Source organism: Phyllobates terribilis, unplaced genomic scaffold, assembly GCF_046119375.1.
Source record: "Phyllobates terribilis strain yellow unplaced genomic scaffold, ASM4611937v1 Scaffold_273__1_contigs__length_2535887, whole genome shotgun sequence".
In the NCBI taxonomy this organism is placed as follows: Eukaryota; Metazoa; Chordata; class Amphibia; order Anura; family Dendrobatidae; genus Phyllobates; species Phyllobates terribilis.
The window spans coordinates 2468827-2535888 of record NW_027363033.1 but is presented as its reverse complement, the minus strand read 5'-3'; the positions used below and the strand labels follow the sequence as shown (position 1 = coordinate 2535888).

The 67062-nt window shown below is 47.7% G+C and overlaps 1 protein-coding gene across 1 annotated transcript; it reads left to right on the top strand.

The window, feature by feature from the left end:
* Window positions 1-6692: 6692 nt before the first annotated feature.
* Window positions 6693-32877, top strand: LOC141219427 (dynein axonemal heavy chain 12-like). The gene is made up of 6 exons (XM_073666140.1): window positions 6693-6775; window positions 16137-16321; window positions 16613-16733; window positions 17869-18151; window positions 22872-22988; window positions 32292-32877. Exons 4-6 carry the CDS (start codon window positions 17894-17896, stop codon window positions 32349-32351), a joined length of 435 nt encoding a protein of 144 aa, XP_073522241.1. The 5' UTR covers window positions 6693-6775; window positions 16137-16321; window positions 16613-16733; window positions 17869-17893; the 3' UTR covers window positions 32352-32877.
* Window positions 32878-67062: the final 34185 nt, after the last annotated feature.

Here is a 67062-nt window from a genome sequence, read left to right as displayed (position 1 = left end):
GGGGGGTCATTATACCAGGATGGGGACATTATATCAGAATGAGGACATTATATCAGAATTGGGGACATTATACCAGAATTGGGGACATTATACCAGAATAAGGGACACTATACCAGAATGGGGTACACCATACCTGGATGGGTGACACTATATCAGAATGGGGACATTACATCACAATGATGATATTATACCAGTATGGGGGATATTATAGCAGCATGGGGGACATTATGCCAGAACTGGAGATACCATACCAGGATGTGGGGCATTATACCAGCTTTGGGGACATTATAGCAGAATTGGGAGCATTACACCAGCATGTGGGATATTATACCAGGTTAGAGACATTATACCAAAATGGGGACATTATATCAGAATGGGGACACTATACCAGGATGGGGACATTAAACCAGAATGAAGTAAATGATGCCAGAATGGGGACATTACCAGACAGGGGCACAGGTGGGGGAAAATGTCATAGCATAAGGCCCAGCATGTGGGAGATTATTACAAGAAGGAGCCAGGATGGGGGACATTACTACATAGGGAGAGAACACATATTTCTTTATAGGATCCAGAACGCTACAAGGGCCCATACATCTGACCAACATGCCGGTGGGGGCCTATCAGACTCTATTTACTCCACTAGGTGGGACCAGATCATTTCCAGGACTCCTTGTTCTTTACATTGAAGATAATTCTTAATGACATTGGCTGTATGTTTGGGGTTGTTGTTCTGCGGAAGAAAACATTTGGATCCAATCGGACACCTCCCTGATGATATTGCAGGATGGATAAGTATCTGCCTCTATATCTCAGCATTGAGGGAACCAATAATTCTGACCCAATTTCCACCTCCATTTGCTGAAATGCAGCCCCAAACTTACTGGACCCTCCACCGTGCTTATGCATCACTATTGCCCACAGACACTCATTATTGTTCTGCTCTCCAGCCCTTCAGTGAACAAAATCTCTTCTGTAATAACATTTTTCATATTTTGACTCAACCGTCCAGAGCACATCCTGCCAATTTTCTACACCCTGGTTCCTCTGTTTTAATGCATAGTTGAGTCACTTGGCCTTGTTTTGATGTGGAAGATATGGCTTTTTCACCACAATTTTGCTATGAAGACCACTTCTGGCCAGTCTTCTCTGAACAGTAGATGAGTGAAGCTGAGTCCCACTGGTTGCTGCCAGTTCTGAGCTGATGGCACTGCTGGACATCTTCTGCTTTTGAAGGAAAGTAACCATAATGTGTCATACATCTGCTGCACTAAGTTTCCTTGGCCGACCACTGCATCTACTGACCTCGACGTTGCACATTTTCTTGTGCATCTTCACAAGTGCTTGAATGACACATCTTGAACCCTCAATCTGCTTTGAAATTTGTGCCTTAGAGACCTTGCTGATGTAGTATAACTTCCTTGTGTATTCTTGCTCAGTCTTGCCATGGTGTATGACCAGACACCTGACTGTATTATTACAAAATCCCTGACTTTGCGCAGGTGTACCTAGAAGAATTGACGCTGTTTTAAAGTGAAAAGTTGGTCACACTAAATATTGATTGGATCTAGATTTTTTGTTTGTTCATTCACTTGTATTTTGTTAATTGATTAAATAGATCATTAACATTTCTATTTTTGAAGCGTTCTTACTTTACAGCATTTTTTCTACAGCTTTCTAAAGATTCTTTTTATGTGATTGTGTCTTTTATTTGCTCATTAATAATCTGATATATCTTTTGGTATTTTGTTTATAGTTGTTTTTTTGCTGTTGGGGTAAATTGTAGGATATTGATTTCAGAGGGGTTTCCTGACCCTTTGATTGTAGGAATGAGTGGTATATATGTGCTAATAAATTAGAACAAAACGTAGGAAATTTAGGAAAAAACTGAACATCTCAGCAGTAATAACATGCTGATTGTGATGTCATGAAGATGACTTGAATTTCCACCAATCAGAGATCAGCATGTATCAGGTCACCCAGATAGAACAGTCCATGAAACATGAGTCACGGCCACTGTGAGGTCATAATGCTGATTAGAATTTCCACCAGTCAGAAAACAGAACCGCCCAGAAGAACCACCCAGGAGGTATGAGTCATCGCCACTGTGAGGTCATAATGCTGACCAATCACAGAGCAGCCACACCCAGATTTTCCACCAATCAGAGAGCAGCCACACCCAGATCTTCCACCAATCAGAGATCAGCAGTGGGTATAAATAGCCGCTGCCGCCTGCCCGGCTTAGCCTTGCACTGGTTGGGTCTCTCTTTTTTTTCCTCTCTCTTGGTCTCTCTCTCTCTCTCTTCTCTCTCTCTTCTCTCTCTCTTCTCTCTCTCTCTCTCTTCTCTCTCTTCTCTCTCTCTTCTCTCTCTTCTCTCTCTCTTCTCTCTCTCTCTCTTTCTCTCTCTCTCTCTCCGGCCCTCTTAAGGGCTACCCCAAATGTGTAAAAGATAGAAACCAATATTTGTGTTGTTTGTCCGTTTTATGAGCCTTTGATTAACCCCTTCCCACTCTTTGCCATATATATATATATATATATATATATATATATATATATATATATATATATATATATATATATATATATAGTATGTGCAGGTGGGCCTTAAAGGGAATTTCCAGGACAAACATATTCATGGCCTATCCCCTGGTTATCTCATTAATATCAGATTTGTGGGGGTCCGGCACGTGTCACCTCCACTAATCAGCTGTTTGCAGCTTCGGTCGAGGTCAGATGTAAACAGTGTTGAGCAGGGGCGGACACAGACTGTAGTGGGCCCCTGTGCAAGAAATTTTGGGGGGCCCCCCCTGCCCTTCATAAGGCAACAAAGTTATGTAAACATAACCCCCCATGTGCATCTCTCACCCCCCCATGTGCAGCTCTCATCCCACCCATGTGCAGCTCTCACCCCCCGTGCATCTCTCATCCCCCCATGTGCATCTCTCACCCCCCCATGTGCATCTCTCACCCCCCCATGTGCATCTCTCACCCCCCCATGTGCATCTCTCACCCCCCCATGTGCATCTCTCATCCCCCCCATGTGCATCTCTCATCCCCCCCGTGCATCTCTGATTCCCCCCACTCCTAGTTAATTAATTGTATTTAAAAAAAATAAAACTTGTTATACTTACCCCCATGCAATCCCTGCAGAATCCTGGCGCTCGTCCACGTCACTGCCACCAGGTTCTCCTGACGTTCGGCCATGTGACGGCGCCACATACATAGCCATCAGCTTTTGTTTTGGCCAAAAGATTTTTAAAGCCGCCACCACGATAAGGTAGACTCTTCTGGCCGGGCCCTACTCTAACCTATTAAAATTTTCTTAAAATATCCAATACTCTTTTTAGATATATTTTTATTTAGTTTTCTTTAAGGGAATGTGTCATATACATTTTTTTTTTAAATGACCAATAATACCACATACAGGGAATACCGCCACACCATGACCAGACCACATATTACCACAACATAGTGACCGAATAATACCACACAGAAGGGAGAAAAACTGCCACACCATGACCAGACCACATATTACCACTACATTACTAATATTACCACCACATTACTAATATTACCATAAGTGTCATTATACACGGGAGCTCTATACATGGTATGTATAACGTAAGTGTCCAGGTAATCTAGTGATCACCAGTGAAATTATACACAGGAGCTCTGTATATAGTGTCAGTGTACAGGTAATACAGTGATCACCAGTGACATTATACACAGGAGCTCTGTATATAGTGTACAGGTAATACAGTGATCATCAGTGACATTATACACAGGAGCTCTGTATATAGTGTCAGTGTACAGGTAATACAGGGATCACCAGTGACATTATACACAGGAGCTCTGTATATAGTGTCAGTGTACAGGTAATACAGTGATCACCAGTGAAATTATACACAGGAGCTCTGTATATAGTGTCAGTGTACAGGTAATACAGTGATCACCAGTGACATTATACACAGGAGCTCTGTATATAGTGTCAGTGTACAGGTAATACAGTGATCACCAGTGACATTATACACAGTGTACATGTAATAGACTGACTCACCGGTGACGTCTCTAGGTGAAGTCCTTCATCTTCGCTTTTCTCCTTCATCCAGCACAGACCGCCATCACGTCTTCCAGCCAGGACTCGTCTCTGCATAAAATAACACAGTTATCTAGAGCACATTCCCCAACTTCTACATTACGCAGCTGAATACAGACGTGCATCCACCATCAATATATGGTTAGTTATTATGCAACCTACCATTCCAAATATAAATTGTAATCCACCACTGTGCCCCCATTAACTGTAAATAGGCACTTAATATATAATTTAATTAGAACCTCTACTCTTTCCGCCAATTTGTTACCAGTCACACTCCTGCATCCGCAACGCCCCCTACTCTATACTTCCTGCTCCCCGCATTCAATATTTACATGCACCCCCTGCCCCAATTCATTATATCATGTCCGTGCTCTCCCCACCCCATCATCATTTATCATTTACTCTCCCCCACCCCACATTCGTTATGTGCAGCTCATTATCCCCCTACTCCCAATTCCCCCATGTGCAGCTCTCAAACCCCCCCATGTGCAGCTCTCACCCCCCCATGTGCACATCTCTCACCCCCTCCCCCACATGTGCCCCTCTCTCATCCCCCTCCCCCACATGTGCCCCTCTCGTCCCCCTCCCCCACATGTGCCCCTCTCTCATCCCCCTCCCCCACATGTGCCCCTCTCTCATCCCCCTCCACCACATGTGCCCCTCTCGTCCCCCTCCCCCACATGTGCCCCTCTCTCACCCCCCTCCACCACATGTGCCCCTCTCTCATCCCCCTCCACCACATGTGCCCCTCTCTCATCCCCCTCCACCACATGTGCACCTCTCTCATCCCCCTCCACCACATGTGCCCCTCTCTCATCCCCCTCCACCACATGTGCCCTCTCTCATCCCCCTCCACCACATGTGCCCCTCTCGTCCCCCCTCCCCACATGTGCCCCTCTCTCATCCCCTCCACCACAATGTGCCACTCTCTCCCCCTCCACCACATGTGCACCTCTCTCTCCCCCTCCACCACATGTGCACCTCTCTCATCCCCCCCCACATGTGCATCTCCCATCTCCCCCCCCACACATGTGCATCTCCCATCTCCCCCCCACCACATGTGCATCTCCCATCCCCCCCACACATGTGCATCTCCCATCTCCCCCCACACACACATGTGCATCTCCCATCCCCCCCCCACACACATGTGCATCTCCCATCTCCCCCCACACACATGTGCATCTCCATCCCCCCCCACACACACCACATGTGCATCTCCCATCTCCCCCCCCACACACACATGTGCATCTCCCATCCCCCCCCACACCACATGTGCATCTCCCATCTCCCCCCCCACACACACACATGTGCATCTCCCATCTCCCCCCCCTTCCCCCCCCCACCACACACACACACACACACACATGTGCATCTCCCATCTCTCCACTCCTAGTTAATTGTATTTTAAAAAAAATAAAACTTGTTATACTTACCCCCATGCGATCCCTGCAGAATCCTGGCGCTCGTCTAAATCGCTGACAGCAGGTTCTCCTGACTTCCGGCCATGTGACGGCGCCGTCACATGACCGGAAGTCAGGGGAATTATGAAGGCGCTGCTGCAACAGCGCAGCTCAGCGCTGAAATGTCCCGGACCCGGTGCATAGCATGGGGCCGGGGGCCCCATGAGGAGAGAGACGCACAAGAGGGGGGCCCCCGAGGGGGCCCCTACCGGCCGGGCCCCATACTGGAGTCAGGGCAGTCATGCCCTGATGGCGGCCCTGCTGGAGGCTGGAGGGGCCCCCTCTCCTCGGGGCCCCCGTTCAATGAACCGGCTGCACGGGCGGTAGTTCCGCCCCTGGTGTTGAGGAGCTGAACATCACAGCTCTGGTCACTGTGTAGTGGCCGCTCCCTGGTGCTGCAGATCAGCTCCTATTACATGAATATTAGCTGACTTGCAGGACCCACAGTACAGTGAATGGAGCAGTGATGTTCAGATCTTCAAACTATTTACATCTGAGCGTTGCAAACAAGTGATGGGTAGAGCCAGTGCCGCGTGTCGGAGCCCACCGATCTGATATTGATAACCCATCCCCAGGATAAATCATCATTATTATCTACTGGAAACTCCATTAATGGATTGTCTGGGATTAATAACTCGAGTCCCTTCTTTAAGAAAAAACAGTCCCTAACTGGTCACAGGATGAATGTGGGATTTCAGGTCACCCATTTACTGCAATGTAGCTGGCAATGCCACGCAGCGGATCTAACAAGTCCCGGGGCCACAACAATATACAGCCAGTGCCCGAGTATAGGATGGAAGATTAAAAAAAATCTTCAAAAATGTATTTAGTGTGAGGCATACATCAAAAATACATGCAATGCTTTTCCTGACAACTCTGAGTTTTATAATGTGGAAAAATCGTTTAAAAAAACACTGTGTGAACATAACCCTAACTGCATTGTGACTGTGTATATACATATATAAGCTGCCCCTCCCCCACCATGTGAGCATTCTCAGCGCGTACTGACCAATGCTGTCCACCAGGTGGCATCAGCAGGAAATTACAGCGATGAGACAAGCACTGCATGACAGCCCCGCCCCAATCTGCCCTATACCAGACACGCCCCCTACCAACGCCCCACCCCCGCTGCCATGACAACCGAATTATTTAATGGCAGAAAGAGAGACCTTATATGAGCAGAGAAGTAGCGGCCGGAGCGCGGGGTCCGCACAGGTGAGCGCCCCCTATAACACAGTGTATGTACTGCACGTCAGCTCTATGGCAGACTGTCACCTGTGCTGGATCCAGTACGTGTTACACTTATATCTGTACAGAGACACAGAGGACGCAGCGGGGCCCTGTCGCCAGATATATATATGTGCGTGTGTGTGTGTGTATATACAGTATATATGTGTATGTATATGCTGTATTACTGTATATATGCGTGTATATATGTACTAGCTATTGAACCCGTTCTACGCCCGGGTGGCGAGCATTTTTATTGGTATATGGTCTCCCATCCTGGTATTTGTGCTGCCCCCATCCTCTTGTGGTATGCATGGCACCCCTCACCCCCTAATCCTGGTATGCATGGCACCCCTCACCCCCTAATCCTGGTATGCATGGTCCCTCCACCCCCCAATCCTGGTATACATGGCACACCTCATTCCCCAATCATGGTATGTATGGTCCCCTCACCCCCCAACCCTGGTATGCATGGCACACCTCACCCCCCAATCATGGTATGTATGGTCCCCTCACCCCCCAATCCTAGTATGCATGGCACACCTCATTCCCCAATCCTGGTATGCATGGTCCCCTCACCTCCCAATCCTGGTATACATGGCACCCCTCACCCCCCAATCCTGGTATGCATGGCACCCCTCACCCCCAATCCTGGTATACATGGCACCCCTCATTCCCCAATCCTGGTATGCATGGCACCCCTCATTCCCCAATCCTGGTATGCATGGCACCCCTCATTCCCCAATCCTGGTATACATGGCACCCATCACCCCCCAATCCTGGTATGCATGGTCCCCTCACCCCCCAATCCTGGTATGCATGGTCCCCTCACCCCCCAATCCTGGTATGCATGGTCCCCTCACCCCCCAATCCTGGTATGCATGGTCCCCTCACCCCCTAATCCTGGTATACATGGCACCCCTCATTCTCCAATCCTGGTATGCATGGCACCCCTCACCCCCGAATACTGGTATACATGGCACACCTCATTCCCCAATCATGGTATGTATGGTCCCCTCACCCCCCAACCCTGGTATGCATGGCACACCTCACCCCCCCAATCATGGTATGTATGGTCCCCTCACCCCCCAATCCTAGTATGCATGGCACACCTCACCCCCCAATCATGGTATGTATGGTCCCCTCACCCCCCAATCCTAGTATGCATGGCACACCTCATTCCCCAATCCTGGTATGCATGGTCCCCTCACCTCCCAATCCTGGTATACATGGCACCCCTCACCCCCCAATCCTGGTATGCATGCCACCCCTCACCCCCAATCCTGGTATACTTGGCACCCCTCATTCCCCAATCCTGGTATGCATGGCACCCCTCATTCCCCAATCCTGGTATGCATGGCACCCCTCATTCCCCAATCCTGGTATGCATGGCACCCCTCATTCCCCAATCCTGGTATGCATGGCACCCCTCATCCCCAATCCTGGTATGCATGGTCCCGCCCCCCAATTCTGGTATACATGGCACCCCTCACCCCCAATCCTGGTATGCATGGTCCCCTCACCCCCCAATTCTGGTATACATGGTACCCCTCACCCCCAATCCTGGTATGCATGGTACCCCCTCATCCCTATTCTGGTATCTATGGTACCCCCTCACATCCCCAATCCTGGTATGCATGGTACCCCTCACCCCCAATCCTGTTATGCATGGCACCCCTCACCCCCAATCCTGTTATGCATGGTCCCCTCACCCCCCATCCTGTTATGCATGGTCCCCTTACCCCCCAATCCTGGTATGCATGGCACCCCTCACCCCCCAATCCTGGTATGGATAGTCCCCTCACCCACCAATCCTGGTATGTATGGTCCTCTCACCCCCCAATCCTGGTATGTATGGCACCCCTCACCCCCCAATCCTGGTATGTATGGCACCCCTCATCCCTATCATGCTACACACACATACAAGAAAATAAACACTTATACTCACCTTTCTTCCCTGTGCTCCAGCGCTGTTTCCCGTTCTGCTGGAGGCCGGGGGAGGAGTGCGGCGCCGAAGTACGCGTGTGCCCATACCACGCTGTCCGGCTCCATTTTGCTGAAGACACATTGCAAATGTGTCTTCAGTAAAATGGCGCCGGATAGCGCTATGCGCATGTGCCGATTTCAATGCCTCCCTCTTCCCCCGGACTCCGGACCGAACAGAAGCGCCGCGGTAACGCTCATCCCGGTCAGGTAAGTATGTAAGTATGGCGCCAGAGATCGCGGTATGTGTTCAGTGTATACGCATACCGTGATCTCCAGCACCATACACTCCTCTTACCTGTAACGGCTCCATGCGTTCTTCAGTCTGGAGCCAGACTGTGCAGGCGTGTCGCACTAGCGCAGACTATAAAGGCTTCAGACAGAGGGTACTCTATATGTATGTATATATATATATGTATACTGTATATGTGTATATGCATACTGTATGTATATATATATGTATACTGTATATGGGTGTGTATATATGTATACTGTATATGGGTGTGTATATGTATACTGTATATGGGTGTGTATATATGTATACTGTATGTGTGTGTATATATATGTATACTGTATATGTGTGTGTATATCTATACTGTGTATATATGTATACTGTATATGGGTGTGTATATATGTATACTGTATATAGGTGTATATATATGTATACTGTAGATGTGTGTATATGTATACTGTATACACAAATTCTTTGGTCTTATTATCTTCATTTAATTTGCTTGCAAGGAAAAACACAAAAGAGAATGAAGCAAAAATAAAATCATTGATCATTTCACACAAAACTCCAAAAATGGGCCGGACAAAAGTATTGGCACCCTCAGCCTAATACTTGGTTGCACAACCTTTAGCCAAAATAACTGCGAACAACCGCTTCCGGTAACCATCAATGAGTTTCTTACAATGCTCTGCTGGAATTGTAGACCATTCTTCTTTGGCAAACTTGTAGTGAGCTGGCCGTCTCTGGCTGTTCTGTGATAATTGATATAGAGCCTGTTACAGAAGTGATTACACAGGATGATGTTGCCACCTTGTGGCCAGAGGTTGCACCTGCGCAGGGTGTGATGACAGAGAAAAAGACTGAGCCTCCTGTGTCCCGCCCCAGAGAGTCATGTGACCAAAGTGGGAAGCAGGAAAAAGCGCGCGTAGAGTCTGCTGTGGTCTGTGAAAAGAGCCAGGACGGTGTGCAGGCCCTCGTGTGTGGCGCAGGAGAGACTCTCAACGTGATTTCTTCTATCTGACACCATATCCTCGGAGCCTTCCCCAGCTCCTGCACTGCTGAAGGATTCAGCTGTTACACTCCCTGCTACTGGAGTGTGGACTACATAAGGGGACCCACCAGAGCTTCTATCCGGATCAGAGAGACTGTAAGCGGGACCTCTGGCGAGAGGCCGAAGTATCCCTTCCTTTGTTTCCGCGAATTCTGCTGTTCCTGTTTTTTTCTCCGGCTGGGACGCCTTCCTGCAAAGACAGACAGGCCTGCGACGGGGGACACATCCTTCTGGAGTAAAGGACTGGTAACGTGTGAGTAGGGACAGTGAGGGTCAGCTTATCAGTACACGTTATTACTGTGCATATTTACGGTTGTCATTTATTGTTTTTTTTTCTTTGCTGTGTTAAAAATGTATGCGAGTAAAGATACGGTTGTCAAGATAGAGTCTGTGTGTGGGGATCTTGCTGGGCCAGATCATAGATACCAATGCGCGGCCTTGCCCGCGGTCACTTCAAACTGCTCCAGGTCCCTGATATTTGAAGGGAGCCTTCTCCAAACTGCCATTTTGCGATCTCTCCACAGGTGTTCTATGGGATTCAGGTCTGGACTCATTGCTGGCCACCTTAGAAGTCTCCAGTGCTTTCTCTAAAACCATTTTATAGTGCTTTTTGAAGTGTGTTTTGGGTCATTGTCCTGCTGGAAGACCCATGACCTCTGAGGGAAACCCAGGTTTCTCACACTGGGCCCTACATTATGCTGCAAAATTTGTTGGTAGTCTTCAGACTTCATAATGCCATGCACACGGTCAAGCAGTCCAGTGCCAGAGGCAGCAAAGCAACCCCAAAACATCAGGGAACCTCCGCCATGTTTGACTGTAGGGACCGTGTTCTTTTCTTTGAATGCCTCTTTTTTTTTCCTGTACACTCTATGTTGATGCTTTTTCCCAAAAAGCTCGACTTTTGTCTCATCTGACCAGAGAACATTCTTCCAAAACGTTTTAGGCTTTCTCAGGTAAGTTTTGGCAAACTCCAGCCTGGCTTTTTTATGTCTTGGGGTAAGAAGTGGGGTCTTCCTGGGTATCCTACCATACAGTCCCTTTTCATTCAGACGCCAACGGATAGTATGGGTTGACACTGCTGTACCCTCGGACTGCAGGGCAGCTTGAACTTGTTTGGATGTTAGTCGAGGTTCTTTATCCACCATCCGCACAATCTTGCGTTGAAATCTCTCGTCAATTTTTTTTTCCGTCCACATCTAGGGAGGTTAGCCACAGTGCCATGGGCTTTACACTTCTTGATAACACTGCGCACAGAAGACACAGGAACATTCAGGTCTTTGGAGACGGACTTGTAGCCTTCAGATTGCTCATGCTTCCTCACAATTTGGTTTCACAAGTCCTCAGACAGTTCTTTGGTCTTCTTTCTTTTCTCCATGCTCAATGTGGTATACACAAGGACACAGGACAGAGGCTGAGTCAACTTTAATCCATGTTAACTGGCTGCAAGTGTGATTTAGTTATTGCCAACACCTGTTAGGTGCCACAGGTAAGTTACATGTGCTGTTAATTACACGAATTAGAGAAGCATCACATGATTTTTCAAACAGTGCCAATACTTTTGTCCACCCCCTTTTTTAGGTTTGGTGTGGAATTATATCCAATCTGGCTTTAGGACAATTCTTTTTGTGTTTTTTTCATTGAAGACAAATTAAATGAAGAGAATAATACCAAAGAATTTATGATTGCAATCATTTTCAGGAAGAAATTGAGCATTATCTGACAGAATTGCAGGGGTGCCAATACTTTTGGCCAGCACTGTATACTGTATATGGGCGTGTGTATATATATATGTATACTGGTATGTGTGTGTATATGTGTGTATATATGTGTATATATGTATACTGTATATGTGTGTATATATGTATACTGTATATGTGTGTATATATGTATACTGTATATGGGTGTGTATATATATATATATATACTGTATATGGGTGTGTATATATATATACTGTATACTGGGTGTGTATATATGTATACTGTATAAGTGTGTATATATATATATATATACTGTATGTGTGTATATATATGTATACTGGTATATGTGTGTATATATGTATACTGTATATGGGTGTATATATGTATACTGTATATGTGTATATATATGTATACTGTATATGTGTGTATATATGTATACTGTATATATGTGTATATATGTATACTGTATATGGGTGTGTATATATATATATATATACTGTATATGGGTGTGTATATATATATATACTGTATACTGGGTGTGTATATATGTATACTGTATAAGTGTGTATATATATATATATATACTGTATGTGTGTATATATATGTATACTGGTATATGTGTGTATATATATGTATACTGTATATGGGTGTATATATATATACTGTATATGTGTGTATATATGTATACTGTATATGTGTGTATATATATGTATACTGTATATGGGTGTGTATATATATGTATACTGTATATGTGTGTATATATGTATACTGTATATGTGTGTGTATATGTATACTGTATATGTGTGTGTATATGTATACTGTATATGGGTGTGTATATATGTATACTGTATATGTGTGTGTATATATGTATACTGTATATGTGTGTATATATGTATACTGTATATGGGTGTGTATATATGTATACTGTATATGTGTGTATATATATGTATACTGTATATAATCTTTAATCTTTGTCAGGTCCAGGGGTCCTGTAGAATGTGAATCCCTGAGGAACAGCGTATCCTTGGCTTGTGCCAAGACAGAAGAAAAGTTGCTGAACACTTGGTACCCCAAAGTGATCAATCTATTTGCCAATCAAGATGCCCTGCAGTTGATTAATGCGGACAAATTGGATTCCTTTTATAACTGCGTCTCGACTAGCGGGGTGCCTCAAGGGTCTGTCTTGGGCCCTATATTATTTAATATATTTATTAATGATCTAGTGGAAGGGTTGCATACTAAACTTTGTAAAGTAGTTAATACAGATGAGGATAGGGCACAGCTACAGGAGGATTTAGATAAATTGGGGAGTTGGGCCAAAAAATGGCAAATGGGGTTCAATGACGATAAATGTAAGGTCATGCACATGGGAAAGAAAAACAGCAGTCACCCATACATATTAAATGGGAAACCGTTGGGGAAATCTGACATGGAGAAGGACCTGGGCGTCTTGGTTAACAGCAAATTAAATTGGAGTGCCCAGTGTCAGGCAGCAGCTGCGAAGGCAAATAGAGTCATGGCATGCATCAGAAGAGGAATAGGGGCATATGATGAGAACATTGTTCTTCCTCTGTATAAAGCGCTGGTAAGGCCGCACTTAGAATATTGTGCACAGTTCTGGGCTCCGGTGCTCAGGAAAGACATATTGGAGCTAGAGAGGGTACAAAGGAGGGCGACTAAGGTAATAAAGGGAATGGAGGGACTAGAATACCCAGAGAGGTTGTCCAAATTAGGCCTATTTACGTTGGAAAAGAGAAGGCTTAGGGGAGACCTCATAAACATGTATAAATACATCAGGGGGCTGTACAGAGATCTCTCCCATGACCTGTTTATACCAAGGATGGTGACAAAGATGAGGGGGCACACTATGCGTCTGGAGGAAAGGAGGTTCCTGCACCAGCATAGAAGGGGATTCTATACGGTCAGAGCCGTGAGACTCTGGAACTCTCTGGGAGAGGAAGTGGTGATGTCCAACTCACTTAATGAGTTCAAGAGAGGACTGGACGCCTTTCTTGAGAACAATAAAATTACGTCTTATGCTTAGTGATAGTTAATTAATCCAGGGATTTAATCTGACTGCCAGATTGGAGTCGGGAAGTGAATTTTTCCTCAATGATGTAAATTGGCCTATACCGCATGGTTTTTTTTTGCCTTCCCCTGGATCAACGCTGCGGAATAGCTGCAGTGCACAAGAAATAGGCTGAACTGGATGGACGCTTGTCTTTTTTCGGCCTTTTAAACTATGTAACTATGTAACACTTATGTCCAAGCAGGTAAAGGCGGCTGCAAGATCCGTGATATATAAGGATTCATGTTCATTATTGTATCTCTGGATCAGACATAGACTCAGAGTGATACAACTAAATAGACCCTATAGGGGTAAAGTTGGCATATCCGGGGGGAAATATATCCCAGATTTGCCAAACTGAGCCAACTCATGAAACACATGGGTACATAGGAGAAGAAAGAGTTAATTGGCGTAAAAAATATAAATTTTTATTCCATCAAGTTAAAAAACGTACATAGTAAAAAGAGAAATGACATAATACGGATAGTATAAAGACACTAATTAGATTACCAATGTAGCAAGATATGTTACAAAGTATACATATATGGTCACGCATATGGTCACAGTGGGACATGAGCAATATAGATAATATAGCATAAGGTTAGTATATCAAGACAATCCAATGAGTGTAATAATATATCAAAAAGTAATCCATAAGTATTCCATAGTCATTGGATTTACACTTGCCATATGCATCAGGTATCCATCTAAATAATGCTCCTGCCCACAAATAATCAGATACATGTCACATAAAACATTTTTTAAGGTAGTCTCTTACCACAAAGAGTGCCAAAAAGGAGGGTAAAGTGCATAAAGGAGCGCACAGTGGCAGAGTGGTATTCCCATCTCATATATGTATGGCACTTCCACAGTCTGAGGACGCACATTCGGCTGAAGTATATTGCTGCGCAGGGACATGCCGGGTCCCTGAGCTGCAATGCATGCCGCCAGCCAATCAAAGGCCAGTAGCTGATGTCGGCGTGCCAGTCACGAGCGACGCATGGAAGTGACGTCATGCGCTGCCCTTGCCGGCACACTGAAATCAGCTACAGAAGAAGACGCCGCATGTCGTGGGAGCGCAGGAAGGTAAGAAGAATCATTTATTTTTGTTTATTTAATGTATTACAAAAGAACAACAGAACATTATACCAGGAAAGGGCCAAGGATGGGGAGCATTAGACAAGGAAGGGGCTCAGGGTGGGGAGAATTAGACAAGGAAGGGGCCCAGGATGGGGAGCATTATATAAAGAAGGGGCCCAGGATGGGGAACATTATACAAGGAAAGGGCCCAGGATAGGGAGCATTATACCAGAATGGGGGTCATTATACCATGACATGGGCCAGGATGAAGGACATTACACCAGGAAGGGCACAAGGATGGAGGTCATTATACCAGAATGGGGCCTAGGATGGGGGACAGGATACCAGGATGGAGGACATTGTTATAGGATGGGGGACATTGTACCAGGATTGGGGACATTGTTACAGGAAGGGGCCAGGATGGGGGACATTATTACAGTAAGAGGCCCAGGACCAAGGACATTATACCAGGAAGGAGCCCAGGATTGGGACGTTATTGCTGAAAGGGGCTCAGGATGGGGGGTATTATACACAGAAGGTGGATATTATAACAGGAAGAGGCCCAGGATCGGGGATATTATAACAGGAAGGGGCGCAGGATGGGGAACATTATACCAGGAAGGGGCCTAGAATGAGAGACATTATTATAGGATGGGGCTACAATGGGAAACATCCAAGGCAGGGACGAACACGCGCATCATTATCGGATCTAGAATGCTACAAGGGCCCATACATCTGACCAACATGCTGGTGGGGGCCCAGGTCCAAATTTTGCACATCTGCAGGAACATGGCATATGGCTTAACAGTATGTCATATGTTGGGAAGGGGTTAAGCTACAGCACATTACATAGCCTCTTGCAGCTATATCAATGGAAAAATTAAAAAATGTATGGCTTTTTGAAGAAGGGAAGGAAAAAATGCAAAACAAAAAATTATCCGGTCCTGAAGGGATTAAGGAGTTCCCACCCACAGTAAATGTTGTCACTCAGCTTAAAATCTTCACTTGCTTATTAGCAGAAGCTAAGGTTTCATTAGGATCTCCGAGGCTAAAGTTACATGCGGCTCCAGCTTACATGTAAAGGGGATGGTATCAAGGAGTCTCACCAAACTTTCCCTACAAATGTCCAACAATTCAGAATTCATATCCATTGATAATTTATCTTCTAAAATGATAGCATTTTTTTTCTATCCTTTTCATTTTATGTGTAATTAACTTTTTGCTCTCCTCCTTTAAGCAATGGGAGGAACGACTGATAAGGATCCAGGAAACCATTGATGAATGGCTGAAGGTGCCGACCCAGTGGCTTTAATCTTCTCTTCTGAGGACATCATGCAGCAAATGCCTGAAGAAGGACGCTTATTCCAGACTGTGGACAGAAACTGGAGAGAGATCATGAAACATTGCGTTAAAGACCCGAAGGTAAATGGATGCTTCATGGTGGACTGATACAAGAAAGCACGGTCATCTTGCATCCAGGATTGATGTTTTCCAAGAGTCCGTGTCCTGATGCTTCCATCACAAGGATCCCGGGTTATGGGGCTCCGCACTGCCTGGACTCCAGCCTCCCGCATCTTCTATTTTCTATCCAAATAGGTTCTAATTTTTCTTTTAATATAAACTATTGGCACAATAGTCAATGAATGTGACCTTTTTTCAGTCTCTATAACTATATAATGGAATCTTACTTATGGGCTATCTACTTTGTTTTAGGTTTTAAGCGCCACTTCTCTGACCGGACTTCTGGAGAAACTTCAGGACAGCAATGTGCTTCTGGATAAAATCATGAAAGGGCTGAATGCCTATCTGGAGAAGAAGAGGCTTTTTTCCCACGGTATAGTCCTTTCACTTGTTGCAATGATTGTATATATTCCTTAAATATTTTTTTTTCTTATTTAAACGCATTGAAATCATTTTTGTAATTGGATTTCATTAATAATTTTGCACTGTTTGCCTTCTATTGGCTCTGTGTTGCGCTGGCTATTGGACTTATTTTTAATCTGTCTTTTTTCAGCTCCTCTTAGCCGATTTATGACCACAGATCACATCAAAGCTGAATGTGCAGGAAACAAAAAGCCTAACGGTGCAACATTTTTAATGAAACTGAATTGTCGCAAATACTCGCAATTAAATGGGTATTCCCATCTCCAAGATCCTATCCCAATATGTAGTAGGCGTAGTAATAATAATAATATTAGCAAATACCTCCAATTAGAAGTGTAGTATAGTTCTTCTGATTCACTATGTCGCTTTCCCCATGTGCAAGGCATTGCAGTAGCTTCGGTATCCATGGTTACGACCACTCATATAGTGACAGTTATTTGCTAGTGGTCGTAACCTAAGCTACTGCAATGCCCTGCACATGGGGTAAGCAACAAAACAAATCAGAAGAACTATACTAAACTTCTAATTGGAGGTATTTGCTAATATTATTATTATTACGCATACTACATATTGGGGTAGAATCCTGGAGATGGGAATACACATTTCAGTTAAATAAAAAAAAGTTCCCAAAGCTGGATAGCCCCTTTAAGCTAACCATACGCATGACATATGAGATACCCGTGGTCTGAATGGTTATTTGGCTATTTCTCCTGACTCCCACCTATTCTGCTGAACAGTCATGTGGTTTTAATGGGGAGAGAGGAGAAAGTCGGTACTGGACACCTCCGGCAGCGGGTTATCTCCCCTGAGAACCAAAAGACCGGGTATTGAAATCCCATCTGCCCGATCCTTCTGGCCCTGACATCCTCTATCGGGGGAGAGTCAGGAGACCCCCATACACATCAGTGGGTAGGCCGGTCCTGCTGCAATCGTCAGGTTTAAACTATTTTAATCCAATGTGTATGGGGACTGAATCTTTACTTTAAAGCTTTGCTTTTCTATTTTCTCACATAGACACTAATACAAATGGCGCCTGACCCAATACTTTAATGACATCTTTATCATATTGTGCATTTTCGCTTTAGCTTTTTCTTCCTGTACAACAATGAAATGCTAGAAATTCTCTCTGAGACTAAAGATCCTCTGCGGGTCCAACCACATCTAAAGAAGGGCTTTGAAGGCATAGCAAAGCTGGAGCTCCTTCCTAACCTGGACATCAAAGCCATGTACAGCACCGAGGGGGAACGCGTAGAGCTCATCCAGACCATCTCCACCTCCGAGGCTCGGGGGGCCGTGGAGAAGTGGCTCATCCAAGGGGAAGATGTCATGTTAAGGAGCGTGCATGATGTTATTGCTCGGTCACGAATGGTACGGATCTACCTACAGACCAAAAGCATTAATTGGAACTAATCTAGTCTATATATATAATCGTCTTATCCCGTCTGTCTGTCTGTCTGTGTGTCTGTCTGTCCAGGAAATCCCGCGTCGCTCATTGGTCCGGCAGCGGCCAATCAGCGCCGGGGGATTTCTAAAAAAAGATGGCGGCCGTTAGCGGCTCATCTGCGGGACGGAGCTGAGCGGCGATGCAGCCAGGAGATGACTGGCGCAAGGCGCTCATCTCCCGGCCGGCAACAGCAGAAGGAACCCGACCGACGGACCCATCTGCGGGATGGAGATGCAGCCGGAAGATGAGCGCCGCGAGGCGCTCATCTCCCGGCCGGTAGCAGCGGAAGGACCGCCGGCGTCGCTGACCTCCATGCGGAAGGGAGGACCGGGGAGCGGCGCTGCGGGTCGGGATACTTCTGCTGTGAGCGCCCGCTATGTCCCGGGTTCTCGCAGCGGAAGTAGCCGCACAGGCAGCGCCGCTCCCCGGTCCTCACCAAGACGATTCGATGATTGATCGCGGTCTTCGGACCCGACCAATCACTGATCTTAGCGCAAAACTTAAACACCGCTGTGCTGATTGGTCGCCGACGCTGCCCGCGACCAATCACCGATCTTGGCTCCACATTTAAACACCGCTGTGGTGATTGGTCGCGGCCGATATTTAAATTTGGCGCCAAAATCGGTGATTGGTCGCGGCCGATATTTCAATTTGGCGCCCAAATCGGTGATTGGTCGCGGTCAGCGTCCCCGACCAATCAGCACAATAGTGTTTAACTTTGGCGCCAAGATCAGTCATTGGTCGCGGGCCAAGACAGCGACCAATCACCGATTTGTGCGGCACTTTTAAATAGCGTCCGTGACCAATTGGATGTCAGCGCCGCTCCCCGGTCCTCCCTTCACACCCTAGCCGCATGGATGTCAGCGCCGCTCCCCGGTCCTCCCTTCACACCCTAGCCGCATGGATGTCAGCGCCGCTCCCCGGTCCTCCCTTCACACCCTAGCCGCATGGATGTCAGCGGCGCTGCCTGTGCGGATACTTCCGCTCCGAGAACCCGGGACATGAGCGGGCGCTCGCAGCAGAAGTATCTGGACTCGCAGCGCCGCTCCCCGGTCCTCCCTTAACACCCTAGCCGCTGATGTCCCCACTGTATCCGCATGGTCTTACAAAGGTCCGGACATTTGTGTTAAAAATCGCTGATTGGTCGCTGGCGCTGCCCGCGACCAATCACCGATTTGGGCGCCAAATTTAAATATCAGCCGCGACCAATCAGCACAGCGGTGTTTAAATGTGGAGCCAAGATCGGTGATTGGTCGCTGGCGCTGCCCGCGACCAATCACCGATTTGGGCGCCAAATTTAAATATCGGCCGCGACCAATCACCGATCTTGGCTCCACATTTAAACACCGCTGTGCTGATTGGTCGCGGCTGATATTTAAATTTGGCGCCCAAATCGGTGATTGGTCGCGGGCAGCGCCAGCGACCAATCAGCGATTTTTAACACAAATGTCCGGACCTTTGTAACACCATGCGGATACTGTGGGGACATCAGCGGCTAGGGTGTGAAGGGAGGACCAGGGAGCGGCGCTGCGGGTCGTGATACTTCTGCTCTGAACGCCCGCTCATGTCCCGGGTTCTCGGAGCGGAAGTATCCGCACAGGCAGCGCCGCTGACATCCATGCGGCTAGGGTGTGAAGGGAGGAACGGGGAGCGGCGCTGACATCCAATTGGTCGTGGACGCTATTTAAAAGTGCCGCACAAATCGGTGATTGGTCGCGGTCTTGGCCCACAACCAATCACGGATCTTGCCGCAAAAGTTAAACACTACGGTGCTGATTGGTCGCGGACGCTGACAGCGACCAATCACCGATTTTGGCGCCACATTCAAATATCGGCCGCGACCAATCACCGATCTTGGCTCCACATTTAAACACCGCTGTGCGGATTGGTCGCGGACGCTATTTAAATGTGGCACCAAAATCGGTGATTGGTCGCGCCCAGCGTCGGCGACCAATCAGCACAGCGGTGTTTAAATGTGGAGCCAAGATCGGTGATTGGTCGCGGCCGATATTTGAATGTGGCGCCCAAATCGGTGATTGGTCGCTGTCAGCATCCGCGACCAATTAGCACCGTAGTGTTTAACTTTGGCCGCAAGATCAGTGGTTGGTTGCGGGCCAAGTCGGCGATCAATCACCGATTTGTGCGGCACATTTAAATAGCGGCCGCGACCAATTGGATGTCAGCGCCGCTCCCCGGTGCTCCCTTCACGCCCTAGCCGCATGGATGTCAGCGCCGCTGCCTGTGCGGATACTTCCGCTCCGAGAACCCGGGACATGAGCGGGCGCTCGCAGCAGAAGTATCCCGACCCGCAGCGCCGCTCCCCGGTCCTCCCTTCACACCCTAGCCGCTGATGTCCCCACAGTATCCGCATGGTGTTACAAAGGTCCGGACATTTGTGTTAAAAATCGCTGATTGGTCGCTGACGCTGCCGCCGACCAATCACCGATTTAGGCGCCAAATTTAAATATCGGCCGCGACCAATCACCGATCTTGGCTCAACATTTAAACACCGCTGTACTGATTGGTCGCGGACGCTATTTAAATGTGCCGCCAAAATTGGTGATTGGTCGCGCACAGCGTCGGCGACCAATCAGCACAGCGGTGTTTGAATTTGCCGCCAAGATCGGTGATTGGTCGCGGCCAGCGCCAGCGACCAATCAGCGATTTTTAACACAGATGTCCTGACCTTTGTAACACCATGCGGATACTGTGGGGACATCAGTGGCTAGGGTGTGAAGGGAGGACTGGGGAGCGGCGCTGCGAGTCCGGATACTTCTGCTGCGAGCGCCCACTCATGTCCCGGGTTCTTGCAGCGGAACTATCCGCACAGGCAGCGGCGCTGACATCCATGCGGCTAGGGTGTGAAGGGAGGACCGGGGAGCGGCGCTGACATCCAATTGGTCGCGGCCGCTATTTAAATTTAAATGTGGCGCCAAAATCGGTGATTGGTCGCGCCCAGCGTCGGCGACCAATCAGCACAGCGGTGTTTAAATGTGGAGCCAAGATCGGTGATTGGTCGCGGCCGATATTTAAAATTGGCGCCCAAATCGGTGATTGGTCGCGGGCAGCACCAGCGACCAATCAGCGATTTTGAACACAAATGTCCGGACCTTTGTAACACAATGCGGATACTGTGGGGACATCAGCGGCTAGGGTGTGAAGGGGGGACCGGGGAGCGGCGCTGCGGGTCGGGATACTTCTGCTCCGAGCGCCCGCTCATGTCCCGGGTTCTCGCAGCGGAAGTAGCCGCACAGGCAGGGGCGCTCCCCTGTCCTCTCTAATACGATTCCGCTCCCCGCTCCTCACCAATACGATTCGCTGATTGGTCGATTGGTCGCGCTCTCCACACCCGACCAATCAGTGATCTTGGCGCTAAAGTTAAACACCGCTCTGCTGATTGTTCGCGTCCGCTGCCCGCAACCAATCACCGATTTGGGCGCCACATTTAAATAGCGGCCGCGACCATTCACCGATCTTGCCGCCACATTTAAACACTGCTGTGCTGATTGGACGCGGACGCCGGACACGTCCAATCAACGAGATTGGCGCCAAATTTAAGCAACGCTCTGCTGATTAATCGCGGTCGCTGGCCGAGATCAATCAGCAGTATTGGCGCCAAATTTAAACCTCACTCTGCTGATTGGTCGCAACCACCGGCCGCGACCAATCTGCGTTTTTGGTGCCAAATTTAAACAACGCTCTGCTGATTGGTCACGGTCGCCGGCCGAGACCAATCAGCAGCATTGGGGCCAAATGTAAACCCCGCTGTGCTGATTGGTCGCGGTCGCCGGCAAAGACCCATCAGCATTATTGGTGCCAAATTTAAACCCTGCTCTACTGATTGGTCGCAGCCGCCAGCCGCGACTAATCAGCGATTTTGGTGCCAAATTTAAACACCGCACTGCTGATTGGTCGCGGCCGCCAGCCGCGACCAATCAGCGAGATTGGCGCCAAATTTAAACAACGCTCTGCTGATTGGTCGCTGTCGCCGGCCTCGACCAATCAGCGATTTTGGCACCAAATTTAAAGAATGCTCTGCTGTTTGGTCACGGCCGGCGACCAATCTGTGATTTTGGCGCCGAATTTAAACCCCACTCTGCATCGCTCTGCTGATTGGTCGCGGTCGGCGGCCATGACCAGTCAGCAGTATTGGCGCCAAATTTAAACACCGCTCGGCTGATTGGTCGCGACTAATCAGCGATTTTGGTGCCAAATTTAAACACGCTCTCCAGTCCTCACTAACACGGTTCGCTGATTGGTCGCGGCCGCCGCCCGCGACCAATCATCGATATTGCCGCCAAATTTAAACACCGCTTTGCTGATTGGTCGCGGTTGCCGAACGCGACCAATCAGCGATTTTGGCGCCAAATTTAAACACAGCTCTGCTGATTGCACCCGGTCGGCCGCATACCTATTCTAGAATACCCGGTGCATTAGAATCGGGCCACCATCTAGTTCTTTTATATTTGTATAAGATTATTTGGCGGCAGTGAATGATTTGTGGATGATGTATCTCTTGCAATAGAGCCAGGTAGCAGATCTTCTACCTGCAATCGGTAGAAATGAATTTGCTAGATAATACTAGTAAGGTTGTCCCTCTCTTAAATGCTTCTGTCAACGTAATTTAACTTTCTTTTTTAAAAGGCATACCCTGCGACTGCAAGAAAAGACTGGGTGAGGGAATGGCCGGGCAGGTCGTGCTCTGTGTGTCTCATGTTCTGGACAAGTGAAGTGCATGAAGCTATCGGCAGTGGCCCGGAGGTACGGCATAAGCTCCTTTACTGATCAAGGTTGCTTCACTATAAACAGTCATGGCCGGAAGTGTTGGCACCCTTGAAGTTGTTCCAGAAAATGAAGTATTTTTCCATAAAAAATTGCATGTGTATTTTCTGTTATACACATGTTTATTTCCTTTGTATGTATTGGAACAACACAAAAAAAGGCAAATTGGATATAATTTCACACAAAACCCCATAAATGGGTCGGACAAAATTGTTGGCATCTTTCCAAAATTGTGGGTAAACAATTTTGTTTCAAGCATGTGATGCTCGTTCAAACTCACCTGTGGCAAGTAAAAGGTGCGGGCAATATGAAAATCACACCTGAAACCTGATACAAAGGGGAAAAGTTGACTCAGTCTTTGCGTTGTTACGTGCCACACTAAGCAGGGAGAACAGTAAGAGGAGAAGAGAACTGTCTGAGGACTTGAGAACCAAAATTGTTGACTAATATCTTCTTTTTGTGTTGTTCCAATATACACAAATGAAATAAACATGTGAACAACAAAACGTGTAATTGTAATAATTTTCTGGGAGAAATACATATATATACATTCATAGACAGACTTCATGAGTTCTCCTGCTAATAGACTGTCATACCCAGAGACGCAGCTTATAGGAGTTTCCAGGGGGGGATATACCATTGGTGCAACAGAGGTAAGGGGACCCACATTCACATCCAAAGATGCAAGCAGCTTATTTCACAGTACGTTATTAGACTGCAAAGAGCCCATGTAGTGTTCTTGCCCAGGGGTCTTCTCCTGGGGGTTGCAGTTGTACAGCGGCTCAATATCTTGAAGGTACCCAAAAGGCTCCATAGTATTGTTGGGATTTTGCATTGATTCATGCATCTTGTCTAGAGATGCGCAACTAAATTTGCAGGACCTTGGTCTAAGAGAGCAGGTTAGTAGTCTGTGGCTGTTGGATGGGAGCCTTGCTAACCGCCTCTTACATGCCGGCATCCCTGGCTCCTCTTTTGATTAGCCGGCCAGGCGTGATGTCATTTGTGCCTCACACCACAACTATGACATCGACATCAAAAGAGGAGCCGGAGATGCCGGTTCACGGGGCTCCGGTCCTGCGGCCGTGGAATACTGACCGGACTGTTGGACCAGAGTCCTGCAAATCCATTCGCTCATCTCTACTCTCGTCATATCTACCAATAAGGGAAGACATTGTATGGGATTTCCCATAATACCAGCATAAAATGAATCCATCTGCATTGAGTTTTCCATGCTGTTTGTAGCAGGGTTTTATAGAGGTACATCTGGGTATTTGGAGCAATTTGCGAGGAGGCAAATTGTCCCAGCAGACTCGCAGCACATTGGGGGCTCTCGTCACCATAGAGGGGCACGCTCGTGACGTGGTCAGGGAAATGATCGAAACAGGTTTGTGCAAACATCATGGCTGGCAGCAAACTTTCCAATACCATGTTCTATTTATTATACACTACATGGAGAAAGGTATTGTGCCCCCTCCACATTACACCTACAGGGGCTTTTATGGCCTCCTATTCTAATCCATATCCAGGATGTTAATATGGAGTCCGTCCCTCTACAGATATCACAGCTCAGTATGCCGAGCACCTTCATACATTTCACCATATTCCTATGTTCTTTCCATATCTATGTGTAGCACCCTGAGGATTCGGCTGCTACAGGAGTATTGCACCTCAACCCAGAGGTGTGATATTCCACTCCCGGGTAAGGAAGGAGTGTGGAACTGAGCTCAGATAGACTGCATGCACTACATACATCCCATTCCAGAGGAGCAGGCCGACGGCACTCCCACTAGGAAATGTGCAGGTGCGACCGAGCCTGTTCCTGGCTGGAGTGGGAGGGGGGAGGAACATCCCATGTAGTGTAGGGGCAGATAGGGGGAGCAGTCTGGGTAGTGATAGGAGCTCATTGGGTGCTGGTCACCTGAGCTCACACATAGAGGGTGTATATAAGGTGGGCACCATCAAAGATCAGGGTCAGACGCAGAGGAGCCTGTCAGACGCTGAGCACAAGTCAGTCAGTGCAGAGAACAAGTCTGCTGCAGAGGAAGTCAGCCTGCAGCAAGGGAGCAGAACAGACCTGAGCCTGAAGAGTGAGAGAGTGGAGTACAGAAAGACCCAGAGGGGGACAAAGAAGGGACCCAAGAACCCAAATAAGAACACCGGGTGAGGAGTCAGCAGAAGGGTACCGGAACCCAAGCTGGTGGGGGTAAAGACATTCCCCAGCCAGAGACCGGAGACCGTGGGCAGAGTCTGTCACGGTCACCCACTACATTCACCCTGAAGGCACACCACATGGAGGGTCAGGGAACCTGAGGCCAAAGGTTGCCCAACAGAAGGCCCGAGGGAGCTGGATTTAGGTGAATCACTGGTGGGGACGGCTGAAGGAAGGACAGAGGGAGAGCTCAGGGCCACGCTCCGGACTTGTTTGGGGGTTGGCCGGATCCAGGACCTGGTGGACGCAGCACGGCTCGGGAGGTCACTTGGAGCTAGAGTGACCAGGAACATCTGCAGTAAGTAAAGACCCTTAACTGCACTACCCGAGTCTGTCATCATTACCGGCTGCACCGCACCACCACAACCCCCATCCTCTGCGCCTGTCCCCTCTGAGGCTATACCCCTCCCGTTGGGGGTTATCCCACCAAGCTGCGCATCCACCATCAGCCTCAGCGGACCCTGCTGCAGCGGCGGCCACAGTGACCGCATCACAACGGGTGGCGTAGTCGACACAACGAACTTTAATAACATCAGTAAAGACTGCCACATAACCCCGAGCTTGACGCCCTGGGCACGGGACCGGGTCACAGCCGCTCGGAGACTACAACCCCCCCCCCATCTGATCCGGTGCCGGGTATTCCCCTCAAAACGGAATATGTCCCAGGGGGCGCGTCAACTTTGGCGTAGTCGGCAGGATTACGTGCCCGCAACATCCGGGTACTGCGTGCCTGAAGAAAAGTGCAAGTTTACCTCAGAAAGAAGACTCCTGCCGGTTCCGGAGGGTCCACGCCATCGGACTCCATCACCAGTCGTTTCCCGCCGATTGTCCGCCATTTCCAGCTCGTTCCCGCCATCTGCAGAGTTTCCCGCCACTGGGAAGCGATTCCCGCCAAAACCGCAGATTTCCCGCCTTGGAAGAGCAGCGGACGCCATTATGGGCGTGCCAAAGGAGGGCAGGAGGCCACCTCCCATCGTGGGCCAGGACAGAAAATGGCGCCAAAAGTGGAAACCGCCCCCACCAACAGAGACTGTGATGCTGGAGGTGTCTGTCAGCGTGAAAGAACTCCCCCTGGAGCTGACAGTCACCGAGTTGCCCCGGGACCGCCCTCGAAGTGGGAGGAGACGAAAGAAAAGAGCAAAGATGGGTGTCGCTTGGAGCAGTGTAGAACGAGCGCACCCGGAGGCAAGAGGTCTAATGAGGAGTAGCGGAGAAGCTCACCCGGAGTCGAGGAGAGAAAGAGTGGACCCGGGAATGGAGCGGCAGCAGAGCAGCACCGGCCCGCTGGCCAGGAGCCTGCTGGAGGAAGAAGGAGGAGAGCAGAGCAGCACCGGCCCGCTGGCCAGGAGCCTGCCGGAAACAGAGCAGAGCAGCACCGACCCGATGGTCAGGAGCCTGCTGGAGTCAACAACCCCGCTAGGCTTAGCGGAGATCCTGGCGCAGCTTCCCCGAGATCGGGAGTGCGCGCGGAGTGCCCTGGAGGGCCTCGCGGGAAGGATGGCCCGAGTGCAGAGGGAGATCCTGGCGGAGTGGGGCCGGGAGATGGCCCAGCAAGCTGGAACCCGTCCACTTAACCCGCTCCCTTGGAAGAAGACATCGACTGCCTCTGCGGATGATGCGGGAGGACCCAAGGCCGGAGACGGCGCAGAAGAGGGAGCGAGACGCATGGCAGCAGGTAAGGGGGATGCCTATACCCCATACCGGAAGACCGCTTACCTGCCCCAGCTCCCCGTCGCAGAGCCCGAAGGTCCCCCGGCCGTACCCGAGACCGCCATGACACCGCCACCGACTAGGCCCCGACCGGAAGCCGCCGTCGCGACCCCGATGACGTCACGCATCGTGACCCGGAGCGTGGCGCCGGAAGAGGAGCCTCCGGCCTGGTCACAGGGCCTAGCATTTCCGGGCGCCGCATCCAAAGCAGAGCCATCTACCTCCGCGGAGCCTCCGGCCTGGTCGCAAGGCCAGGTAACCCAGGGCGCCGCCGTCCTAACGGTGCCCTTCACCTTCCAGGTGCCCCAGGCCTGGCCGCAAGGCCTGGGCAACCCGGGCGCCACCACCACCGCGCCCGCGCCCGTAATACCTAGGGTGCCACATCTGGGAGAGGACCCCTTCAGCCAGCTAACGTGGCCGGACGGTCGGCCTTTCATCTGGCCCGAAGGATTCTTGGAGCTGGAGCGGCAGAAGCAACTAGGTCCCCTGTGTGAGCCCCTGATCCCGGCTCCAAAGCCCGTGACTCGGGTCTCGCCTCCCCTAGAAGAGGCTCAATTTGCGTGGGACCCCAAGGGAGAAGATCTGATGGGGTTCACCGGAGAGACTCGGGCAGCTGCAGCAGCGCGCACAGAGTGTTGCCGTCAACAGCTGGCAGAGTTCAAGAGAGAGCGGGAGGAGAGGCAGGCCAAAGAGCAATGGGCCCAGACCCGCAGCGCGGAGCAAAAGAGTCGGACCAGAAGGGACCCCCGTGCAGCAGATCGTCCCCGTACCATCGGGACGGTAATAAAGTTTAATGCGCAGCATGGGTGGGGCTTCATAAAGGACCAGAACACCATGGGTGACGTCTTCGTTACCCGACGGGATGTCGAGTCTCACCTGCCAGAGGGTCACAAAGGCCGTGACCTCTACGTCGGTGATGAGGTAACGTTCACCCGGCACAAGTGTGCCAAGGGACCTTACGCCCTCCACGTGCATCGCTTGACGGAGGAGGAGTTGCGGTGCGAGGAGGAGGAGCAAGAGGACCCGGACGGGTCTGAAGAAACCACCAGCCGTAAGATAAGAGCAGGAGGCAGACGCCGTTGAGTGCGGCAGAGCAGGAGACTGTATATAGTTGCCTGTCGGGGCACAGTGAATCGGAACTGAAACTGAAACTGGAACTGTTGTTGCTGCTAAAATAGTCCCCGTTGGGACCAGCGAACTGTTACCTGTAACCCTTTCCATACCAGGCTGAGGACTGTGAGCAGCCATCCCTTTCCCTTTACCTGGCCGGGGACTGAGAACGGCCAAAATTTCCCTGTACATAGTTGCGCTTGCTAAAGCGCCCCCTACCGGTTTTATAGGAAAAACCATTTTTCTAAAAGACTGTCGCACTCTACCTGGTCACGAGTTGCACGGTGACCAGAGGAACAGAAGAGAGAAAGAGACGACGAGAATGTTGTTTACCTGAAAAAGTTTATATATATATTTATATAGTATTTCGTATAATATTTAATATGTTTTACATGTTTATAAAAATGTTGTATGTTTTGGTGTTTTTTGTCTTTGCAGCCCGAGGACGTGCTGTGATTTACCAGGGGGGAATGTAGCACCCTGAGGATTCGGCTGCTACAGGAGTATTGCACCTCAACCCAGAGGTGTGATATTCCACTCCCGGGTAAGGAAGGAGTGTGGAACTGAGCTCAGATAGACTGCATGCACTACATACATCCCATTCCAGAGGAGCAGGCCGACGGCACTCCCACTAGGAAATGTGCAGGTGCGACCGAGCCTGTTCCTGGCTGGAGTGGGAGGGGGGAGGAACATCCCATGTAGTGTAGGGGCAGATAGGGGGAGCAGTCTGGGTAGTGATAGGAGCTCATTGGGTGCTGGTCACCTGAGCTCACACATAGAGGGTGTATATAAGGTGGGCACCATCAAAGATCAGGGTCAGACGCAGAGGAGCCTGTCAGACGCTGAGCACAAGTCAGTCAGTGCAGAGAACAAGTCTGCTGCAGAGGAAGTCAGCCTGCAGCAAGGGAGCAGAACAGACCTGAGCCTGAAGAGTGAGAGAGTGGAGTACAGAAAGACCCAGAGGGGGACAAAGAAGGGACCCAAGAACCCAAATAAGAACACCGGGTGAGGAGTCAGCAGAAGGGTACCGGAACCCAAGCTGGTGGGGGTAAAGACATTCCCCAGCCAGAGACCGGAGACCGTGGGCAGAGTCTGTCACGGTCACCCACTACATTCACCCTGAAGGCACACCACATGGAGGGTCAGGGAACCTGAGGCCAAAGGTTGCCCAACAGAAGGCCCGAGGGAGCTGGATTTAGGTGAATCACTGGTGGGGACGGCTGAAGGAAGGACAGAGGGAGAGCTCAGGGCCACGCTCCGGACTTGTTTGGGGGTTGGCCGGATCCAGGACCTGGTGGACGCAGCACGGCTCGGGAGGTCACTTGGAGCTAGAGTGACCAGGAACATCTGCAGTAAGTAAAGACCCTTAACTGCACTACCCGAGTCTGTCATCATTACCGGCTGCACCGCACCACCACAACCCCCATCCTCTGCGCCTGTCCCCTCTGAGGCTATACCCCTCCCGTTGGGGGTTATCCCACCAAGCTGCGCATCCACCATCAGCCTCAGCGGACCCTGCTGCAGCGGCGGCCACAGTGACCGCATCACAACGGGTGGCGTAGTCGACACAACGAACTTTAATAACATCAGTAAAGACTGCCACATAACCCCGAGCTTGACGCCCTGGGCACGGGACCGGGTCACAGCCGCTCGGAGACTACAACCCCCCCCCCATCTGATCCGGTGCCGGGTATTCCCCTCAAAACGGAATATGTCCCAGGGGGCGCGTCATATGTTATGTTCCCCCCTCTTTTCTTTGAGTTTTCATAGGACACAATTGATCTTGTCACAGTAAAGCAATCTTGGGGTGTACTTACAATGACGTCTATGGGGCAGTAGTCATTTCTGCATATTGAGATGGTGGTCCCTATATAGGAATGTTTTGGCATCTGTAGGTGTCGGCATCCCCTGTATATGACTCATTGCCACAATTGATCTTCTTTATAGTCAGTGGTTTGGATGGCCTAGGTGCGGTTTGTAATATTTTCTATCAATGGTGTGTGTGCTCTCCTCTGTGCAGTGTCGTTCTATAACCATGGATGGACTAATAAAGGGGTTTTATGTCAATTCCTTTAATGACCTTTTGTTCGGTTTCTTTGTAGGTATTATGTCATTCTCCGAGTGGTCAGCCATTCTAAGCCTGAGCAGACATATGGCAATGTAATTGATGTGTGCCTGACATTGCTCTTCCCTATGTGGCGGTGACATATTTATGCTGCCATTCTCCAGTATTTGTTCTAATTAATCATCCTAAAGGTGTTTAGTGGGGTTGAGGTTGAGAACGTGTGGGAAACAGTTCTGCTCTTCTATTCCCTTAGGGTTGGAAGCTACAATTGTTTAAAATGTCTTGTGCTGAAGCATTAAGATATCTTTTCACTGGAACTAAGGGGCCTAGACCACCCCCTAAAAACAAGGCCATACCTCCACCACCAAACTGCCCAGCGGGCACAATGCAGTTAATAGGGTAACGTTCTCCTGGCATTCACCAAATCCAGACTCGTCCATCAGATGCCAGATAGAGAAGTGTGATCCGTCACTGCACAGAACAGGTCTCCTCCAGAGTCCTGTGGTGGCGGCTTCACACCACTCCATCCGACGCTCGGCATCGTGCTTGGTGATGTAAGGCTGCATGCAGCTGCTCGGCCATAAAGCTCCAGGCGGGGGCGCAGTGTTTGTGGTGATGTTGTTACCAAAGTAGATCTGGACTCTGCAGTTATGGAGTCAGGAGAGCGTTCTGCCCTCTGCTCCTCAGCACTCAGTGACCCCGCTCTGTAATGTTCTGGGGTCTCCTGAGTTGCTGCAGTTCCTTCCACTCCTTAATAATATCACTCACATGTGATGGGGGAAGATTTAGGAGGGAAGAAATGTAATATCCAGACTTGTTACCCCGGTGGCTCCTATTACAGGACCGCGCTGGTATCAGAGAGCTCTGCACCACCAGCCGTTCTGTCATATGTTAGTAACAGCACACAGCATGGGAGGGCGGATGTTATACACCGGGGGGCGTGGGGATTGATGTTATACACTGGTGGGGGGCGAGAGTCTTAATGTTATACAAGGCCGAGGGGCCAGATGTTATACCCTAGGGGTACGAGGGGCTAGATGTTATACTGTCCGAGGGCTGGATGTTATACACTGAGGAGCAAGGGGACGGATATTATATACCGGGGTGAGGGGACGGATATTATACACCGGGGGGCGTGGGGACGGATATTATACACCAGGGGCGAGGGAACGGATATTATACACCAGGTGCGAGGGGACGGATATTATACACCAGGGGTGAGGGGACGGATATTATACACCAGGTGCGAGGGGACGGATATTATACACCAGGGGTGAGGGGACGGATATTATACACCAGGGGCGAGGGGACGGATATTATACACCGGGGGGCGTGGGGACGGATATTATACACCGGGGGGCGTGGGGACGGATATTATACACCAGGTGCGAGGGGACGGATATTATACACCAGGTGCGAGGGGACGGATATTATACACCAGGGGCGAGGGGACGGATATTATACACCAGGGGCGAGGGGACGGATATTATTCACCAGGGGCGAGGGGACGGATATTATACACCAGGTGCGAGGGGACGGATATTATACACCAGGTGCGAGGGGACGGATATTATACACCAGGGGCGAGGGGACGGATATTATACACCAGGGGCGAGGGGACGGATATTATACACCAGGTGCGAGGGGACGGATATTATTCACCAGGGGTGAGGGGACGGATATTATACACCAGGGGCGGGGGGACGGATATTATACACTGGGGCGAGGGGACGGATATTATACACCGGGGGGGCGAGAGGCCGGATGTTATACACCAGGGGGAGGGAGCGAGGGGACAGATGTTATACACCGGGGCTGGGGGCCGGATGTTATACCCTGGGGGCCAGATGTTATGCAATGGAGCGCTTGGGGTTGGATGTTATACAGTGGGGTTGAGGGGATGGATTTTATACACTGGCGGGGGGGGCGAGGGGAGAGATGTTATACTAAACTAGGGGCGAGGGGTGGATGTTATACACCGGGGGAGGCGAGAGGCCGGATTTTATAAACTGGGGGCTGAGAGTCCGGATGTTATACACCGTGGGCAATGGGACTAAATGAAAAAAGCAGAATTCGGTGACTAGGAGTTTTGTCCTATAATGTATGTGCATTTGCCTTCCCTTTAGAAACTCTCCCTTGTGATTCTGCAGTGTCTTAGAGGTTGACTATCTTTTCCTACATTCCTCAGGAGTTTCTCATGAACAGACTTCCGGTGGCTTGCCCAACTCCGCTATTACTGGGAGAATGAGAATGCGAGAGTGCGAATCATCAACTGCAATGTGAAGTCCGCCTATGAGTACCTGGGCAGCTCCCCACGCCTGGTCATCACTCCGCTCACTGACCGATGCTAGCGGACTCTGCTATGATGTGATGGGTTATGCTCAGAAATGTTTTTGACTTTTGTATGATGCATGAAACTTATTAGCAATTATTATTGATATTTCATACCAGTTCTTTCATGTTTCATTGGTAGATCGGTGCTTTTTATCTAAATCTTGGTGGAGCTCCAGAAGGTCCGGCCGGCACAGGAAAAACTGAGACCACCAAAGATTTGGCCAAGGCGCTGGCCGTGCAGTGTGTGGTCTTTAACTGCTCTGATGGTTTGGACTACATAGCAATGTCAAAGGTACATACAATGTTAAGCTGCTCCATTGCAGATAATAAACTGACTCCATCCGATGTTCTGCTGACATCTTTTGATTATATAGTACAGACCAAAAGTTTGGACACACATTCTCATTTAAAGATTTTTCTGTATTTTCATGACTATGAAAATTGTACATTCACACTGAAAGCATCAAAACTATGAATTAACACATGTGGAATTATATACTTAACAAAAACGTGTGAAACGACTGAAAATATGTCTTATAGTCTAGGTTCTTCAGAGTAGCCACCTTTTGCTTTGATGACTGCTTTGCACACTCTTGGCATTCTCTTGATGAGCTTCAAGAGGTAGTCACCGGAAATGGTTTTCACTTCACAGGTGTGCCCTGTCAGGTTTAATAAGTGGGATTTCTTGCCTTATAAATGGGGTTGGGACCATCAGTTGTGTTGTGCAGAAGTCAGGTGAATACACAGCTGATAGTCCTACTGAATAGACTGTTAGAATTTGTATTATGGCAAGAAAAAAGCAGCTAAGTAAAGAAAAACGAGTGGCCATCATTACTTTAAGAAATGAAGGTCAGTCAGTCCGAAAAATTGGGAAAACTTTGAAAGTGTCCCCAAGTACAGTTGCAAAAACCATGAAGCGCTACAAAGTAACTGGGTCACATGAGGACCGCCCCAGTAAAGGAAGACCAAGAGTCACCTCTGCTTCTGAGGATAAGTTTATCCGAGTCACCAGCCTCAGAAATCGCAGGTTAACAGCAGCTCAGATTAGAGACCAGGTCAATGCCACACAGAGTTCTAGCAGCAGACACATCTCTACAACAACAGTTAAGAGGAGACTTTGTGCAGCAGGCCTTCATGGTAAAATAGCTGCTAGGAAACCACTGCTAAGGACAGGCAACAAGCTGTAGAGACTTGTTTGGGCTAAAGAACACAAGGAATGGACACTAGACCAGTGGAAATCTGTGCTTTGGTCTGATGAGTCCAAATTTTAGATCTTTGGTTCCAACCACCGTGTCTTTGTGCGACGCAGATAAGGTGAACGGATGGACTCTACATGCCTGGTTCCCACCGTGAAGCATGGAGGAGGAGGTGTGATGGTGTGGGCGTGCTTTGCTGCTGACACTGTTGTGGATTTATTCAAAATGGAAGGCATACTGAACCAGCATGGCTACCACAGCATCTTGCAGTGGCATGCTATTCCATCTGGTTTGCGTTTAGTTGGACCATCATTTATTTTTTAACAGGACAATGACCCCAAACACACCTCCAGGCTTTGTAAGGGCTATTTGACCAAGAAAGAGAGTGATGGGGTGCTACACCAGTTGACCTGGCCTCCACAGTCACCAGACCTGAACTCAATCGAGATGGTTTGGCGTGAGCTGGACCACAGAGTGAAGGCAAAAGGGCCAACAAGTGCTAAGCATCTCTGGGAACTCCTTCAAGATTGTTGGAAGACCATTTCCGGTGACTACCTCTTGAAGCTCATCAAGAGAATGCCAAGAGTGTGCAAAGCAGTCATCAAACCAAATGGTGGCTACTCTGAAGAACCTAGAATATAAGACATATTTTCAGTTGTTTCACACTTTTTTGTTAAGTATATAATTCCACATGTGTTAATTCATAGTTTTGATGCTTTCAGTGTGAATGTACAATTTTCAAAGTCATGAAAATCCAGAAAAATCTTTAAATGAGAAGGTGTGTCCAAACTTTTTTCTGTACTGTATATACACACACATATATATACTGTATATATATATATACACACACATATATATATATATATATATATATATATATATATATATATATATACACACACACACACACACACACACACACACACACACATATATATATATATACTGTATATAGACACACACACATATATACTGTATATAGACACACATATACAGTATATACTGTATATAGACACACACATATATATATTGTATATAGACACACACATATATATATATATATACTGTATATACACACACATATATATATACTGTATATATACACACACACAAATATATAGAAATATATATATCTGGCGACAGGGCCCCGCTGCGTCCTCTGTGTCTCTGTACAGATATAAGTGTAACACGTACTGGATCCAGCACAGGTGACAGTCTGCCATAGAGCTGACGTGCAGTACATACACTGTGTTATGGGGGCGCTCACCTGTGCGGACCCCGCTCTCCGGCCGCTACTTCTTTGCTCATATAAGGTCTCATTCTGCCATTAAACAATTCGGTTGTCATGGCAGCGGGGGTGGGGCGTTGGTAGGGGGCGTGTCTGGTATAGGGCAGATTGGGGCGGGGCTGTCATGCAGTGCTTGTCTCATCCCTGTAATTTCCTGCTGATGCCACCTGGTGGACAGCATTGGTCAGTACACGCTGAGAATGCTACATTTGCATTGTACTGTGGGAGCTGCTGGTACTACTGGTGCTTCCTGACTGCTGTCCCTATGAGGTATGCAGTATGTCACATGGTGGGGGAGGAACATTTTATATATGTATATGCACTGCTCAAAAAATAAAGGGAACTGTGCGGCCCTCCAAACAAATGCCACCCCACACCATTACTGACCCACTACCAAACCGGTCATGCTGAGGGATGTTGCAGGCAGCAGATCGCTCTCCATGGCGTCTCCAGACTCTGTCACGTCTGTTACATGTGCTCAGTGTGAACCTGCTTTCATCTGTGAAGAGCACAGGGCGCCAGTGGCGACTTTGCCAATCCTGGTGTTCTGTGGCATTTCTTTGGATGGCCGCACAGCCCTCCTTGTGCTCGGCAGAGGTAGCCTGACTGCCATTAGGTACCGAGATGAGATCCTCAGACCCCTTGTGAGACCATATGCTGGTGCGGTTGGCCCTGGGTTCCTCCTAATGCCGGACAATGCCAGACCTCATGTGGCTGGAGTGTGTCAGCAGTTCCTGCAAGATGAAGGCATTGAAGCTATGGACTGGCCCGCCCGTTCCCCAGACCTGAATCCGGGACACATCTGGGACATCATGTCTCGCTCCATCCATAAAACGGACAAACAACACAAATATTGGTTCTATCTTTTACACATTTGGGGTAGCCCTTAAGAGGGCCATTGGGTCAAAGAGAGAGAGAGAAGAGAGAGGGGAGGGAGAGAAGAGAGAGGGAAGGGAGAGATACCGGGAGATACCAAGAGAGGGAAAAAAGAGAGACCCAACCAGTGCAAGGCTAAGCCGGGCAGGCGGCAGCGGCTATTTATACCCACTGCTGATCTCTGATTGGTGGAAAATCTGGGTATGGCTGCTCTGATTGGTGGAAAAACTGGGTGTGGCTGCTCTGTGATTGGTCAGCATTATGACCTCACAGTGGCGATGACTCATACCTCCTGGGTGGTTGTTTTTAATGTATTTTTTGTTGTAACATTTTGTATGGCTGTTTGGTGCAGGGGGTGGGGTCGGGAGTATTTTAACCCCTGCACACCCCCATGACCATATGCCTCGACCCGTAGAAGCGTGATAGACACGCGAAACGGCCGTCGTCTGCATAAGGCGCCGCTTCCCTGTATTTTTAATGGAAATGGAATAAAAGAAGATTTTATTAAATCGGTGTGCCACCTCGCTTTCTTCATGTATGAGTAGTATAATAATGATGATTTATCCTGGGGATGGGTTATCAATATCAGATCGGTGGGGCTCCGACACGCGGCACCGGCTCTACCCATCAGCTGATTGCAGCGCTCAAGTGTAAATAGTGTGAAGATTGAACATCACAGCTCCATTCACTGTACTGTGGGTCCTGCAGATCAGCTAATATTCATGTAATAGGAGCTGATCTGCAGCACCAGGGAGCGGCCACTACAGAGTGAACAGATCAGTGATTTTTCAGCTCCTCAACACTGTTTACATCTGACCTCGGCCGAAGCTGCAAACAGCTGATTAGTGGAGGTGCCGTGTGCCGGACCACCACAAATCTGATATTAATGAGCTAACCAGGGGATAAGCCATCAAAATGTTTGTCCTGGAAAATCCCTTTAAGGCCCACCTGCACATAATAAATATATATATATATATATATATATATATATATATATATATATATATAGCAAAGAGTAGGAAGGGGTTAATCAAAGGCTCATAAAACGGACAAACAACACAAATATTGGTTCTATCTTTTACACATTTGGGGTAGCCCTTAAGAGGGCCGTTGGGTCAAAGAGAGAGAGAAGAGAGAGGGGAGGGATAGATACCGGGAGATACCAAGAGAGAGAAAAAGAGAGAGACCCAACCAGTGCAAGGCTAAGCCGGGCAGGCGGCAGCAGCTATTTATACCCACTGCTGATCTCTGATTGGTGGAAAATCTGGGTGTGGCTGCTATTTATACCCACTGCTTATCTCTGATTGGTGGAAAATCTGGGGGTGCCTGCTCTGTGATTGGTGGAAAATCTGGGCATGGCTGCTCTGTGATTGGTCAGCATTATGACCTCACAGTGGCGATGACTCATACCTCCTGGGTGGTTCTTCTGGGCAATTCTGTTTTCTGATTGGTGGAAATTCTAATCAGCATTATGACCTCACAGTGGCCGTGACTCATGTTTCATGGACTGTTCTATCTGGGTGACCTGAAACATGCTGATCTCTGATTGGTTGAAATTCAAGTCATCTTCATGACATCACAATCGAGAAGAATGAATATCCAATTTACTTAATATAAATGACCAGCAATGCTGTTCTCTTAATGGTGGAAATTCAAGTCATCTTCATGACATCACAATCAGCATGTTATTACTGCCGATATGTCCAATTTTTTTCCTAAATTTCCTACGTTTGTCCTAATTTATTAGCACATATATACCACTCATTCCTACAATCAAAGGATCAGGAAACCCCTCTGAAATCAATATCCTACAATTTACCCCAACAGCAAAAAAACAACTATACACAAAATACCAAAAGGTATATCAGATTATTAATGAGCAAATAAAAGACACATAAAAATAATTTTTAGAAATGTGTAGAAAAAATGCTGTAAAGTAAGAATGCTTCAAAAATAGAAATGTTAATGATTTATTTAATCAATTAACAAAATACAAGTGAATGAACAAACGAAAAATCTAGATCCAATCAATATTTGGTGTGACCAACTTTTCACTTTAAAACAGCGTCAATTCTTCTAGGTACACCTGCGCAAAGTCAGGGATTTTGTAATAATGCAGTCAGGTGTCTGGTCATACACCATGGCAAGACTGAGCAAGAATACACAAGGAAGTTATACTACATCAGCAAGGTCTCTAAGGCACAAATTTCAAAGCAGATTGAGGGTTCAAGATGTGTCATTCAAGCACTAGTGAAGAAGCACAAGAAAATGTGCAAGGTTGAGGTCAATAGATGCAGTGGTCGGCCAAGGAAACTTAGTGCAGCAGATGTATGACACATTATGGTTACTTTCCTACAAAAGCAGAAGATGTCCAGCAGTGCCATCAGCTCAGAACTGGCAGCAACCAGTGGGACTCAGCTTCACTCATCTACTGTTCAGAGAAGACTGGCCAGAAGTGGTCTTCATAGCAGAATTATGGTGAAAAAGCCATATCTTCCACATCAAAACAAGGCCAAGTGACGCTGAGTCACTGCATTAAAACAGAGAAAACGGGGAAGGAGGGGGGGGATTGGCAAGATGTGCGCGGTTGAGCCAAAATATGAAAAATGTGGTTGTTACTGTAGGGAGTTTGTTCACTGAAGGGCTGGAGAGCAGAACAATAATGAGTGTCTGTGGTCAATAGTGATGCATAACCACGGTGAAGGGTCCTGTAAGTTTGGGGCTGCATTTCAGCAAATGGAGTTGGGAATTGGGTCAGACCTCATGCTATAACATTTTCCCCCATCATGGGCCCCTCTCTGGCATATTGTCCCCATTCTGGCATAATTTCCCTCATTCTGGTTTAAGACATCGCTGTTTCCTCCGCTGCACCTTCTGCATTCTTCAATATCCAGATCCATATTCCAGTTTGTCTTCTCTTCTGCACTACGTGAGTCCACAATCAACTGAGGAATACCTACGTCTGCTTACTATCCTTATTTCTGTTTGCATATTACTGTACCTAAGTAAACTTGGACTATCGTTAACGTTTACATACCCTAATAGTAATGAAGGCCGTGCCTTACAGATTAGGTTCTAAGAAGTATTGTTTGGAATGAACTTACCTTCATAAACTGTTTGCTGTGATCTTTTGCACTTGAGTTTAAAATAGACTTTCACACTACTCTTGTCTCAGTCTCTGCTTTTGGCCCACGCCATTGGACTTCAGGGTATCTACTAACATCGTAACAGGCAGTTCCTTTGAGCTCATGATTCTCATTTGGTCTGACATGCACTGTGAGCTGTGAGGTCTTATATAGACAGGTGTGTGCCTTTCCAAATCAAGTCCTATCAGTTTAATTAAACACAGCTGGACTCCAATGAAAGAGTAGAACCATCTCAAGGAGGATCACAAGAAATGGACAGCATGTGACTTAAATATGAGCAAAGGGTCTGAATACTTATGACCATGTGATATTTCAGTTTTCCTTTTTTAATAAATTTGCAAAAATTTCTACATTTCTGTTTTTTTTCAGTCAAGATGGGGTGCACAGTGTACTTTAATGAGAAAAAAAATGAACTTTTTAGAATTTACCAAATGGCTGCAATGAAACAAGGAGTGAAAAATGTAAAGGGGTCTGAATGCTTTCCGTACCCACTGTATATAGTACTCAATGGGTGTGGCCTGCCTCTGATTGAGAAGTGCCTCTTCCGGCAGTCTGAATAAGGGTCTATCGTTAGGGGTGTGACTAATTTGTTTAGTCCCGCTTTTAATGAGATTTAATAACATTTGTATTTTAGGGTTTCTATTATAATTCTGGGATTTCCTAATTTGTTTATAGAATTTTTGAATTGCATAACACATAGGATAAGGATAATAGGTTTAGTATATGAGATAGGAAATAGTTATTGATAGAACTAGTGCAGTGGATGGGCACTAGTGTTAATAAAAAGAGGGGCACTTCCTGATAGTGTGCGCCATGTCCCATGATTTGGGAATCTTACAGACCATATTGCATTATCATTAAGTTGCTGTTTTGTTGCTATGCAGTTAGGTTTTCCTTTCTTATAAGTTTGTCCTTTGTCTCTCCCTGTCTCTCTCAGATGTAGCTGTGATGTCAGTAACCCCTCCCTTCTTCTCCATTCTTCTTCCTCATTCACCATCTTCAGCCATGTTAGAAGCTTATGTGCTTCCAGCCCGTTTCTAAAAAAGTCTTTTTACCTGCTGTACATTTGCACATCATCGAGTATTCTGCTAGAAAATAAATCTTCTTCTGAATCTTCAACAATGTGCTTCTTGCAGTCGAGTTAAACTATCTGAAGACATCACTATGTGTGAGTACGGTAAAGAGACAGCCTAGAAACGGTGTCTCACAGCGCCCTATGCTTGCAGCTTAGTCATGGAGTCAGAATAGTGTGAGTTCAGTGAGAGTTAGTGAAGTGCATAGTGAAGGTGAAGTTCAGGTGCGGTGGGCTGCTAGGGGCAGCATGTGTCACTTGTTCCAGGCAGTGGGAGGCATTACTGGGATCCAGAGCAGTCGCTCCAGTCACGTCCAGAGCCTAAGGTCTGGCATAGGAGCTGCCGGACACTTTGTGTACTCTGAAGTACAAAGGAAGATGGACAGGGACCTGCATGGATGGAAGTTGAAGGCCAGTCCCGGGTGCACTGCAGAGGTGGACGAGAAATACAGGATGAGCTAGCAACAGGGCTGAAGAGGAGTTATGCTAAGAAGGAGGATAATGTGAACTGCTGTGCCTTATCCTGTCTGTACCCACCTGATGAACTAGAACTGTCAAGTATATGTTTGACTGTTACAAAGAACTTTGTGTCCCCTAAATTGTGTGCGGCGGCTTCTGAGGAAAGAAGCCTGAAGGCAGTGGAGGCCTGCGGCCTACAAGAGAATGTGCTGCACCCCACACGCTAGAGCACACTGGGACTGGGACACCCATTGTCTGTAAAGTGCCAGAGCGAAATCAGACAGACGTTCAGTCACGACTACCGCTCTGTGCCACTTTACAAGATGAGTGATAAGGGAACTTCTCGATCAGAAGAGAAGAGGAAATAATGGTCGCTGCCCAAACTGTGACAAGAACAGGACCACAATGTGTGTCACCCTGGCCTGGATGCCACAAATGTATAATAAAGCTGTGTCTGAGAGCAAAGGGGAGGCCCTCTAGTCAAGGGCCATTAGCATGCAATACCTCCTGTCACAGGCCAGTAGGGGGAGCAGGCTGCCCCTATAAAAGCTGGAACTGGGGGCAGGGTTAGAGAGAACTGGACAACCTGTCTCTGGATTGAGAGGTGTCCCAGAGCCGGGACAGACAGTTGTGTTGCAGCCTAAGAGGACGTGTGGCAGTAGGAGAGCCACGAGCCAGGGACAAAAGGCGAAGTGAGTCTGTCCTGGCAGATAAAGAAACTAATCTTCCAGACTTTGGTGTCTGAGGCTGTGAGGATTCCACATCCTACAGCAGATAACCAGTCCGCAGGGGACTGTATGTTCCTTGGCCTAAGAAGCCCGGAGGCTCCGCCACAGCAGAAGGGACCAACAGAGCCGTACCAGGCCGGGAGTAGCAAGGGACCCAAGTTGCAAGCCATACGGGCGAGAGGACACGGTGAGCTCAGGAACGTGGGCTGTTACATTACCAGAAGGGAAATAGCCAGAAGGAGCACAGAGAGCACGGTAGGCCGACACCCTCATCTTGACCAGGGCCAGCTTCCCACTTGCTCTCAGACATCCAGGCCCCCTCCTAGCCGGGCCTGTTTCTGGGTCGTTTTACCTGTTCTAATAAAGACCCTGAACTGTTTAAGAGGCCTCCGTTTCCTGGCTAACGCGGTTGGAATCATCCCCTCCATCATCCATCATACACTGCCCTGGGGCCCTACTCTTCCCGTGGGGAGTTGTACTATTCGGAGCTGCACATTTACATCTGCCCCAGAGGTCTGCACTGCAGCGGCGGTTAGCACTGACCGCAATCCACGGGTGGTGTAGTCGGACATTACTTAAAACTTATAAAGGACTGCCACTGGCCTGACCACCCTAAGCCACGGACCGGGTTGCCACCACTACCCCCATCGTCTCCCTATTGCCCGGCTCCGAGTGCCCCACGGCCCAGGGGGCGAGTCAGCTTTGGCGTAGTCGGCAGGATTGTAACCAACCCGCCACAAACGGGTATTGCGTGCCTGAAAAAGACTGTACACGTACCTGAAGAAGAGTTTTTCCACCACCCGGAGCCGTTTCCCGCCATTTTCAACCGTCTCCCGCCATCTTCCGTCGGTTCCCGCCATCTTCAGCCGTTTTCCCGCCAACGGATGCCATTTTCAGGACGCTGCGCGGGAAGAGGAGGGGCGTGGACGTCCAAACCGCGCGAGACCCGAATCTCCGCCCCACGCACCGACGCTGCGCAAGGTCCTGGAAGGGAGAGAGAGCGACGCTGACGTCATCAGGACGCGACGCAGGTCCTCGTCCGGAGCAGCACCAGTGGAGTCGCGGCCTACAGAAGAGGATCGTCAGAAGGTAGGCCACGCTTAACTAGGGGGGAGGAAGATGTCGGACACTGAGGCGCCCACTACCACCAGCACAGCTGCAGCAGCGGTGATGCCATTTTCCCTGCCCTACGTCAATGGAGCGGCCTGGTTGCCTAAGTATTCAGGGGAGCCCCATGCCCTAACTGACTTTAAGGAAAGGCTGTACAGTTTGTTCCAAGTTTACCCCCTGACAGAGGAACAGAAGATTAGCATACTGACAGGGCAGTTAACTGGCACAGCCCAGCGGGAGGTAAAGTAATGGCCCGCTGAGGAGAAAAGGACCGTAAAGGACATTCTGGCCCGGCTGTGGGGTACCTTTGATACACGTACCTCCGCTGAAATTAAAATGCGGTTCTACGGATGTAAGCAGCGGGCACAGGACAGCATCAGAGACTATGCCCTAAATTTGCAGGAAGCCTTGAGAGCCATCAAACAAGCTGACCCTGGCAGCGTGCAGGATACGGATAAGCTACTAACAGAACAGTTCATAGAAGGTCTGCTGTCTAGCGCCCACAGGACCCAGCTGCGCCTCATGTTCTTTCAGAACCCTGATCTGACCTTTGCCCAATTCAAGGACAGGGCCATAAGGGTGCTCCATGAACCCGCAACAAGTGGCGCTATAAACCCCCGGCGCCCTGCTCTCACCTACCACCAGAAGGCGGCGCCCTCCTCTGTGGACTCTGTGGGGGACGATGCACAGGCCCTGAACCAAGCCCCGTCGAAAGATCTGCATCACCAAGTCCAGGAGCTGACCAGGAGCGTTGCGGCATTGACCAGGACCGTCCAGGCGTTACAAGTGGACCCGTCAAGACCCATCGAGTTGGCTTCAAGTCCGGAGGATGTCCCGTGGCGTCGACAGAGGAGGACCCCGTCGTTCCGAGGAAGGCCCACAGATCGCTACGCAGAGGATGGACAGCCCATTTGCCGTCGATGCAACCAGCCCGGACACATTTCCAGGTACTGTAATTTAAACGGGTCCAACCTGGGGCAGAGAGCCAACCCCCAGGCATAAGATCACCAGGCCCTTATAATTGGCGTGATAAGTACGTTGGGGGGGGGCGCCCGGTTTTACCCGTGGTGCTGAACGGTATCCCCATGAGCGCCTTGCTGGATACCGGGTCGCAAGTAACTACTATCACTTATGTACTTTTTAAGCAGTATTGGACTGATGCTGATATAACACGGTACCCAGACAGTGACTTGAGCATCATCGCCAGTAATGGCTTGCCCGTGCCGCAGATGGGGTTCAAGGAAATGACCATTAAAATTGGTAAAGTTGAACTACCGGCACAGGGAGTGATTATTGTGGACATTGACCGTCGTGAAAGTCACCCTAAAATAACTGTGGGTACTAACGTGATTGAAAATTGTCTTTCAGAGGTAATTGTAATTCTACAACAGGTGGCAGTGAATGCTAGTTCCAGCCAACAGAGAGTCCTCAACAAGGAGATAAAAGCCCTGATGAGACGGCAGCAGGTAGAACTGTCTGGTGGTGAGATCGGTAGCGTAAGACTGAGTGACCCATTCCCCATTTCCATGCCTCCCAAAAGTGAAATGATGATCTGGTGTCGGACTGCAATCGGGTTGAGAGGTAGAGACTACCAAGCCATGGTAGAACCCGTGTACTCAGACAGCAGGCCCACCATTTTGACAGCCTGGGGGGTGGTTGATGTCCGTCATGGGAGGGTGCCCGTTCACATTCTCAACATTGGGGAGAGGGAGGTACACTTACCCAGGTACGCTACACTTGCCAAACTGTTTGCTGTTGAGCACAAAGCTATCAGGGCCGTGGAACCTTTGCCTCCCTCTCCACAGGCGGAGAGTAATGGCTCCCAGAAACAAAAGGAGGACTGGTGCCAGAAACTCCATGTGGGTGCTGACTCCACTCCCCTGCACCAAAAACAAGGAGTCTACCGGGTGGTACAGGAGTACGAGAGAGTCTTTAGTAAGCACCCGCTAGACTTCGGCAGAGTAAAAGGGATAGAACACCACATCCCCACAGGGAGCCACCCACCAATAAAAGAGAGACACAGGCCTGTACCCCCTGCACATTATCAGAACGCCAAAGGTATGCTGCGGGAAATGAAAGAAGCTGGGGACATTAGAGATAGCTGTAGCCCCTGGGCAGCCCCCCTGGTTCTGGTAAAAAAGAAAGACGGCACCATGAGAATGTGCGTGGACTATAGACAAATCAACCGTATCACCCACAAAGACGCATATCCGCTGCCTAGAATAGAAGAGTCTTTAGCCGCACTAAAATCAGCTAACTTCTTTTCTACTTTGGACCTTACTAGCGGGTACTGGCAGGTTCCTGTGGCAGAGGCTGACAAGGAGAAGACCGCCTTCACCACCCCGATGGGACTGAGCGAGTTCAACTGTATGCCCTTCGGGCTCTGGAACGCACCAGGGACCTTCCAGAGGCTGATGGAATGCTGTCTAGGGCACCGAAACTTCGAGACTGTCCTCCTTTACCTGGACGACGTGATCGTCTATTCGAAGACTTACGAGCACCATCTAAAGCACCTGGCCGAGGTGTTCGAAGCCCTGGCAGGCTATGGCCTGAAGGTGAAACCATCAAAGTGTCACCTGTTGAAACCGAAGGTCCAGTACCTAGGGCACGTGGTAAGTGCGGAAGGAGTAGCCCCCGACCCTGACAAGGTCACGGCAATCAAGAGCTGGCCAAGCCCTTCGAACATCAAGGAAGTGAGGCAATTCCTCTGGTTGGTAGGCTACTACCGAAGGTTCATCCCCGGGTTCACTAAGATGGCAGCTCCTATGCAGGACCTCCTGATAGGACAGTCTAAGTCCAGAAGCCAAAAGCCACCCTTCAAGTGGGATAAACCGGAAGAGGAGTCCTTCCGTCAGTTGAAGATGGCCCTCACAGGGGATGAGATCCTGGCCTACCCTGATTATGGCCAGCCTTTTATTCTCCACACAGACGCCAGTAATGTGGGACTGGGAGCCGTACTGTCACAAAACCAACAGGGCAGAGAAAGAGTGATCGCGTACGCCAGTCGGAAGCTGAGGCCCACCGAGAGGAACCCGGAGAATTACAGCTCCTTCAAGCTAGAATTCTTGGCGGTGGTGTGGGCCCTAACGGAACGCTTCAAGCATTACCTGACCTCCGCAAAGTTCACTGTGTACACGGACAACAACCCGTTAACACACCTAGACAGTGCAAGACTTGGTGCCCTGGAACAGCGGTGGATGGCCCGTCTCTCCAATTATGACTTCGTGATCAAGTACCAGGCAGGCAAAACCAATGCCAACGCTGATGCCCTATCGAGAATGCCTCACTTACCTGAAGGTGACGAAGACCCAGAAGAGCTGGAGGAGGTAGAACTCCCCGCGTTTCACCGGTATGGGGCCGCTCAATACTCCCACCGCGTGAAGGAGGAAGATTTAACAACCGTTATGATCAATCCCCTACCTCACCACAGCTGGGCCGAGACCCAAGATAGTGACCCTGCAATCCGCCTGGTGAAAGATCTGCTGACCCAGGAAGATGCCCGCTTAGATCCGGATGCTCCAGAGGAAGCCAAGCAGCTATGGAAAGAGAAGAGCAAGCTGTTCCTCTATGAAGGCAAGCTGTACAGAAGACTTGTCAACCACCGGACACAAGAGCTGACCTGGCAAGTCGTGGTCCCAAGGCGGGATGCAGCTATGGTCCTGGGGGCTTACCATGACAGAGCGGGGCACTTCGGTTGGAAGAAACTGGAGTTCCTGCTAAGAGGACGGCTCTTTTGGGTCGGCATGAGAGGGGCTGTAGAGAAGTGGTGCAGGGACTGTGGCCCTTGTAACTTAAGGAGAAAAGACCGCACCAGCCAGAAGACACCCTTGAAGCCCATCGTCACCCAGCAGCCTCTTGAGCTGGTAGCTCTGAACCACGTCAAATTGGCTCCAAGCCGGTCAGGATACATCTACGCCCTGACAATCGTGGACCACTATTCCCGTTTTCTAGTGGTGGTCCCGGTAAAAGACTTGACAGCCCAAACGGCGGCCAGAGCCTTCCAGCAATACTTCTGCCGTCCACACGGGTATCCGGAACAGGTCCTGACGGACCAGGGTCCAGCGTTCGGAGCTGAAATCTTGCAAGAGTTCTGCAACCTCTATGGCTGTAAGAAGATTCGGACAACGCCTTACCGCCCACAAACCAACGGGATGTGTGATTAAATGAACAATATAGTCATTGATCTCCTGAAGACGTTGCCCCTGGAGGAATGCAGCCTGTGGCCAGAAAAACTGCCGGACCTGATAGACTTATACAACCATATCCCGGTGAACGCTACAAACTGCACCCCGGCTTACCTGATGCGAGCCAGACCAGGTAAGCTGCCCCTAGATCTGGAGATGGGAGTCCTAACATCTGAGGACACCTCCCTGGATGCGGACTGGGATACGGAGAGGCGACTGCAGTACAAGAATGTACAGGAGAGTGAGGAGAAGAGCCTGGCCCAGGTGAGAGAAAGGCAAGAAAGACTCTTCAACCAACACGCCCCTGCTGGTCCCCTAGAACCTGGTGAGCAGGTCCTGAAGCGAAAGAGAAGGCTACATAAGATGGACGACCAGTGGGAAAGGGAACCCTACACCATACTGCAGTCTGATCATGACAACTCGAAGGTGTGCGTGATCACCAAGGATGGAGGAGAAACCACTAGTACCGTCTCCAGAGACCACCTAAAAAGGTGCCCCGAACAACTCCGTAGTGCAGAAGAGGATCAAAGTGACCTTGAACCCGCAGAGGACAAGGAAGAAATGATCAGCACCGTTCTCTGAGAGTTCCCTCAGTCCTGGACTCGAATAAACGATGCCATAGTGGTACCCGTCCTGCATTTCCTGCAACCGGCTCAGCAACAACCTACACCAGAGCCGGAAGGTGAAGAAGAGCAAGCAGTTCCAGAGGCAGAAGAGCCTGTACCAGCAGCCCAGGAGAATCAACCCTCTGCTGACAGTGAGCCTGCCATGCCTGCGATGAGCCAAAGGACCCGTAGACAGCTGCCTGCCCTACCTGTACACCAAGCTGGTAGCTCTACCCCTAACGCTAGTGAAGAAAACCAGGTTGGTCCACCACCAGACAGTGGGTTACGCAGGTCAACCAGAAGCACAAAGGGGCAGATACCCGCTCGCTGGAGAATATAGGGTGCACTAAAACTGTAAATAACCCTGTTGCCAAGTGTTGAAATGTTTGCAAATTTACATGCATGATTAGTAATTGTGTATTTCAGTTTCTTACAGTTACCGTACGGACTCAAAGGTTATGGACTTTTAATAACCGGGACTTTGTATGGACTGCGTTCGGAGCCTGACCAAGGAATGAACTAAGACTGTAAAGGACTTGGGGCTAGGACAGACCCCCACCTGGTTAAGGCTCCCCGTTGTGTTGGTGAAAATGGACACCCGGTCACAGACCACACTGTGACCTTAAGAACTCAATCTGTGCGTCACTTGCCTGATAATGTTTTATGGTCATGCATATGATCTTTGTTTATTGTTTAGTCCCGGAGTACTAAATTTTACTAGGGGGGAATGTGTCACCCTGGCCTGGATAACACAAATGTATAATAAAGCTGTGTCTGAGAGCAAGGGGGAGGTCCTCTAGTCAAGGGCCATTAGCATGCAATACCTCCTGTCACAGGCCAGTAGGGGGAGCAGGCTGCCCCTATAAAAGCTGGAACTGGGGGCAGGGTTAGAGAGAACTGGACAACCTGTCTCTGGATTGAGAGGTGTCCCAGAGCAGGGACAGACAGTTGTGTTGCAGCCTAAGAGGACGTGTGGCAGTAGGAGAGCCATGAGCCAGCGACAAAAGGCGAAGTGAGTCTGTCCTGGCAGATAAAGAAACTAATCTTCCAGACTTTGGTGTCTGAGGCTGTGAGGATTCCACATCCTACAGCAGATAACCAGTCCGCAGGGGACTGTATGTTCCTTGGCCTAAGAAGCCCGGAGGCTCCGCCACAGCAGAAGGGACCAGCAGAGCCGTACCAGGCCGGGAGTAGCAAGGGACCCAAGTTGCAAGCCATAAGGGCGAGAGGACACGGTGAGCTCAGGAATGTGGGCTGTTACATTACCAGAAGGGAAATAGCCAGAAGGAGCACAGACAGCACGGTAGGCCGACACCCTCACTCTGACCAGGGCCAGCTTCCCACTTACTCTCAGACATCCAGGCCCCCTCCTAGCCGGGCCTGTTTCTGGGTCGTTTTACCTGTTCTAATAAAGACCCTGAACTGTTTAAGAGGCCTCCGTTTCCTGGCTAATGCGGTTGGAATCATCTCCTCCATCATCCATCATACACTACCCTGGGGCCCTACTCTTCCCGTGGGGAGTTGTACTATTCAGAGCTGCACATTTACATCTGCCCCAGAGGTCTGCACTGCAGCGGCGGTTAGCACTGACCGCAATCCACGGGTGGCGTAGTCGGACATTACTTAAAACTTATAAAGGACTGCCACTGGCCTGACCACCCTGAGCCACGGACCGGGTTGCCACCACTACCCCCATCTTCTCCCTATTGCCCGGCTCCGAGTGCCCGAGAGCAAATACATTAAATCACTAGCAGACAGTGCAGTTATCAAACAATAAAAAATAGACAGGATTCAAATGCAAGCAACATAATGTCAGAACTGATATACACATTAAGTGACTAGATTCCCTGGATAGCTAAATTCGCTGCTGAGGCCAGAACATGGGCTGCCCAGCACTATTTAAGTGCAACCCATGAAGATAGACACTCTAATTTACAAGGCCATAATATATAGGTGCATCTCACAAAATTAGAATATCATCAAAAAGTTAATTTATTTCAGTTCTTCAATGCAAAAAGTGAACCTCATATATTATATAGAGTCATTGCAAACACAGTGATCTATTTCAAGTGTTTATTTCTGTTAATGTCGATGATTATGGCTTACAGCCAATGAAAACACAAAAGTCATTAACTCAGTAAATTAAAATAATTAACAAAAAACACCTGCAAAGACTTCCTAAGCATTTAAAAAGGTCCCTTAGTCTGTTTTAGTAGGCTCCACAATCATGGTGAAGACTGCTGACTTGACAGATGTCCAGAAGGCAGTCATTGACACACTCCACAAGGTCCCAGAGTTCCAATTTTCATTTGAAATCAAGGTCCCAGAGTCTGGAAGAAGAGTGGAGAGGCCACGATCCAAGCTGCTTGAGGTCTAGTGTGAAGTTTCCACAATCAGTGATGGTTTGGGGAGCCATGTCATGTGCTGGTGTAGGTCCACTGTGTTTTTTCAACACCAAAGTCAGCGCAGCCGTCTACCAGGAAATTTTAGAGCATTTAAAGCTTCCCTCCGCCACAGTATCATAGCTACCAGGGGGGCAAAGGGGCGGTGGCCCCGGGCCCCTCGCTCTTAGGGGGCCCATCCAGGGCTACGCCAGTGTAACTGTATCTGGCATGCCCCTGGTGCCAGCATCGGGCCCCACCGCCCGTCACCGCCGCAAGTTTACTGATGAGAGAGGGAGCGCGGATCTCTCTCCCATTAGTCCCTTCTGTGACTGACGTCCCTGGCATCATCACTTGGCGCCCGGCCCGCTGTGCTGAAGATGTGTGCGGGCTGGGTGCTCTGAGCAGCGAGGGAACCAGGAGGAGAGGTGAGTACCGTTTATTTATTTTTTGCCGGGTGGGGGGCGGCATTATATTACAGACTCTGCCTATGGGAAGGGGGAGGTGCATTATACTACAGACTCTGCCTATGGGGGGCATTATACTACAGACTCTGTTTATGAGCAGGGGAGGGCATTATACTACAGACTCTGCCTATGGGGGGGACATTGTACTACAGACTCTGCCTATAAGAGGGGGAGCATTATACTACAGACTCTGCCTATGGGGGGTGCATTTTACTACAGACTCTGCCTATAGGTGGGGCATTATACTACAGACGCTGCCTATGAGATGGGGGGGCATTATACCACAGACTCTGCCTATGAGATGGGGGGGGCATTATACTACAGATTCTGCCTATGAGGAAGGGGGGGGCATTATACTACAGACTCTGCCTATGAGGAGGGGAGAGCATTATACTACAGACTCTGCCTATGGGGGGGCATTATACTGCAGACTCTGCCTATGGGGGGACATTATACCACAGACTCTGCCTATGATGGGGGGGAGCATTATACTACAGACTCTGCCTATGGGGGGGAGCTTTATACTACAGACTCTGTCAATGGGGGGAGCATTTTACTACAGACTCTGCCTATAGGGGCGCATTATACTATACGAAGGACTATGGGGAGTGCATTATACTATATTGAGGACTATCTGGTGCATTATACTATGGGGGGGCATTATACTACAGACTCTGCCTATGGGGGTGCATTATACTATATGAAGGACTATGGGGAGTGCATTATACTATATTGAGGACTATCTGGTGCATTATACTATATGTAGGCTATTTATACAGTGTGGGAGATAATGTGGGTTCTTTGAACAGTGTGGGGGCCATCATACAGTGTGGGAGATAATGTGGGATCTTTGTATGGTGTGGAGGCCATCATACAGTGTTGGAGCCATCAGCTTGGGGGCTACTAAGGGGTCAGTATACTGTGTGGGGGTACTATACAGTGAGGGGGAATTATATAGTGAATAGGAGAACATCATACTGGTTAGAGCGGAGCTCTACATGGGGGGAGACTCAGGACATTATTAAATCTTAGGTGGGCACTTATTGTTATAGGGGAACTCAGGTTATCGTGACTGTCGAAGGGGCACTATTACTTTCTAGGGGGCACAATGTGGGCACTGTTTTCTAGGACACTTGCACACGGCATTACTTTATTTTAGAGGTTTGTTTTACCATCTAGAGGGCACACAGTAGGTGCAGTAATAGGGACACATTTTGCAGCAGAGGCTCAGTATTGGGGTATCAGCAGGATGAGAAGTTTGTGCAGGTTGGGGATAGATGTGGTCAGTGCCTGAAATGTAAGGAGTCAAATGTGTCTTTGTTGTGATCTCTGCATACCTGAGACTCTGAGCCCTGGCTGGAGAAGTTGTCGTGTTGGTCTGGGCCAGATGGAAAAGACGGGAAAAGTGAACAATTTAATCAGAAAGAACGTCAGCTGTAAGGTACTATATATAACTGAGCTGTGATCTCTTATATGTTTTGCAGGACTGGCATCTATCAATATATGTCACCATATGGCGGTAATATCAGTGCTGGTCTTTGTATAGAGATTATTTTTAGTAACAGCGCGGTCATCTGCTGAGGTTTTCCTACATCAACTATCTGGGTGCGCCGCTATAGTTGGAATCAGGGTTACCTGGTTAGAGGCCCACTCAGAAGTTTCGGCCCCCTGAACCAAAACCTTAGCTACGCCAAGCTTTTTGGAGATGGAAATGTCATTTTCCAGCAGGACTTGGCCCCTGTCCACACTGACAAAAGTACTAATACCTGGTTTACACACAACAGTATCACTGTGCTTGATTTGCAGCAAACTCGCCTGACCTTAACCCCATAAAGAATCTATGGGGTATTGTCAAGAGGAAAATGAGAGACACCAGACCCAACAATGCAGACGAGCTGAAGGCTTCTATCAAAGCCACCTGGGCTTCCATAACCCCTCAGCAGTGCCACAGGCTGATCCCTCCATGCCACATTGCCGCATTGATGCAGTAATTGATGTAAAAGGATCCCCGACCAAGTATTGAGGGCATTTATTGAACATACTTTTCAGTAGGATAACATTTTTGATTTTGAAAACATTTTTCAAGCTGTTGTTATAAGGTATTCTAATTAATTGAAATAATGACTTTTGAGTTTTCATTGGCTGTAAGCCATAATCATCAATATTAACAGAAATAAACACGTGAAATAGATCACTCTGTGTGTAATGGCTCTATATAATATATGAGTTTCACGTTTTGTATTGAAGAACTGAAATAAATTAACTTTTCTGGTGATATTCTAATTTTGTGAGATGCACCTGTAGATGGGCTTGGCTGCACCCTGAATAAAAATAGCATGTAAAAAATATATATGATATATATGAGGTATTGGTCGATATTTTGGCCAAAATATACAAGCTCGCAACCTGCTCAAGGGTCCTCATACTTGCGAGTCCCTACACTAACATTAAAAGCAAAGTCACAAAAACAAGGAATTAAAGTTCCCACCAAAATTCAAGAATTAACACAGCAAATACAGCAACAATAATTACAAGGATGCAGCAAACCCATATAATGAAGAAGTCAGCAACACAGGTGCAAAATATTGATGAGACAACCACTCACAACCTACCAATTCATGGAGGGGGTGATTGCTTAGTATTAAAACTGCACACAAATAAGCCTTGTATAGGGCACTGGTCACACATAGGTAGTGCACAATGTCTGGCTTACAGCCTATTAGTGAAGCCCAAACTATTAGATTAGGCGGGCTGTCCAGCACTTTTTAAGTGCACCCCATGAAGACAGACACCCTAGTTTACAAGGCCAACATTGATGGGTCTGGCTGCACCCTGAATAAAAATAACATGCAAAAAATATATATGATATATATGAGGTATTAGTAAATATTTTGGCCAAAATACACAAGCTCGCAACCCGCGTCAAGGGTCCTCATACTTGCGAGTCCCTACACTAACATTAAAAGCAAAGACAAATTTAAATTCCCACCAAAATTCAAGAATTAACACAGGAAAAAAGGGCAACAGTGTTTACCTGCCTAGGTCTCAGTACTAATCATACCATATAATAACGATGACAGCAATACAGGTGCAAAATACTGATGCGACAACCACTCACATATTACCAATTAATGGAGGGGGGTGATTACATAGTATTAAAACTGCACACAAAATTATATGGGATTGCTACATCCTAATAGTGCATTAGTTCTGAGATCTGGGCAGGTAAATGCTATATTAATAATTGATTTTTTGAGGAAAGTTAAATTCTCTTTTGTTGGCTTTACTTTTAATCTAACTGAAATACACATAAGCTTTTTTCCTAAACATTAGGATCTGTGTAGAGCCATCAGCTCAAAAAGGCTTCCTTTGACAGACTTGGCATAAGCAGGTCAAAAGGAACCCTGATCTTTACCATTACACCCCTTTAGAGGAATGGAGACTTACCACATGCTCAGGGTTGCATCTACAGAGTAGCTGCTGGCCAGAGGAGCGAGCTTGAGGCTATAACTCTAACTAAAGCTTTTTTATTACTAAATGATGGGTTCTGTCTAAGGCCATTGGCTCAAAAAGGCTTCCTCGGACAGACTTGGCGCAAGCTACTCCATTCTGCAGATCCCAAGGGAACCCTGGCCTTTACCATTACACCCCTGTACAGGGATAGATACTTACCATAGGCCCAGGGTTGCATCTACAGAGTAGCTGCTGGCCGGAGGAGCGAGCTTGAGGCTATAGTGGTTGATTCAACTCTAACTAAAGCTTTTTTTTCCTAAATACTGGGATCTGTTTAAGGCTGTTGGCTCAAACAGACTTCCTCGGACAGACTTGGCGCAAGCTACTCCATTCTGCAGATCCCAAGGGAACCCTGGTTTTTACCATTACACCCCTGTACAGGGATAGATACTTACCATAGGCCCAGGGTTGCATCTACAGAGTAGCTGCTGGCCGGAGGAGTGCGCTTGAGGCTTGAGTAGTTGAGTCAATCCTAACTAAAGAAAAACCTATCTAATGACACTTTCTTGTTAGGACCTGTCTGAGGCCTATGGCTCAAAAAAGCTTCTTTGGAAAAACTTGGCAAAAGCCAGTCTATCCTACAGGTTCCAAAGGAACTCTGACCTTCACTCTTACATCCCTGTACAGTGATAAAGACTTATTACAGGGCCTTGATTGCATCTACATAGTAGATGCTGACTGGAGGGGCAAACTTAAGGTTAGAATGGTTCAGCCAACCCTAACTATTGCTACTTTCTTAAATGTTAGGATATTTCTGAGGCCGTTGGCTCAAACAGGCTTCCTTGGACAGACTTGGCGCAAAACACACCATTTCTGATGTTTCCAAATGAACCCTGGGCTTCACCCTTGAACCTCTATACAGGGACCGTTTCATAGTTTTAAGGTTGAAAGACACAAGTCCATCAAGTTCAACCTAAAAGCTAATGTGTTGATCCAGAGGAAGGCAAAAACCCCATGAGGCAGATGCTAATTGCCCCATATTAGGGGAAAAATTCCTTCCCGACTCCACATATGGCAATCAGACTAGTTCCCTGGATCAACGTCCCATAACAAAATCTAGTACGGATAACCTGCAATTTTATATTATTCAAGAAAGGCACACACATGCCCTCCTTGAATTTTTTTTAGAAAATTAAGTATTTCAATTTCATGTGGTAGAGAGTTTCATAACCTCATTGCTCACACAATAAAAATTTGCCAACTAACTTCCTTTAGACAAAGTGAATTAGGATCTTTATGCTAGAGTAATTGAATTAACTCTAACTGAAATAGATTAATGCTTTTTTCCTAAATGTTGAAATTTGTTTAAATCCATCAGCTCAAAAAGGCTTTCTCGGACAGACTTGGCGCAAGCTACTCCATTCTGCAGATCCCAAGGGAACCCTGGCCTTTACCATTACACCCCTGTACAGGGATAGATACTTACCATAGGCCCAGGGCTGCATCTACAGAGTAGCTGCTGGCCGGAGGAGCGAGCTTGAGGCTATAGTGGTTGATTCAACTCTAACTAAAGCTTTTTTTTCCTAAATACTGGGATCTGTTTAAGGCTGTTGGCTCAAACAGACTTCCTCGGACAGACTTGGCGCAAGCTACTCCATTCTGCAGATCCCAAGGGAACCCTGGTTTTTACCATTACACACCTGTACAGGGATAGATACTTACCATAGGCCCAGGGTTGCATCTACAGAGTAGCTGCTGGCCGGAGGAGTGCGCTTGAGGCTTGAGTAGTTGAATCAATCCTAACTAAAGAAAAACCTATCTAATGCCACTTTCTTGTTAGGACCTGTCTGAGGCCTATGGCTCAAAAAAGCTTCTTTGGAAAGACTTGGCAAAAGCCAGTCTATCCTACAGGTTCCAAAGGAACTCTGGCCTTCACTCTTACAGCCATGTACAGTGATAAAGACTTATTACAGGGCCTTGATTGCATCTACATAGTAGATGCTGACTGGAGGGGCAAACTTAAAGTTAGAATGGTTCAGCCAACCCTAACTATTGCTACTTTCTTAAATGTTAGGATATTTCTGAGGCCATTGGCTCAAACAGGCTTCCTTGGACAGACTTGGCGCAAGACACACCATTTCTGATGTTTCCAAATGAACCCTGGGCTTCACCCTTGAACCTCTATACAGGGACCGTTTCATAGTTTTAAGGTTGAAAGACACAAGTCTGTCAAGTTCAACCTAAAAGCTAATGTGTTGATCCAGAGGAAGGCAAAAACCCCATGAGGCAGATGCTAATTGCCCCATATTAGGGGAAAAATTCCTTCCCGACTCCACATATGGCAATCAGACTAGTTCCCTGGATCAACGTCCCATAACAAAATCTAGTACGGATAACCTGCAATTTTATATTATTTAAGAAAGGCACACACATGCCCTCCTTGAATTTTTTTTAGAAAATTAAGTATTTCAATTTCATGTGGTAGAGAGTTTCATAACCTCATTGCTCACACAATAAAAATTTGCCAACTAACTTCCTTTAGACAAAGTGAATTAGGATCTTTATGCTAGAGTAATTGAATTAACTCTAACTGAAATAGATTAATGCTTTTTTCCTAAATGTTGAAATTTGTTTAAATCCATCAGCTCAAAAAGGCTTTCTCGGACAGACTTGGCGCAAGCTACTCCATTCTGCAGATCCCAACGGAACCCTGGCCTTTACCATTACACCCCTGTACAGGGATAGATACTTACCATAGGCCCAGGGTTGCATCTACAGAGTAGCTGCTGGCCGGAGGAGCGAGCTTGAGGCTATAGTGGTTGATTCAACTCTAACTAAAGCTTTTTATTCCTAAATACTGGGATCTGTTTAAGGCTGTTGGCTCAAACAGACTTCCTCGGACAGACTTGGCGCAAGCTACTCCATTCTGCAGATCCCAAGGGAACCCTGGTTTTTACCATTACACCCCTGTACAGGGATAGATACTTACCATAGGCCCAGGGTTGCATCTACAGAGTAGCTGCTGGCCGGAGGAGTGCGCTTGAGGCTTGAGTAGTTGAGTCAATCCTAACTAAAGAAAAAACTATCTAATGACACTTTCTTGTTAGGACCTGTCTGAGGCCTATGGCTCAAAAAAGCTTCTTTGGAAAAACTTGGCAAAAGCCAGTCTATCCTACAGGTTCCAAAGGAACTCTGACCTTCACTCTTACATCCCTGTACAGTGATAAAGACTTATTACAGGGCCTTGATTGCATCTACATAGTAGATGCTGACTGGAGGGGCAAACTTAAGGTTAGAATGGTTCAGCCAACCCTAACTATTGCTACTTTCTTAAATGTTAGGATATTTCTGAGGCCGTTGGCTCAAACAGGCTTCCTTGGACAGACTTGGCGCAAAACACACCATTTCTGATGTTTCCAAATGAACCCTGGGCTTCACCCTTGAACCTCTATACAGGGACCGTTTCATAGTTTTAAGGTTGAAAGACACAAGTCTGTCAAGTTCAACCTAAAAGCTAATGTGTTGATCCAGAGGAAGGCAAAAACCCCATGAGGCAGATGCTAATTGCCCCATATTAGGGGAAAAATTCCTTCCCGACTCCACATATGGCAATCAGACTAGTTCCCTGGATCAACGTCCCATAACAAAATCTAGTACGGATAACCTGCAATTTTATATTATTCAAGAAAGGCACACACATGCCCTCCTTGAATTTTTTTTAGAAAATTAAGTATTTCAATTTCATGTGGTAGAGAGTTTCATAACCTCATTGCTCACACAATAAAAATTTGCCAACTAACTTCCTTTAGACAAAGTGAATTAGGATCTTTATGCTAGAGTAATTGAATTAACTCTAACTGAAATAGATTAATGCTTTTTTCCTAAATGTTGAAATATGTTTAAATCCATCAGCTCAAAAAGGCTTTCTCGGACAGACTTGGCGCAAGCTACTCCATTCTGCAGATCCCAAGGGAACCCTGGCCTTTACCATTACACCCCTGTACAGGGATAGATACTTACCATAGGCCCAGGGCTGCATCTACAGAGTAGCTGCTGGCCGGAGGAGCGAGCTTGAGGCTATAGTGGTTGATTCAACTCTAACTAAAGCTTTTTTTTCCTAAATACTGGGATCTGTTTAAGGCTGTTGGCTCAAACAGACTTCCTCGGACAGACTTGGCGCAAGCTACTCCATTCTGCAGATCCCAAGGGAACCCTGGTTTTTACCATTACACACCTGTACAGGGATAGATACTTACCATAGGCCCAGGGTTGCATCTACAGAGTAGCTGCTGGCCGGAGGAGTGCGCTTGAGGCTTGAGTAGTTGAATCAATCCTAACTAAAGAAAAACCTATCTAATGCCACTTTCTTGTTAGGACCTGTCTGAGGCCTATGGCTCAAAAAAGCTTCTTTGGAAAGACTTGGCAAAAGCCAGTCTATCCTACAGGTTCCAAAGGAACTCTGGCCTTCACTCTTACAGCCATGTACAGTGATAAAGACTTATTACAGGGCCTTGATTGCATCTACATAGTAGATGCTGACTGGAGGGGCAAACTTAAAGTTAGAATGGTTCAGCCAACCCTAACTATTGCTACTTTCTTAAATGTTAGGATATTTCTGAGGCCATTGGCTCAAACAGGCTTCCTTGGACAGACTTGGCGCAAGACACACCATTTCTGATGTTTGCAAATGAACCCTGGGCTTCACCCTTGAACCTCTATACAGGGACCGTTTCATAGTTTTAAGGTTGAAAGACACAAGTCTGTCAAGTTCAACCTAAAAGCTAATGTGTTGATCCAGAGGAAGGCAAAAACCCCATGAGGCAGATGCTAATTGCCCCATATTAGGGGAAAAATTCCTTCCCGACTCCACATATGGCAATCAGACTAGTTCCCTGGATCAACGTCCCATAACAAAATCTAGTACGGATAACCTGCAATTTTATATTATTTAAGAAAGGCACACACATGCCCTCCTTGAATTTTTTTTAGAAAATTAAGTATTTCAATTTCATGTGGTAGAGAGTTTCATAACCTCATTGCTCACACAATAAAAATTTGCCAACTAACTTCCTTTAGACAAAGTGAATTAGGATCTTTATGCTAGAGTAATTGAATTAACTCTAACTGAAATAGATTAATGCTTTTTTCCTAAATGTTGAAATTTGTTTAAATCCATCAGCTCAAAAAGGCTTTCTCGGACAGACTTGGCGCAAGCTACTCCATTCTGCAGATCCCAAGGGAACCCTGGCCTTTACCATTACACCCCTGTACAGGGATAGATACTTACCATAGGCCCAGGGCTGCATCTACAGAGTAGCTGCTGGCCGGAGGAGCGAGCTTGAGGCTATAGTGGTTGATTCAACTCTAACTAAAGCTTTTTTTTCCTAAATACTGGGATCTGTTTAAGGCTGTTGGCTCAAACAGACTTCCTCGGACAGACTTGGCGCAAGCTACTCCATTCTGCAGATCCCAAGGGAACCCTGGTTTTTACCATTACACCCCTGTACAGGGATAGATACTTACCATAGGCCCAGGGTTGCATCTACAGAGTAGCTGCTGGCCGGAGGAGTGCGCTTGAGGCTTGAGTAGTTGAATCAATCCTAACTAAAGGAAAACCTATCTAATGCCACTTTCTTGTTAGGACCTGTCTGAGGCCTATGGCTCAAAAAAGCTTCTTTGGAAAGACTTGGCAAAAGCCAGTCTATCCTACAGGTTCCAAAGGAACTCTGGCCTTCACTCTTACAGCCCTGTACAGCGATAAAGACTTATTACAGGGCCTCGATTGCATCTACATAGTAGATGCTGACTGGAGGGGCAAACTTAAGGCTAGAATGGTTCAGCCAACCCTAACTATTGCTACTTTCTTCAATGTTAAGATATTTTTGAGGCCGTTGGCTCAAACAGGCTTCCTTGGACAGACTGGGCGCAAAACACACCATTTCTGATGTTTCCAAATGAACCCTGGGCTTCACCCTTGAACCTCTATACAGGGACCGTTTCATAGTTTTAAGGTTGAAAGACACAAGTCCATCAAGTTCAACCTAAAAGCTAATGTGTTGATCCAGAGGAAGGCAAAAACCCCATGAGGCAGATGCTAATTGCCCCATATTAGGGGAAAAATTCCTTCCCGACTCCACATATGGCAATCAGACTAGTTCCCTGGATCAACGTCCCATAACAAAATCTAGTACGGATAACCTGCAATTTTATATTATTCAAGAAAGGCACACACATGCCCTCCTTGAATTTTTTTTAGAAAATTAAGTATTTCAATTTCATGTGGTAGAGAGTTTCATAACCTCATTGCTCACACAATAAAAATTTGCCAACTAACTTCCTTTAGACAAAGTGAATTAGGATCTTTATGCTAGAGTAATTGAATTAACTCTAACTGAAATAGATTAATGCTTTTTTCCTAAATGTTGAAATTTGTTTAAATCCATCAGCTCAAAAAGGCTTTCTCGGACAGACTTGGCGCAAGCTACTCCATTCTGCAGATCCCAAGGGAACCCTGGCCTTTACCATTACACCCCTGTACAGGGATAGATACTTACCATAGGCCCAGGGCTGCATCTACAGAGTAGCTGCTGGCCGGAGGAGCGAGCTTGAGGCTATAGTGGTTGATTCAACTCTAACTAAAGCTTTTTTTTCCTAAATACTGGGATCTGTTTAAGGCTGTTGGCTCAAACAGACTTCCTCGGACAGACTTGGCGCAAGCTACTCCATTCTGCAGATCCCAAGGGAACCCTGTTTTTTACCATTACACCCCTGTACAGGGATAGATACTTACCATAGGCCCAGGGTTGCATCTACAGAGTAGCTGCTGGCCGGAGGAGTGCGCTTGGGGCTTGAGTAGTTGAATCAATCCTAACTAAAGAAAAACCTATCTAATGCCACTTTCTTGTTAGGACCTGTCTGAGGCCTATGGCTCAAAAAAGCTTCTTTGGAAAGACTTGGCAAAAGCCAGTCTATCCTACAGGTTCCAAAGGAACTCTGGCCTTCACTCTTTCAGCTCTGTACAGCGATAAAGACTTATTGCAGGGCCTTGATTGCATCTACATAGTAGATACTGACTGGAGGGGCAAACTTAAGGCTAGAATGGTTCAGCCAACCCTAACTATTGCTACTTTCTTAAATGTTAGGATATTTCTGAGGCCGTTGGCTCAAACAGGCTTCCTTGGACAGACTGGGCGCAAAACACACCATTTCTGATGTTTCCAAATGAACCCTGGGCTTCACCCTTGAACCTCAATACAAGGACAGTTTCATAGTTTAAAGGTTGAAAGACACAAGTCCATCAAGTTCAACCTAAAAGCTAATGTGTTGATCCAGAGGAAGGCAAAAACCCCATGAGGCAGATGCTAATTGCCCCATATTAGAGGAAAAATTCCTTCCCGACTCCACATATGGCAATCAGACTAGTTCCCTGGATCAACGTCCCATAACAAAATCTAGTACGGATAACCTGCAATTTTATATTATTCAAGAAAGGCACACATATGCCCTCCTTGAATTTTTTTTAGAAAATTAAGTATTTCAAGTTCATGTGGTAGAGAGTTCCATAACCTCATTGCTCACACAATAAAAATTTGCCAACTAACTTCCTTTAGACAAAGTGAATTAGGATCTTTATGCTAGAGTAATTGAATTAACTCTAACTGAAATAGATTAATGCTTTTTTCCTAAATGTTGAAATTTGTTTAAATCCATCAGCTCAAAAAGGCTTTCTCGGACAGACTTGGCGCAAGCTACTCCATTCTGCAGATCCCAAGAGAACCCTGGCCTTTACCATTACACGCCTGTACATGGATAGATACTTACCATAGGCCCAGGGCTGCATCTACAGAGTAGCTGCTGGCCGGAGGAGCGAGCTTGAGGCTATAGTGGTTGATTCAACTCTAACTGAAGCTTTTTTTTTTCCTAAATACTGGGATCTGTTTAAGGCTGTTGGCTCAAACAGACGTCCTCGGACAGACTTGGCGCAAGCTACTCCATTCTGCAGATCCCAAGGGAACCCAGGTTTTTACCATTACACCCCTGTACAGGGATAGATACTTACCATAGGCCCAGGGTTGCATCTACAGAGTAGCTGCTGGCCGGAGGAGTGCGCTTGAGGCTTGAGTAGTTGAATCAATCCTAACTAAAGAAAACCTATCTAATGCCACTTTCTTGTTAGGACCTGTCTGAGGCCTATGGCTCAAAAAAGCTTCTTTGGAAAGACTTGGCAAAAGCCAGTCTATCCTACAGGTTCCAAAGGAACTCTGGCCTTCACTCTTACAGCCCTGTACAGCGATAAAGACTTATTACATGGCCTTGATTGCATCTACATAGTAGATGCTGACTGGAGGGGCAAACTTAAGGCTAGAATGGTTCAGCCACCCTAACTATTGCTACTTTCTGAAATGTTAGGATATTTCTGAGGCCGTTGGCTCAAACAGGCTTCCTTGAACAGACTGGGCGCAAAACACACCATTTCTGATGGTTCCAAATGAACCCTGGGCTTCACCCTTGAACCTCAATACAGGGACAGTTTCATAGTTTTAAGGTTGAAAGATACAAGTCCATCAAGTTCAACCTAAAAGCTAATGTGTTGATCCAGAGGAAGGCAAAAACCCCACGAGGCAGATGCTAATTGCCCCATTTTAGGGGAAAAATTCCTTCCCGACTCCACATATGGCAGTCAGACTAGTTCCCTGGATCAACGTAACATAACAAAATCTATTACCACTAACCTGAAATGTTATATTATTCAAGGAACATTTTTCATCAAGCAGTTTTCACCGAAAATGTGTTGCACAACTGTTTGAATCTCAGTAAATTCCTGCGCAACTTACATTTGAATACTCTGACCTTTTTACACCCACTCTTTTAACTTCTTAAATAGTGAACAGAGCTTATCTGGACCGCTTGTGGCTTAGCTTTACCTGAAAACTTATTACAAATTAGGCTGGAAAAGTGGTGTAAAATAGGACTGAAATTGACTCCATCTTTTGACTGGAGTACATTTCTTGAGGTGTAGTACGTCAGCTTTAAGGGGATATTTCAATAAATGAATGACCCTGGCTGCAGGTATAAAGAATCAAACTGTGCTGTCCTGACCCATTCCTGGGATTGTGTATGGCACTGACATCACCTCAATACTGCCGCAGCCAACAAATGTAATCAGACGGACTGCCCAGCTGAGCGCACTGAGCTGCTGCAGCACTGAGATGGTGGAACCTCTTTTTTTTAATTAAATGACCTGCAGCTAGGGACATTCATTTATTGAAAGGGAACAACCCCTTTAAGGATGAGTCAAGTTCATTAAGAGGTTTAGTCTTTTTAATGAATTTGGTGCACGTTCCTCCAATAGGCGCTTCATGAATGCTGGTATAGAAATCCACCAGCCTTGATGAATCGGCCACCATAGGTGTACATGGCATGAGCATATACAGAACAGTTGTGTAGTATACGTTACCAGGCCCTCATGATGCTCTTGGTCCTGGATGGCCTTCCACAGTCTGCTTTCTTGCTTCATCATCTTGAAGGGCTCCACTTTCTTTTCTTCTGGCTGGCATGGTGCGGCTCTATCATCCTGCTCCTTTAACACGAAGGGACGAATGACTGTAAAGCTGCCAGGAGCGTTTTTTTATCCCCTTAGATCATTGTGACACCACAAAGTGATGACATAGACAAGTGGGTGAGGCGCCTTTATTCAGTCATCGGGTGTGGTCAGAAGAAATTAGCATATTCCGTGATGTTACTACAATGAGAACAGACATGAACATTCTATTCGGAACCCAACCGCCATTATCAGCGGAACCTTCACTGCTGTCAGATTGGCACTAAAAACAAAAAGAGACCGCGGTGAACCTGGACAGTAACAATCTACAGGGACAGTGACTGCTAAGCGGACTTCATGTCAGATGTTATGCAGTTTTGTCAGAAAAAAAAACAATAAAATATATAAAAGACAGGCTCCAATAAACCTTAAACACTGGGCTGTAGTCACAGATTCTCCTTCCACCTGCAGCACATTGCTCCCCTGCCTAACCCTCCCCGTCCTGCAGCATGTTTCTCACCGCTTAATTCTCCCACTCCTGCAGCACATCACTCCCCTGTCTAAACCTCCCCCTCTTGCGGCACATTGCTCCCGTCTAATCCTCCCCTCCTTGCAGCACATTGTGCCCTTTCTAAATCTCCCCCTTCCTGCACCACATCACCCACTGCCAAATCCCCTCTTGCACCACATCGCCCACTGCCAAATCCTGCACTTCCTGCAGCATATCGCTCCCTGCCTAATCCTCTCCTATTGCATTACATCACTCCCCTGCATAAGCCACCTCTTCCTGCAGCACATCGCTTCCCTGCCTAAGCCTCCCCCTCCTGCATTACATCACTCCCCTGCCTAATCCTCCTCTTCCTGCAGCACAGTGCTCCCTGCCTAATCCTCCTCTTCCTGCAGCACATCGCTTCCCTGCCTAAGCCTCCCCCTCCTGCCTTACATCACTCCCCTGCCTAATCCTCCTCTTCCTGCAGCACAGCGCTCCCTGCCTAATCCTCCTCTTCCTGCAGCACATCGCTCCCCTGACCCCCTCTTACGTGACATCTTTTCTATCAGTTACATTTGTGAAGTAACTGCTGTCTCCTGTGAGCAGTGGAGAGCGAAGCTGAGAGCCAGGAGGCTCTGCCCCTCTGCCCCTTCTTGCCACATCATCATCCATCTACATCAGGGCTGTCAAACTCAAATATATAGAGGGCCAAAAGGAAGAGTTTAACTCAGAAAAATAAGTCAACACTTTATCAGATGTTTCTGTGAAAACTTGAGTACAACAAATAAGATTTTGTTATTTTCCCTCAGTTATAAAAAAAATAGTTATGAGAAAAGTGTGACAAAAAGGAGTCATAAAATGCACCAAAATGAAATATCACAATTTATGGCTCAAATTGAGGTGAAGCAAGGAAGAGGTTGAGCTTAGCTAATGAGATGCATCAAACATACAGGTGCTTCTCACAAAATTAGAATATCATCAAAAAGTTAATTTATTTCAGTTCTTCAATCCAAAAAGTGAAACTCATATATTATACAGAGTCATTACAGAGTGATCTATTTCAAGTGTTTATTTCTGTTAATGTTGATAATGATGGCTTACAGCCAATGAAAACACAAAGTCATTATCTCAGTAAATTAGAATAATTAACAAAAATCACCTGCAAAGGCTTCTTACGCATTTAAAAAGGTCCCTTTGTCTGTTTCAGTAGGCTTCACAATCATGGGGAAGACTGCTGACTTGACAGATGTCCAGAAGGCAGTCATTGACACACTCCACAAGGAGTGTAAACCACAAAAGGTCATTGCTAAAGAAGCTGGCTGTTAACAGAGTGCTGTATCCAAGCATATTTATGGAAAGTTGAGTGGAAAGAAAAAGTGTGGTAGGAAGAGGTGCACAAGCAACCGGGATAACCGCAGCCTTGAAAAGATTGTTAAGGAAAGGCCATTCAAACATTTGGGGAAGATTCACAAGGAGTGGACTGCTGCTGGAGTCATTGCTTCAAGAGCCATCACACACAGACGTATCCAGGACATGGGCTACAAGTGTCACATTCCTTGTGTCGAGCCACTCATGACCAATAGACAACGCCAGAAGCATCTTACCTGGGCCAAGGAGAAAAACACCTGGACTGTTGCTCAGTGGTCCAAGGTGTTGTTTTCCGATGAAAGTAAATTTTGCATTTAATTTGGAAATCAAGGTCCCAGAGTCTGGAGGAAGAGTGGAGAGGCCACAATCCAAGCTGCTTGAGGTCTCGTGTGAAGTTTCCACAATCGGTGATGGTTTGGGGAGCCATGTCATCTGCTGGTGTAGGTCCACTGTGTTTTATCAAGACCAAAGTCAGCGCAGCCGTCTACCAGGACATTGTAGAGCACTTCATGCTTCCCTCTGCCGACAAGCTTTATGGAGATGGAAATGTCATTTTCCAGCAGGACTTGACACCTGTCCACACGGCCAAAAGTACCAATACCTGGTTTACACAACAGTATCACTGTGCTTGATTGGCAGCAAACTCACCTGACCTTAACCCCATAGAGAATCTATTATAGAGAATCTATGGGGTATTGTCAAGAGAAAGATGAGAGACACCAGACCCAACAATGCAGAAGAGCTGAAGGCTTCTATCAAAGCCACCTGGGCTTCCATAACCCCTCAGCAGTGTCACAGGCTGATCGCCTCCATGCCACATTGCCGCATTGATGCAGTAATTGATGCAAAAGGAGCCTGGCCAAGTATTGAGGGCATTTACTGAACATACATTTCAGTAGGACAACATTTCAGATTTTAAAAACATTTTTCAAGCTGGTGTTATAAAGTATTCTAATTTACTGAGATAATAGCATTAACAGAAATAAACACTTAAAATAGATCACTCTGTCTGTAATGACTCTATATAATATGAGTTTTACTTTTTGTATTGAAGAACTGAAATAAATTAACTTTTTGATGATATTCTAATTTTGTGAGAAGCACCTGTAGCACCCTGAGGATTCGGCTGCTACAGGGGTATTGCACCTCAATCCAGAGGTGTGATATTCCACTCCCGGGTAAGGAAGGAGTGTGGATCTGAGCTCGGTAGGCTGCATGCACTACACACATCCCATTTCCGAGGAGCAGACCGACGGTACTCCCACTTAGAAATGTGCAGGTACGACCGAGTCTGTTCCTGGCTGGAGTGGGAGGGGGGTGGTACATCCCAAGTAGTGTAGGGGCAGATAGGGGGAGCAGCCTGAGTAAAGATAGGAGCTCATTGGGTGCTGGTCACCTGAGCTCACACATAGAGGGTGTATATAAGGTGGGCACCAACTAAGAACAGGGTCAGTTGCAGAGAGAAAGTCAGGAGCAGAGGAGAAGAGAGACCCAGAGTGAGAGAGGAGAGAGAGAGAGACTCAGAGGCACAGAAGAAAAGGACTCTAAGACCCCAAACTAAATCCCCGGGTGAAGAGTCGGCACAGGGTACCGGAACCCAAGCTGGTGGGGGTAAAAACATTCCCCAGCCAGAGACCGGAGACCGTGGGCAGCGTTTGCCACGGTCACCCACCACATCCACCACGAAGGCATACCACGAGGAGGGTCAGGGAACCCAAGGCCAAGGGTGTCCCAACAGAAGGCCCGAGGGAGCTGGACCTGGGTGGATCAATAGTGGGGACGGCCAGAGAAAGGACTGAAGGAGAGCTCAGGGTCACGCTCCGGACTTATTTGGGAGTTGGCTGGATCCAGAACCTGGTGGACGCAGCACGGCTCGGGAGGTCACTCGAAGCTGGAGTGACCAGAACATCAGCAGTGAGTAAACATCCTAAACTGCATAACCCGACTCTGTCTCTGACTGCCGTCTACACTGCATCACCACAACTCCCATCCTCTGCACCTGATCCCCCTGAGGCTATACCCCACCCGTTGGGGGTTATACCATCACAAGCTGCACCTACACCATCAGCCTCAGCGGACCCTGTTGCAGCGGCGGCCACAGTGACCGCAACACAACGGGTGGCGTAGTCGACAAATAAAGAACTTATAACATCTGTAGGACTGCCACATACAACTGAGTTTGACACCCTGGGCACGGACTGGGTCACAGCCACTCGGAAGACTACAACCCCCATCTGATCCGGCTCCGGATATTCCCCCTA

What these genes read in the sequence shown, in the direction of transcription:
- LOC141219427 (XM_073666140.1), top strand. Translation starts at nt 17,894, where the DNA reads ATGCTAGAAATTCTCTCTGAGACTAAAGATCCTCTGCGGGTCCAACCA. An exon ending in TTATTGCTCGGTCACGAATG is followed by an intron (nt 18,152 to 22,871) that starts GTACGGATCTAC and finishes CTTTTTTAAAAG; the next exon opens with GCATACCCTGCGACTGCAAG. An exon ending in CTATCGGCAGTGGCCCGGAG is followed by an intron (nt 22,989 to 32,291) that starts GTACGGCATAAG and finishes TACATTCCTCAG; the next exon opens with GAGTTTCTCATGAACAGACT.